At 32.4% G+C, this 72089-nt stretch overlaps 4 protein-coding genes across 6 annotated transcripts; 2 read left to right on the forward strand and 2 right to left on the reverse strand.

Moving 5' to 3' along the window:
* Positions 1–13752: 13752 nt before the first annotated feature.
* LOC130808216 (eukaryotic translation initiation factor 3 subunit E-like) lies at positions 13753–21292 on the forward strand. Of its 3 annotated transcripts, none has more exons than XM_057673688.1 (8): positions 13753–14112; positions 14197–14351; positions 17666–17893; positions 18005–18126; positions 18413–18632; positions 19332–19474; positions 20473–20610; positions 20712–21292. In XM_057673688.1, exons 1-8 carry the CDS (start codon positions 13905–13907, stop codon positions 20809–20811), a joined length of 1314 nt encoding a protein of 437 aa, XP_057529671.1. In that variant the 5' UTR covers positions 13753–13904; the 3' UTR covers positions 20812–21292. The 3 variants fall into 3 exon arrangements, with proteins under 3 accessions (XP_057529671.1, XP_057529672.1, XP_057529673.1); XM_057673689.1 differs by having other exon boundaries at positions 13788–14112; positions 18029–18126; XM_057673690.1 differs by having other exon boundaries at positions 13806–13958.
* Positions 20951–24739, reverse strand: LOC130808349 (uncharacterized). Its single transcript, XM_057673826.1, has 4 exons — positions 24488–24739; positions 22777–24262; positions 22416–22595; positions 20951–21021 (listed from the first exon to the last, which is right to left on the reverse strand). Exons 1-4 carry the CDS (start codon positions 24737–24739, stop codon positions 20951–20953), a joined length of 1989 nt encoding a protein of 662 aa, XP_057529809.1.
* Positions 24740–35799: 11060 nt separating this feature from the next.
* On the reverse strand, positions 35800–45616 carry LOC130808350 (organic cation/carnitine transporter 7-like). The gene is made up of 5 exons (XM_057673828.1): positions 45348–45616; positions 43156–43393; positions 41804–42293; positions 40931–41136; positions 35800–36072 (listed from the first exon to the last, which is right to left on the reverse strand). The coding sequence occupies exons 1-5, from the start codon at positions 45614–45616 to the stop codon at positions 35800–35802; spliced, it is 1476 nt and encodes a 491-aa protein (XP_057529811.1).
* A 14453-nt stretch (positions 45617–60069) lies between these two features.
* Positions 60070–67864, forward strand: LOC130808138 (uncharacterized). Its single transcript, XM_057673597.1, has 3 exons — positions 60070–60474; positions 60828–61178; positions 66523–67864. Exons 1-3 carry the CDS (start codon positions 60277–60279, stop codon positions 67054–67056), a joined length of 1083 nt encoding a protein of 360 aa, XP_057529580.1. The 5' UTR covers positions 60070–60276; the 3' UTR covers positions 67057–67864.
* Positions 67865–72089: the final 4225 nt, after the last annotated feature.

The following is a 72089-nucleotide window of genomic DNA, read 5'->3' on the forward strand; positions in this document are numbered from 1 at the left end:
TCTTCGGTGTCATAAGTATGATGCTCATTATCCGAGGTCTCAATCTCAGGGACAATTTCGTCTCTGAAAAGATGCATTATATATCAGTACCTGAAAGAGTATGAATACAAATATATTAGAACATAGGAACGTAAATTCAATTCTAACAAAATAGTGTTGTGAGTTAAAGTGCCAAAAAAGTTTTAAAAACATTAAATCGTAACTTACCAAGTAATATTAAGTATATGACTATGATTTACAATTCTAATACATTCAACACAAATAATATATACCAAATAGTGTTGTGTGCAACGTTTCATGCAAAACAAATGTAACCTACAATGTAAAACAAAATCAAAATTAGTATAAAAAAAGACTAAATGTTTATTAAAACACAATGAAGCTATTCTTGAAGAACTTAAACAGAACTTAAAAAAGATGGAGAAGAAAATTCGTGCAATGGGTGGTTATACAAATTTACTTATGCATAACACAGTAAATTAGCATGAACGAAATTGAAGAACACAGTAGAGATTTTTGAAGAGAAGAACACGGTAGCTGCAGTCGTGGGTTGTTTTGAAGAACTTGAAGAGATTTTTGTGAACGTGAAGAAATGGAGGAAGTTGAAGAAGAAGACAGTAGGTAGTCGTGGGTTTTAGGAATACAATAGTTTATATGAGGGTTTAACCAAATGAACGTTAAAACGCGGGTTTTTAATTTTTTGGGAAGGATTATATGCTACAGGCAGGACAAAATATAATGTGAAAATAGCTTATATGTTGCGGGCAAGCGTAAAACCGCAGCATTTGAGTGTTTATTTTTTTTCCTAATTATTTTTCCTATTTATTGCTATGTATGTAAAAAACCGCAGCAAATAATTAGCAACAGATACCTTTTTTTCCACTAGTGTTATAATGTATTTTTTTTATAGTATTGTGTTTGCAAAAGTAAGTGATTTGTAATATACATGTAATGTATCCTATCTGCATATATGTTTGGAATTCACATTATGGAAGCTAGCTCAGCCTGTTTGGCTGATATTACATGTCATTATATGCAGGTACCTGAAGGTTAGAGTCGGGGTATGGACAGAGAGCTACATTCCTTTTGTGTATAAAGTTATAATATTTCTTTCCGCCTTAGTTGTATGTATAATTAGTATTTTAAAACTTAAAGGTGTAAATATTAATCTGCGGTAAATCTTTTCGGTTAGGTTGTAATAATTTAACTTAAATTATGATTTAGACGCTGGATGGATAGTTTCCTTAGCGATTATTCTTAAAATAATCGTGGAATAACACGCTTGAAATTTCGAGTTAGGAGATGCGTTAGCAATTGAGCTATGTGGAGTTGAAAACTTGGAATATGGAATGAATATTTTGTTGAAACAGGTTTATATTTTTTACGTGTGTCCTAAATAAATATTTTAGACAGTCCATATTTCAAACGGAACTCTGCATAAATTTTGGTAGAATTATTATATAATATAATATAGTTTAGTTACCCGAAATTTAGGGGTGTTATATTATTAAGGAATAAGGATATGGAAGTATGAAAGAGTTTTCAATATAGAATAGAAGCCTGATTACAAGAAAAGAGGATTACAAACTTCTCCAACAAGCAAGAATGTTGGTCCCGAATTCGGTTCCAAATCGGGAAAACCACTGACTTTACTACTTCAACTGGGTAGTCAATCAAAGCAATTGGTGAAACTGTTGTGGGATTTTCTGCACTGAAACCTAAAGCTACTTTGATTCTTTGTTTCAACCGTATATATGAACAATTAATCTATTCATTCATACCTGGCTAAAACACTTTCCATTTTCCATATCCCACTGCTCATGAGTGAAAGTTCGCACTCCATAGCCCTGAATAGAAGTCAAAGCTTCTCAGCGGGCACACACATGTGTCGGCATATTGATGTTTTTCACCTTCGACGTTAACCTTACCAGGGCAGTTCCTCGATCCAACTAAATGAGTAATGAAGGTATTCCCATGGCACCAATTTAGGATAGTGAAACTCATTTCCCTATTCCCTACCCTTCCGAATGACCTAGAATATAGTCTAGTATACTATATTCGCCCGTGTAGAAAGCTGTGAAGCTTCTAACTCTAATTACCAACTCGGGACTATATTAGTAAAAATTGGCATTATCCCTTTACTAAATTCCCCCTCGCTTACCACCATGAATAAGGTTTTTTTTATTATTGAATAAGAAAGATGGCAAATCCTACCATTGCATTTCCTATAAACTTGGAGAGTGTTTAGACTTCTCGTACAAGATCAACTAAATGAGAGTGTGGCTGACATGGTAAAAGAACAAACCACACTTTTCAAGACCCCTTTTTGGGGGGAAAGGGGTAGTGGGTAAGCCTTATCTTTTCCCCAGACTACTTGGCTCACTGGAAATCATTTCACGTACAGGAACTAGGAAAAAAAGGGGGACTCAATAGGGATCTGATTCATGGCTTTCTTGGTATGAGAAGTTGGTTATGTACGCTACCAACCTTTCCTAGGTTGTTTCGATCAAGCAAATAATCGAAAAGAAAAGAGTGGAAGCGGGCTAGTCCTCGAAAATGCTCGGTACTTTCGCATTGGGGACAAGTAAGATTCTTTTCATGTTAATCCGCCATCGTTATAAAAAATTTAATATACTGGTAATGTGCCAGCCCTGCTCTTTTGATTCCATTTCGAGAGTTTATAATTATATTTCAATTTCATGGTATGACATTGTTTGTACGCAAGATTGAAAATCTAATTAGAAAATAGATGAAATGATCAAATCATAGAAAATTTAACACGTATTAGAGGCATCTCATAATTGGATTTGGCAATGAACTAGGAACAAAATATCTTATGATTGTGTCTGAAATATAACTATCACTCTGAAGTTTAGTTCGTAAAACCCAAAAACTATTTACTTCAACTTTGGAGAACTTACAGTAGGAGACGACTATAAACTACTCTTGTGCTTCCATTTTTGGTCATTTATGTATTGCATATGACAATTTTTTGTTGCTTAATAGTTTTGCTAAAATAAAATAGTAAATTGTCACCTATTTTCTCTCCTCAATATCACTTCAAATTGTCACCTATATGATTCACTTGTAATAAGGATTCAAGGAAAATACTAATCTTCCACATTCACACAATTTCTATTACACTTTTTGTTGCATATTTAGTTTGCACCAGTCCACCAAATAAAACTCAGTCACACACAACCACACCTAATTATAGCACCACATTCATATTTGGGTAGACTTTTAAGAGCTTAAATTTCATCAAGAGTTCATCTTGCAATTGTATTCTAGCACTGGCAATATAGGATTCATCAATAATTTGATAAGATAATAAGGAAATCTAATACCATTAACTTTTCAATTACGTACATTTATAATAATCATCAAACAAGTATATTGAAAAGATGTGAAGGATGCAAGAGCTTAAGGATGCACCCCTAAAAAATACTCAAAATACTCTAATCTGAACCCTTATTGGACTTGGGGTCTAGGTTCCTAAAATCCATAAAAAAAAAATATTACTTTTAAACCTTTTAAATCAATAATAATTTCAAAAAACAAAGTAAAAAATAAATTTGAATGAAATAGTTTTCCTTCATGGCACAAATGACTCCAAATTTAAGAAAGATGAATCAATATTACTCTTCAAATTTAAGAAAGTTGAACTAAACCTTTTAAACCTTCTAAATCAATAATAATTTCGAAAACCAAAGTTAAAAATAAATTTAAATGACCTAGTTTTCCTTCATTGCACAAATTACTCAAAATTAGAGATGAACGAATATTGCTCTTCAAATTTAAGAAAGATGAACAACCATACAAATTTATGTAATTCGAAGAGTAATTACATTACTCGTGGATTAGCCGACAATGAAGATCGAGATTGAAAACACATAGATGTATAATAAGTCTATAGCTAGCATCAAAGCCATTAGAAGGATAATTACGACATAAATTTACCATAAATTTCTGTAAAATAAAAACAAATGAACGCAGAACAATACCAAAATCAAACAGAAACTACCACAAAACTAAAACAAATAAATCTGAAAACCCAACATGAAATTGCAACAAAATTCAACAAAAATAGACCCTGAACCACAAATTTATAAAGGAAAACCTGTAAAAATGAACCAAAAATTCTACCCAAACTTTCCATTCCCAAAAAATTACTAACTTCAAAAGTTTGAAAGATCAAAACTTTGAATGATTAATAAACTAATCAACCAACCGAACCTGAAATAGCAAGGAAATCCAATGCTTATCTCCATCTTCAGCCGCCTGTAATTTTTAAAGTTGAAATGAAAGGAATCAGAAACTCTGGATTCAGAGACATAAATAAATAACCAAAGTACAAAATTCTAAAGTGAATTTGATATGTAAATTATACTTAACATTCAAAAATTTGTATACGGGAATAAGATCAAACGCAATGGAGAAGATGAAGCTTGCTGAACTATGTTCTGAAGGAGCAGGTAAAAGATGGGAAATAGGGAAAGAGAGAAACAGGAAAGAGGGATAGTGATGGGAGGGAATGAGAGAAAGTGAGGACGCCATTTGAACAAAGCGTACAAAAGAAGAAAAAATTAGGACAATACTAGCCGTTGCAAGGGGAACAAAGCAACGGATCAGATCGCATCGAAAACACGAAATAGACAACCACTATCTCACACCAAAGACACTTGTCAGCATACTGTTTATTAGATCATATGATAAATAGTAAACAAAAATGCTCTCTTTTTATATTTAATAGATAATATGTAACCGCCTTGAATTATGAAGGCAAACACTAACTGGAATTTAGTATTAATCAAGCGGAAGCTTACTTTTGCCAACACAATTAAGGGGTTACTTAAAGGTCAAACCAATATCCAAGCAATATAACGGAAGTCTTAACTGTCCAAAATATAGGAAAATTACAACCAAATCGAAATAAGTCCAAAGTTCAAATTACATCCTTAAATTAGTCTAAATCTAAACTAATAGTCTCTCAAATAAAATAACGAGATCTAAACAAAAGGGGAGTCATACTCCAACTCAGGTTCATCTTCCGCTCGCATATCCATTCTCCGTCGAGGTGCCATAGGGTTATACTCTAAAAACAAAATCATTGGAAAAACATACAAAGCATAGTATCAGCAAAAAGGCTGAGTATAAACACACTGGTGTCCGTCAAAAAAGTTATTGAAACCCTTTTTTTTGAGTAATTTCATTTTGAAATATGTTTTTTCATTTGATAAATCATATTATGATTCAAATCCAGTTCAATGGCTCTATATGCATTTCAAATTCTCATTTTTCATCATAAATCATAAGATCTCAATGGATCCAAATCAATTTCAAACTCATATCATAAGTTTACATGGGTACTCTGTGAGTCATCATGTGACTCGTTTGGTAGTCGGTCTACCGTCCGCGACATGTCCGGCAAGTGTAACACAATGGTATTGTGAACAATACGCGCTCAGCATTGGTGAGCCGTTTCATCATGCACACAACATTTGCTGTGGCATATGTACCCGCCATTTAGGCTAAAACATTTTTTTGTACATAATATATATCTTGTAATTTTAATAGCATTTGAAAGTCAAAAGTATCAACTTTTTCAATATGATAAACATCTTTTATTTGCACATAGCAAAACATACTTTATTTGCGACTTAGCAAAATCAATTCATAATATTTCCCACATGGGTAAAACATGCTTAGCATAATCATATCATTTAACATAACCTTTGTATTATATTGGGGCATCACTAGCATGTATGTAAATGCATCGTAACAAAAAGTAATCAAAGTTCAATACAATGTTTTTTTAAGGAAACCACTAAAATGTTTCGTTTCAATCCTTCTTAAAGTAAATATAACTTTAAAGGGTTTTGAAATTCATTCAAAACAACTAGGATATGATTCATAAGTCTATAAAATCATTATGACAGAAGATTTCATAAAACACTATTTTCTTAAATACGAGATAGTTTTGCCGGTAATAAAATCGATAATTGATTTACAAAGTAAACATTAATTCTCCAACAAGGCCCAAATTAATCAAGTCATTATAGTACCTTATTTAAAATGAATTTAAGGTTGTCCCATCAGATTATAATTGGTTATGCGAATTTAAACGATCTTACAATTACTTTCGACAATTTGGGTATTTACCGTTATTTAAATGGTGTCTTAAATCCATAAAATTTATAAACCATCTAATTTAAAATTAATTTATACTATGAGGCAGTAGGTTATTAATATAATTATAAATTTTTTTATATATGTCTATTTTTACCCAAATTTAATTAACAATATTACACTTTTTAATAAATAAACATTGTCTATTAATTTGATAAATTAGTAAATAATTAATAATTTATTATATAAAATTATACCAAAGTTCCAGAAGTCATATAATATGTTTATTAGGCTATTTGAACTTATAAAACTCATGTATGATGTTTTATTATTTTGTATAGACATTTTATCGAGTAAATAGGATAAAATATGTTTAAAATTATTTGAGTCCAAATAAAATATTATAAAAAATTATATGATATTCCAGAAGCTATTTTAAGGGGTATAAAATTTTAAATAACCATTAAAAATCATGTGGGGTATTTTTAATAATTAATATCGTTATTTTACCGATAAACCGAATAAAATTTATTAAAGTCCATATATGGTCACTAAAATCCATATAAATTTTTGACCATGTATCTACTGTTTATATAAGTGTCTCATAAAATTTTCATGTCCAAAAGACGTCATTTAGTATTTATTTTATATTTTACCGTTTTCAAACTTACCGATTATTAATAACCGAGTAAAACTTATTAAGGTCCTTAAATGTCAACGAAACCTTCCCAGACTTTTACCAATTTTACCTACTGTCCATATGAGTATGTGATAAAAATTTCAAGTCCATATGTCTTTTTTTGGTAATTATTTTATATTTTACCATTTTACAATTTACCGTTAAACAATTTAACGCTTATTCAAAAATAATAAAAAAAAATTCCAAACTAAATATATTCTGGCCAAATCTTGTTGGAGACATTATAATATGTTTTTATTAATTATTTTTGATGATGAAGAGTTCATCTAATACCATGTTTTATAATAAGAGTATTTAACACTTTAAAATTCATTAAAATATCAATTTAACGAATAATCTCAACAAAAAGTATCCAAGAAATTTTCTTAACATATAGCTACTGAAAATTTCTTTTAAAATGAATTTCAAATATTTTCAAATTCATATAATCATTTCCATCACAATAACTTTCACAAAGTAGTGTTAAACATGCCTTTAAACATACAATAATTTATAAAATCAATATGCATGATGCCCACAATAATAATACATGTAATAAATTATTCCATACTCAAATTTATCATTTTGACATCATTTTTCAAATTTTAAGAACTTCTCTTTGGGAATTTTATTTTTTTATTTTTTTAAAAAAGTTTATACACAAACATTCCCAACTTGTTCTTAAATCCTTTAAAAATCACCCCATGTGACATACCTCGATTCCAAGCCTATATAATTATTCCGTAAGCTCCCACGTAAGCTCCTACGTGTTCTTAGATGTGGTTTTAACTTCGGGTCCTTGCCCTTCAAGTCTCAACTCCAACTCTTCAACTAAACCTATTGCATTCATCCAAAAATCAATAATAATTTTGGGTTTCTAACATGCACTTAACTTCCCTAGTTAGAGTTTTCAAACTAATACTTGTGATGATTTTAACATATTTGGAGTATACTTATTATGTTGAGCAACATACTTAATTAAGTCCCATAATTTTACTTGAATCCTTTAAGTAACAAAATTTATATGTTTGTGGAAAAACATCTTCTTACTTTCTATTGTGGCCGATTTTTATAGATTTATAAGTGATGATTTTCTTAGTTTAGAGATAAAATACTCATTTTATAATGATCTTAGTTTATAGAAAGATTCATGTAAAAAAAAATGTTTTACATGAACAAGTTTTAATAAAACTAGTGGAATAAAGAAATGAACATAACTTACTCTATACTTGGTGGATTTCTTCAAGTTTGGTGTCTATGGAAAGCTCTTAAGATGAAGATTATTTTTATGGGAGATTTGAGTTTATAAACATAAATTTTTAGAAGTTTTAGATGGGTTTTTGAAGAAGATTTGATGAGAAAATAAGGTGTTTTTGCTAGGAATTGTAAGATTGAACTTCAACTTTGCTTATGAATGAAATAAGGAGTAAAATGAAGAGTGAAAGAAGGTTGATGGAGCTGAAAATATGGACAGCAAATATGTATTGATTTATTATGTTTGCATGCTTGTTATGATGGTGTTTTTGGGTAAGAACAATAGGGGCTTTGGGTAGAGAGTTTGGTGGAGTGTGCAAGTGAGTTTTGGGGCTAAAAGAGGGCTAGTATGACAGCTAGGGGCTGCTGTTTTGGGGCTAGTTTGAGGTGATTTATGTCCCCAATTTGGTCTAATATGGTGTAAGAAAGGTTTATCTAAGATAGTTTAAGGTTTGGGTAAAAATTGTTGTACATGTAACAAGTTATGTAACTTGTACTTCATGTTTAAAAATCACTTGTATATGCGTGAAATATTTAATTTACTCCCATCATGGTTACATAATATGCCTGGGTAATAAATTAAAATTTTTTTTTTTCGAACTGTTATGGGTAGTTGCTCAACTTTAAGTTTCACCTCCAAAGTTCACGTTACTTGTCACGATTCATAATCATGTTACGAATTAACAAGTTTCTAATCATCGTAGAGATTTTTCAAATTACTACCATCACTAATTAAATTATAATTAGTAACGAACAAATATATAAGAAAAATTAGGCGCTAAAAACGACTAATGAAATCTCCTAATAATACGCCTGTTTCATAATAGATTAATCTTGGATTATAAGTATTACTTCTTAACTTTCTTTTAAGATTAGTTATTGTATTGTTTGCTTATTGAATCTAATATTGTTTATGATTGTTATATTTATGTTGTAATCATATTGCTTTCCTTATTACTATTGCTTTATTTAATTTAATCATGAGTGAGTAGAAGTTTTAGTAGTTTTATTAGCGAAACCCTAGGAAAGAAATTGTTCTTCATTGTTTAGAGTTAAGGAAATGATAAAAATCATCCAGGCGCTCCTAGTGAGACATAGAGAAATTATAGGTCATACGTGTGGCGTGTGGGATAAAAAAGTTCCTTTTTTATCTTGAGTATCGATGCTAATTATTATTTAATTTTCTTTAATCTAGTTTATCTTTTATCGAAATCACTTTCCTAGGGTGGCTCTAATCTATCCCCGTATTCCCCTTTTGACTTATATAACTTCAATCGTTTTATCATTCTTGCTTGTAGTTATAGACTTTTCACACAAGCCATATAGCCTTGGTATATTAAGAAAATTGGATTTAACATGCACTTGTCCTCATGGTTCAACCCCTTATGTTTTGCTATACTTATGTTGTGCATAAGGGTGAATAGATATTGTTTGAAGGTGTTACGACTAAAGCCTTATCTGCGTGGTCATGAGTGACCATAGCAAAGCATAAGGGTTAAAATATTTGTGTTTACTAAGAAGTGTGGATGGTCATGGGTTGGCCCTGCGTCGATTCTGGATCGAATTCAAACCCAAATCCATTATTTTTGGTCGATTCTACGTGGTCATGAGTGACCATAGCCCTAATTTTCGTATGTATTGAACTTGCAAAAACTTAAAGGTTTGAGAAATTAAAAAGAGAAATAATACCTTAATACGTGAGTTTTGAAGATGAACAAGACCAAATGCTTTTGGTTTCAAAGGGTTTTGAAGAATGATGAACAGTAGAAGTCGTGGGAGAAGAAGAATAGTCGAGCAGATGATGAACTAGTAGGGTTTATGAAAATTCGAAGTTTGAAGTTCAGAAGAACAATCGTTTTAAGTTTGAGAAATTTCGAAGGAAGAAGAGGAAATGTTGTGCGTGTGTTTGTGGTTTATGAAACAGTAGGGTTTATGAAAATAGACGTTAAAAGGTACCTTTTTAAATTGGTCAATTGCTGCGGTCAAAGAAAAAACCGCAGTCCGCAGCATATTATCATTTTGCTGATTTTTCAATGTATTATTTGCTGCGATCATACAAAGAATGCCTTATTTGCTGCGGTCATACTAAAAAACCGCAGCATTTGTTGAATTTTTTTTTTGCTCAATTTGATTTTCTATTAAATTGTTGTGTATAAATAAAACCGCAGCACATGTATAGCAACAAATACGTTTTTTTTCCACTAGTGTAAGAAGTAAAAATGGTTATGAGAATGAAAGGCAGATTGAAGATGATGCTGAGACATGAGAGACACATATACTGAGAAATAGGCGGTGATGGAGATGTCATATAACCGTGTTTCAGTAGCTTTTGTTTCGTATTAATATTTTTTTTTTAAATATAAACTACCTATTTACTCTTTACCATTATTTATATAATATATTTCATTATAGTTATCTATATTACTTAAATTATTATTATTACTATCATTATTTTGATTATTAATATTTTTATAATATCCAATATAATTGAAATTCAATAATATAACAATATTTATATCTTCTTTTTCTTTCTCATCATTCCAAAAGAAAGCATCTTTTCCCACTTACCGGCCTCGTTCGTAGAACCCATTAGGAACTAGTAACAGCTGCCAAAAAATTGGAATTTCATTTGTTATTTTCCAGCATTTTTATTTGTATATTCCAATTTTAAAAAATTAGATTCTAAATTAGGTAAATATAATCAATTAACTATCATCTACTAAAATAATTTCATTTGTCAAGACTCCCTAAGAATGAAATTTTTCATTTTTCAGCATTTTTATTAGTATACTAGTATAGAAACTCGTGCAAGGCATGAAGTTGTTTGTAGAAAAATATGGTATATAAATATAAATTTTAGAATTTATAGTGTTTTTAATGAAAAAATTCTAGCTGTGAATATAAGTATAAATTAAAGTTCTCATATTTTTTAAGACAAATTTGAGTAATCATCCAATAATGTTATCATAATGATTCTTTATCATTCTCAAAATATTTTTTGATTATCATATATCATTTGTTTCTTGATGTATTTTAGAAATTAAAATTTTAATGAATAATCTTTATTAATTAGCAAATACTTCAACATAAAAATGAAAACATACATTCCTAGAAAATTTAAAATAATACATCTAATTGTGATATACTATTCATATATTAAGGAATAAATTGATGTTTATTTTGATAAGAATTATTTTTGTGGCAAATCTCAATTGAGAATGACATGTGAAATTTTACTATCTTTTTATTGGATTGTATGATATGATTGTAATATATACTACTCATATATTTGGGAATAAATTGATGTTAACTTTGATAAAAATTATTTCATATGGCAAATCTCTATGAGAATGCCATGTGGAATTTACAATCTTTTTAGTGAATTGTATGATATAATAATTTACTAAATACATCACTTATTTATTCAATTAAATATATCAAATTATTCTAGGTTAAATATATAAAATTGTTGTAATAAATTATATAAACACTTTACCTAATTTAGTTCCAATTAAAAAATCAGATTCTAAATTAAGAAAATATTATTATATAATCAATCAACTATCGAGAACTGAGCTGCTTTTTGTATCTTTATTGATGACTTGATGATTATATATTTTTTTCATTTTTAGCAAAAAATATTTCTTATCAGACGTAATATTTACTTTTGTTTCAAACAATTTCAGTTTTTAAGACTTAAAGTTTTTAACAGTTCGGTATTTTGAGACTTCTGCAGTATTCTTGTATTAAACATTATTATTAAATGTTAATTATGTTTTGAGATTGTCGCTCCTGTTACAAAGGTTAGGTAACCATACTTACTAACTTTACCTTAGAGAAGGTCCCCCTGGAGAACCCTTCTTCGGCCCTCGTTTGCTCACTTGTGCAGGATAAAACTCTTCCCCATCAATTCATACTAATCGTGGACTTTAAAAAACACTCTCCTTTAACTCTATAGAGTGTGTCGATTGTTCAATTTCCAACTGATATACAAATATATATTATCGTAATTAAATTTATGAATACGTGAATTTTTAAATGCAAAAATCAAATATTGATTTTCTAAAATAAATTATTTACCAAATACATCACTTATGCATCAATTAAGGAAAAAGTATCAAAAAGTACATAATAAAAAATAAATTTTCCAAAAAGTACCTAATAAAAAAAGTTTTGTCAAAAAATACCTAACAAAATTTTTTCTTTTCCAAAGAATACCAATTAACGTTTTCCTTCAATTGACCGTCAAATATAATGGTTGACTAGCGAAAATAAAAAATTCTTCTTCCTCATCTTCAATTTCTTTTCCAATTCAACTTTCTCACTCTTCTTCCTCTACTTTTCACTCAAAATCGAAGTTAAGTTGGAAAAGAAATTAAAGATGAGGAAGAAGAATTTTCGATTTTGACTAGTTAACCGTTATATTTAACGGTCAACCGAAGGAATTTACTTGGTACTCTTTGGAAAAGAAGAAAATTTTGTTACGTATTTTTTGATAAAAGTTTATTTATAAGGTACTTTTTGGAAAAAAATTTATTAGGTACTTTTTGACACTTTTCCCTTCAATCAAATATATCAAATAATTCTAGGTTATATAAAATTGCTATAATAAATTATATAAACACTTTACCTAATTTAATTCCAATTTAAAAAAATCAGATTCTAAATTAGGTAAATATTAGGCTCCCCTAAGAATGACATTTGTTATTTTCCAGCATTTTTATTTGTATATTCCATTTAAAAAAAATTAGATTCTAAATTAGGTAAATATAATCAATCAACTATCATCCACTAAAATAATTTCATTTGTCAAGGCTCCCTAAGAATGAAATTTTTTATTTTTCAGCATTTTTATTAGTATACTAGTATAAAAACTCGTGCAAAGCATGAAGTTGTTAGTAGAAAAATATAGTATATAAATATAAATTTTAGAATTTATAGTGTTTTTAATGAAAAAATTCTAGCTGTGAATATAAGTATAAATTAAAGTTCTCATATTTTTTAAGACAAATCTGAGTAATCATCCAACAATGTTATCATAATGATTCTTTATCATTCTCAAAATATTTTTTGATTATCATGTATCATTTGTTTCTTGATGTATTTTAGAAATTAAAATTTAAATGAATAATCTTTATTAATTAGCAAATACTTCAACATAAAAATGAAAACATACATTCCAAGAAAATTTAAAATAATATATCTAATTGTGATATAATATTCATATATTAAGGAATAAGTTAATGTTCATTTTGATAAGAATTATTTCATGTGGCAAATCTCTATTGAGAATGACATGTGAAATTTTACAATCTTTTTATTGGATTGTATGATATGATTGTAATATATACTACTCATATATTTGGGAATAAATTGATGTTTACTTTGATAACAATTATTTCATACGGCAAATCTTTATGAGAATGCCATGTGGATCAGATTTTAAATTAAGAAAATATTATTATATGATCAATCAACTATCAATTTATCATCTACTAAAATAATTTTATTTTTCAAGGCTCTTTAAAAATCACATTTTCAATTTTCCAAGCATTTTTATTAATATATGGAGTATAATATAATATCAAAATTTTCCAAGCATTTTTATTAATATATGGAGTATAATATAATATCAAACCTGTTTTTAACCAATTAGTTATCCAACTAAGTTTAAAAAAACCAAAAGTTTCGACTCGTCAAAGAATAAAACATCCAATAAGCAACATTTTTGTTTCTTAAATCAACGTTTTGCGACCGGGGAGACTTATCATCGAGTGCGAGTAAGGAGTAAGGTAGAAAAAACCCTAGACATCAACAACAGCAGCATCCGCAAGCAGCAACAATGGCGAACTACGATTTAACGCCGAGAATATCGCCGCATCTCGATCGCCATCTCGTATTTCCTTTACTTGAATTTCTTCAAGAACGTCAATTTTACCCTGAGGAACAACTTCTCAAGGCTAAGATCGAGCTTCTTAACAATACTAATATGGTCGATTATGCCATGGACATCCACAAGAGCCTTTACCGCCTTGATGATGTTCCTCAAGGTTTTCTTTTGAATTTTTTTTATTTTAGAGTCTTTTTTAAATTATGTTTATTTTTGATTTAATCGGAAATGTTTTGGAGTGTAGATATGGTGGATAGGAGAGTTGAAATAGTTGCGAGGTTGAAGGCATTGGAAGAAGGTGCTGCTCCTTTGGTTGCTTTTCTTCAGAGTGAGGATAAAGTTCAGGAATTACGTGCTGATAAACAGTATAATCTTCAAATGCTTAATGAACGTTATCAGGTTTTCTTCCTTTTTCTCTTGTCATCGTAAAACATTTTTTGAGAATTAATATTGATTTTATCTTTGAACGTATAATTAATACTTCCTCTGAAACCTTTTAGCTGCAAGTCACCGTGGCACAAAATTGAATTAAAGAATAGAAAAAGAAGAAATAGTTTCAAAAACTTAATCAACAATCAGAGAAAAGCGCTAGGTTATCATGGTTTGATTCATTTCAAAAAATTATTTTCTTCCTAAAAAGTGACAGAACGAAGTATGTTTTAACTAACTTAGATGATATTTGTCGTTATTGTTTCATTCTTATTTGTTTTATTGTCAAATGAGACATTGTTTCTGTGAAGAGGATATTTAAAATTTTCCCTGGAGACTTGGGTTTTGGAAAACACTATGAACAACAGCATTTTACTGGGAAGTATCCTCTTTGTATATTGTTTTCTGTTGGTCACTAGATTGTAATTTTGATGGGTTTAGATGGGGTGTAGCTCTAAGTAATGTGGCAGTGTGGACCTTCTATGGTCTTATTTGTATAACATGTTGCATTCTTTTGGCTTCTGTAATAATTAGTTTATAATCCTGTTTAATTATGTACATATGTGTTCCATTTATGTTGACGATTACTTTTTAAGATGAAGTGCAAGAAAATATTGTTTTTGCTTCATATACCCTTCTATGTATCATACACCAATGGACGACTCTATTTCCGTTTAGAGAGCTAGATGAGCATTAGTTCATGTCACTTGGGTTCCATTGCACCAAAGAACAAAATTAGAAGTACCTTTTTTTCGCTACTGCAATGAAACAAAGAAATGTAGAGCGAAAAGGTCTATAGACATTGTACCTCTTCTCCAAATGATATCTATTTATTCAACTTTATGAAATGTCTTCAATACTCTTGATTGTAAAAGCCGACCTTATGCTGTCCGATAGCCTTTCAATGGGAACTCAGCACCAAAGAACAAAATCTGAAGTATCTTTTCTTTCTCTTCCAAGCATCATGCAATTAAATAATGAAATGTAGAGACAAAAGGTCTTTAGACATTGTACCTCTTCCCAAATGATATCTTTATTTAATTTTATGAAATGTCTTCAATATCCTTGATTGTAAAAGCCAACCTTATGCTCTCCGATGGCTTTTCAATGGGAACTTGGCCCAAAGTTTTTCTTTTCAATGAGGACTAAATTGTACTTGGTTTACAAGTGAATTATTTGTTGGGATACTCTCGAGAATCGTCATGCTCTTAATCATGGGATAATTTAATCCTAAATTATTCCAAAATTGTCATTTAGTTCTATAAAAGTGAGTTACAATATATAGTGTACGAGCTTTTTTCCCAAGGATCTTTTTTACAAGGCAACAACATTTGAGAGAACTATGAAGTTGAAAATTACATCTAGTTTTATTAATCTAGATGGAAGTTGCAAATTACATCTAGTTTTATAAACACTTGATCTCATTTCATGTATTCTTTTGTTTATATGCCCTTGTTCTCTTGAGCCGTATCCCAACGAACAAAATTTATTGCCCTGAGAGAACTAAGTAGGAACTTTATGGCAGTTGAGCTTAGTTGGAAGGAAAGGAAAAAAAAATTGAAGGATCTTTTCTTCAAATTAGCAAATTTGTGTGGTTTTAGAGATCAAAACCTTTAGACATCCATTGTAGCTCTTCCCTAAATCATATCTATTACTATGATACTATGAAGTATCTCAATGCCCTTGGTTTTGAGGACTGTGGTCTCCAAAGGCGGATATGGGTTATCTGCCTTTAGTTTGCTTTTAAGTGATAACTCAATCTCACTCAACCTACAAGTGAGATCTTAGTTGGGGAACCTTTTAAGCTGTATTATTCTTAATCTAGCTTAAATTTAGGGACATTTAACTATATTCTTCTTTACTGGCATCAATAATTCATTATTTTTCTACTGATAATAGGTTGCAATGGTTGACCGTGAAAAACTTCCTCTTTAACTTTATTCTTTTTATTGAAGTTGCAAACTACTTGCAACACTTCCATATCTAGCTTTCACTTAATTCTTTCTCTTCCTAATGTGGAATTTATATGCCCTTGAATATCTTAATTGCCGTGAGAGTGCTAAGTGTGCCATTATTTATGACAATATGTCATTTGACTTGTCTAGTTTTAATAGGAGGCAAGGAACCTTAAAGCGCTAGGAGTCCCAAAAAATCTAGGCTCTAGGTGCCAGACAAAAGCCCTAGCCTTTGAGTATGAGGCAACCTTAATCTTAGAAAAATAAATTAAAAACACCCCAAAAAATTACAACAAAAAGTATAAAAAGGGAAATAAAGAAAAAGGAAGAAAAAAGAAATAAATCAGAAAAAGAATTGAACGTAAATAAAGAATAAGAAAAAGAAGAATAGAAAAAACATACACGGGCTTTGAAGATGAAGATCAAATTATTGCATCGTTTATCCAATCAAGGCGTCCAACCCATCCCCTGCCAAGGTGCTAGTCTAAGGTGCTCCTAGGCGAGTTTTCTCAAACTTAGGAACTTGTGTGAAAGACCTACTTCCTATCTTTGTTTTTGTCTTTTCTCCCACATTAGGAAGGATTGATTCCAGTGGTTGAAGCCCAAAATAAATTTTGAGCTTTTTTTATTTGTGTCTTATTGTGGCTAAGCAACTATATAGCATCTTTAGTGTGTAAAATATGGAAATCATTGTCGATCTAAGAAAAAGGAAGAAAAGAGAATTACAGAAGAAAAAGAAGTGAACGTAAATAAGGAAAAAGAAAAAGAAGAATAGAGAAAATATACATGGGCTTTCAAGATGAAGATCAAAATATTATCCTTAGGAAATTGCTTCGTTTATCCAATCAAGGCCTCTAACCCATCCCCTGCCAAGGTGCTAGTATAAGGTGCTCCTAAGCGAGTTTTCTCTAACTTAGGAACTTGTGTGAAAGACCTACTTCCTATCTTGGTTTTTGTCTTTTCTCCCACATTAGAAGGATTGATTCCGGTGGTTGAAGCCCAAAATAAAATTTTGAACTTTTTTTAGTTGTGTCTTATTGTGGCTAAGCAACTATATAGCATCTTTATTGTGTAAAATATGTTAATCATAGTGGATCTAAAGTGAAAATTGAAACAAAGTTCTTTGGTTGAGCCGTGAATTTTTGGTCTGTCATCTCATGGCCTTTACTTGTGACAAAGGGATAAGGGATTGTCAAATTTGGTGTTTGTTTATACAGTAATTTTAGTTTATTTATTTTTGGTTTGTTAAACCAATTGATTCTTATTTACCTTTGGTCCTTATGTAGGTCACTGGGAATATTCTTAGATTTCATTTTCGTTTGTATTCAGATAGGTCCAGAGCAGATTGAGGCATTGTATCAATATGCGAAATTCCAATTTGAATGTGGGAACTATTCTGGTGCAGCAGATTTTCTCTATCAGTACCGAGCTCTTTGCACAAACAGTGAACGACGCCTCAGTGCCTTGTGGGGAAAACTTGCAGCTGAAATTTTAATGCAAAACTGGGACATTGCTCTTGAGGAACTCAACCGTTTGAAAGAGATAATCGATTCTAAGGCATGCTCCAATGCTCTTATAAGTTTTTCTTTTTTCTTTTTTATGTGGGGGGGGTGAAAATAATTGGTTTTTTTTTTTTTTGTGTACATTTATGATATTTATTTGTTGCAGGCTTTCACATCACCTTTGAATCAGGTGCAAAGTAGAATATGGCTGATGCATTGGAGCTTATTCATCTTCTTTAACCATGATAATGGCAGGACACAAATAATTGACCTTTTTAATCAGGATAAGTAAGTCTCTCATTTGTACTTATTTTATATCTATTGTATTTCTGTTTCTTCCTTGGTATTCTGTGGCCTATTCTAGGTGGAATATTTTTCTTAAACATTCTTCTAAAACAGTGCACTCTTAGAGCGAGAAGTGGTTTTTTGCTCATTTTTTCCTTTCAAATGCAAGTCAATATAGTTATTTGTTGCTGTACACTGTAGTACTTGAAGTTTCTCTGCCTTCTGCATTTGTGGATTCCCTTTTTCCTTATATTACATTCATCAAATTTAAATTAAACATTTTTGGCAGATATCTCAATGCTATACAAACGAATGCTCCTCATCTTTTGCGTTATCTTGCAACTGCATTCATTGTCAACAAGAGAAGACAACCTCAATTCAAAGATTTCCTTAAGGTCATCCAGCTGGAGCAAAACTCATACAAAGATCCTATCACTGAATTTTTGGCTTGTGTTTCTGGCAACTATGACTTTGATGAGGCGCAAAAGAAGTTGAGGGAATGTGAAGACGTAAGAGTCTTTATGCTGTTCGACTATGCTTTTTTTATCGGGCTGTTTAGTCTTTCTTTTGCTATCTTTTTAGTGCTTCATGTGTTGGGATGATTTCCAGATGGAACATATGGATTCAACAATGCATAAGCTTATCAATTCTTTTGTCCTTGGTCAAAGTTTTGCTATGATCTTAGATTTCCTTTCATATAATAATAATAATTAGTGTTTATATTAACCCCACTGTCTACTAATTAGATGCAACTTCAATTTAACAAAATGCTTATTAGATGTCAAGAAGGAAAGCAAAATGTTTGTGCGTACTGTATACTGTGTACTCCTACTCTGCTATATTCATCGATTTTATCATTCATAAATGGTAAAGAGTGATTAATGACTGCAATTGTTGTCTACAGTAGGTTGTTTTATAGTAACAAGTAGGAGAGAATAGTGAATGCTAACTTGTTGGAAGTATGAGTAATTCCACTGGTTTGTTATTATTGCAGGGTCTTGATTAAACCAGACATACTTATCAGGAGTTATTTTTAGAATGTAAAATCTGGGATTTTTTTCTTAATTGTTTATCATTTTCTTGTTGAATCATAGACCTCAGGCAGATTAATTGTCTGAATACAATTTTTTGTCTTTTTCAATGGCTTGTATATTTTTGAAGTTTATATATATTACTATTTCACTCTTTGCACTTGATGTTTTCTCCAGGTCATATTAAATGATCCATTCCTTGGAAAACGAGTTGAGGAAGGCAATTATACAACTGTTCCGTTAAGGGATGAGTTCCTTGAAAATGCTCGCCTTTTCATTTGTGAAACGTATTGCAAGATACATCAGCGTATTGACATGGGGTATGTTTCTACTTTATGACCATCGTCTACATTTCAGGCGATAGTTACATCATGTTGCTCGAATTAATCCTCACAACGACCACATTTAGATCCATATTTCTTGTCTTTCCTCTCTAAAAAAAGGGCTATTCTTTTAGTTTCTGCCTACCTTGTTTTATCAGTAAGTTACTTCCAGGCTAGAATCATAAATATGCTGGTTGCAGCAACTAAAGCTACTGCTGGAAAGCCTTCTTTTCTGTAGTGAATTTGCTTGTGCAAGCATTTTAAGCATGATAAGCAGTTCTTATCAGTAATGTGGGTTCTTATTTTACTTGATTGGGGGTGGAATATAGGAACTATGGTTTCCTTAAGCTATATGTTATTTGCTTTTTAATTGAACTCAACGGAGAACAGCTTTTCCAACTTGGTTGCCTCCCTTGTAATTTTTCTTTACAATTGGTGTCCAGATTTTTTAAGATTGTTGCAACATTTGGTGAAACTTTATGTTGTGCCAAATATACTAATACCTTCCAAAACACGCAAATTTGTATGATGTTGTACTAATTTTTGAGCTCTTGAACAAGTTGAGTTCATGCCCTCATTTTGTGTGTTGGCAGTGTGCTTAGGGTTAGGTAATACAATTTGAATGCTTATTTATTTTATTCAACTATGAAATGAATGTCCAAAGCTCTTGTTGCAAAAATGTGTACTTTTATCCCTTTGTTTTTTTATGAAATATGTGGAGTACGATGAAGCCAAAAATATAAAGTAATAGTTTAGTTTTGAATTGTGATGGACCATAATAAAATGACTCATTAAATCAAGTGTTTCTTATTGTGTGAAGTTTCATATGATATGATGCTTTCTATAAAAGGTCAATTAGAAGCAACCTCTTTGATTACAAGGGCAAGTTTCGATACACCCAACCCCCGTACCCCACCTATGTGGAAGCATGGTAGAATTTTTTTTTTATATTATTGACAAGTTAGTAATTTTTTTGAAATTTTGTCATTTGTAAGAGCTCTTGTGGGAAAATTGAATTTAAGTTATGAAGAAGCTGAGAGGTGGATTTTGATGCTGATACGCACTTCTAAGCTTGATGCCAAGATTGATTCTAAGTCAGGAACCATAGTGATGGAGCCAAATTGCCCAAATGTGTATGAATATTTCCTCGACTATTTTGAGCTATCCTTCTATTTCTGCTGTAAGTAAATTAAGGGTGTAGTTTGTAATTTATGCTTTTTTATTGTTCTTCCAGGTATGAGCAGCTCATAGATCACACTAAAGCATTGTCAATGCGCACATACAAATTAGCCGGCCAACTTCTCGAACAAGGACACCCACAGGCAGCGCGATAGTTTTTCAACGTGGGAGTGCAGTGGTTGTTTGTACTGTTAGTTTCTGTGATAGTCGATTGTTGTAGGTGTAAGAGTTTGTAGGTCATAATTTCATTACGTTAATTTCCTATCTAAACAATTACGTGCTTGATTTTAGAGATTAGAAATTCGACAGGATGTACGGAGCGTTTTTGTTAACTTGATTTGGTTCAGTTTTGATATCTTCAAAATCTGCTATACGTTGCAGGTTTCAAATAGTATATTTGTATTCGAAATTCTGATGGTACCAGATTATTTGATAGAGGAAAGCTAGTTTGGTCACGTGCAATGCATGTGAGTCTTCAAAATTGAGTTAGTTTGAGTTAGTTAAATGTTGTTAGTTGTAGTTTTGGCGGGAAGAATAATAATTTTGTTATTTTGTTTTACTCATTGCTTATACTTGATATGTAAGATACAATTTTGTAATATGAGGATATCAATAATACAGTAGTCATTCTTCCTATCTTTCCCTCTTTCTGCTCTAACTTTCTACCTCTCCATTTCTCTATTTCTTTTCTATTTTTTGTTCTCTAATTTGATTAGTAATTAGAATTTAGTTGATGATCTTTGCATGATTACCTTTGAACTGCATTATTGGTATCAGAGCCAATTTGTTTCTCTCACTCTCTATTCTTGCATAACATTTACATACTACCTGTCTACACAAAGTTCTAAAAGGGAAGTATAGACTGATGTGGAAGTGTAATGGGACCGTTTTAGAATGTATGAGTTAGCTTAAGAACAAGCTCAACAAGGAACGAAACAAGAGAACATCCACGCAGCTTAGAAACTTATTCTAGATTGGATGGTTTCTTTGAGCAGCAAAAATTCACTAAGTATTTTAAACTCTCAAAGCTTTTACTCTCAAACACTAAGTAATAAGAATAAAAGGGGCGTGCAACACAAAGTAAGCACAAAGAAATTCACAAAGAAAATCAGAATTTTGTTTTCAATCTCACTTGCCTAAAATGCATGGCAATGAGTTCCTTTTATACTAAAAATAATGCAAGTGTTACAAGTCTTCAAGGAGCCTTTCAACTTCCCTCAAGGAACCTTTTAACTTTCCCTTCAAGGAACCTTTTAACTTTCCCTCTTACAAAAATCAGAAAACAAAGCATTAAACAAAAACTAGAATTAAGCCTTTTTAATGTTAAGCATTTAAGGCTAATAATGACCGTTTATTAATATCTATTTAAACAGCAAATTAAGGCTAATTAAGCTACTTTGAACCGTCCATATTCTTCTAAAAAATACTCTTGCATTTCTCCTAAAAAAAACTCCCATTTAAGCATTAAAGCTAGAATTCAAGTTGCTGCTTGTATACAACTTCCCATTTAAGGCAATTGTGCCTTATTCAACTTCCCCTTTAAGGCAAGTAATAAAGGATTGCCTTGAAGAGAATCCCACGAAATTAGCAGCCATTTTCTTGACATTTGAGTGGCTAAGTAAAGCATGGACCGTAGCTTGTGTTGTAGGAACCGTAACTTGATGATCTTGGACTTTGTGGACTGAATTTTCATCATTCTCCCCCTCTTCAAAGAAGTTTGCCCTCAAACTCTCATCTTCAAGGTATGGAGACAAATCACCCACATTGAAAGTTGCACCTTTCTTCAAGAGCTCCGTTAAAGGCGCCATAAGAGTGGAAAAGTTCTTGATGAAGACTCGATAAAATGAAGCTAGTCCATGAAAAGTTCTAACCTCATGAACATCTTTGGGTACATTCCATGTTGAGATAGCTTTCACTTTCTCCGGATCAACCTGTACTCCTTCACTCATTCATGAGTCTCACGAACAAACTAGGAGCATTGCAAAGTCCAAATGGCATGACAAGCCATTCATATAGACCTTGCTTTGTCTTGAAAGCAGTCTTCTATTCATCTCCTTCACGAATTCTCATTTGATGATAACCACTTCGCAAGTCAATTTTGCTAAAAACTGTGGCTCCACTTAATTCATCAAGCATGTCTTGTAGCCTTGGCATGGGAAATCTGTATTTAATAGTTATGTTGTTGATGGCACGACTATCAATACACATCCTCCAAGTTCCTTCTTTCTTTGGCACCAAAAGGGCAGGCACCGCAAATGGACTAAGGCTTTCACGCACATAGCCCTTTTCCATGAGTTCTTCAACTTGTCTTTGCAACTCCTTAGCTTGCTCGGGATTGCATCTATAGGCGGCCTTGTTTGGTAATGAGGCTCCCGGTACCAAATCAATTGCATGTTCAATACCACGAAATGGAGGCAACCCTTTAGGCAAATCATCGGGAAACACATCTACAAATTCTTTAAGCAAGTTTCTCAACGGAATAGAGTTAGTCACATGATAAACATCATCAACAATGGGCTTTACAATAAGCGGAAACCCTCCTCCCTCTATCACGCATTCTTCCTCAAACTCCTTCCTAGACATAAGGAAGTTTGGTTTCTTTTCCACCATAGGTTCAACCTTAGGGGGCAAAGGTAACAACCTAATCTTCTTTCCTAATTTGGTAGTGACCGTATAGACATTAGAAACACCATCATGAATAGCTTTTCTATCAAATTGCCATGGTCTACCAAGCAAAATATGACACGCACTCATAGGTAAAACATCACACCAACGTTCATCATAAAAATTTCCTATAGTGAATGAAACTAGTGCTTGTTTCTTAACCTTTAAACCGGTGTCATTATCCAGCCAATTTAACTTGTAAGGTTTAGCATGATTTCGTGTAGGTAATTTAAGCTTACTTACAAGTTCAGTTGAGGCCACATCCGTGCATGATCCTCCATCAACAATCACATCAAAAACCTTGTCTTGAACCTTGAATCTAGTATGAAAAAGGTTCTCTCGTTGTTGCATATCTTTGAGAGGTTCGGAATGTAGAAGTCTTCTCACAACACCACATAATGGAGCGTCATTTTCTTCAGCACCATATTCCTCATATTCCTCCTCCTCTTCCTCTTCTTCGGAACCCCACTCTCCTTCTTGAATAGTAAGTGTATTCCGTTTTGGACATTTACTAGCAATATGTCCTCTTTCATGACACTTGTAACAAGTTCTTTTGGATGCATCTTGCTTGAAATCTGGTTTTCCTCCATAAGTTTTCGAAGGGTTAGTAGGAACAGTTGATTTAGAAGGGCTAGGAAAAGAATCAACTTTTCCCGCGGAAGAGAACGCTCTAAAAGGGGGTCTTAGACCATTCTTTGGTTTCTCCTCTTTGTTTTGTGCTTCAAACTTCCTAGCAGCCTTCACAACCTCATCATAAGCGGAATAAGGTAGAAGATCCACCTTATTAGAGATTGGTTTAGAAAGCCCCTTTGTGAAACGCGCAATTTTGAGTGGTTCCTTCTCTTGTATGTCACACACCAAGCTAAGCTTCTCAAACTCACGTACATATTCATCAATATTACGCTCACCTTGATTTAGGCGAGTTAATTTGACATATTGATCCTGCACATATTCACGTGGGACCCAACGTTGCTCCATTTTCTTCTTGAGTTTTTCCCAAGATGCAATCTTTTTTTTCCCTTCTCTCCTTCTCTTGGCTTTGAGGTTATCATACCAAAGCCCAGCAAGTTTTGTCAATTTAAGAGTCGCCATTTTACAACTCTTATCATCATCATACTTTTTATACTCAAAAATATTCTCTAATCTTTGTACCCAATCATAAAAAACCTCCGGATCACTAGAACCATCAAATTCAGGAAGGTCTAGTTTGAAACTTCTATCTTCTTGATTGTTACGAAAATGGGACTCGCCATGGGTGGGAGTGGAATTCTCTAATTCCTCTACCCTTCTACCCACTCTAAGCAACGTCTCTCCAATGGCATCCATCCTTGTTTCATGCCTCTTCATTCCATCGTGCATTACATGAAGTTGATCCACGATTACTTTTAACATTTCGACATTAGACTGATTATAACCCATGCTGCGTATTAACGAGTGTAATCTCGTTCAACACGATTTGGCTCTGATACCAACTGATGTGGAAGTGTAATAGGACCGTTTTAGAATGTATGAGTTAGCTTAAGAACAAGCTCAACAAGGAACGAAACAAGAGAACACCCACGCAACTTAGAAACTTATTCTAGATTGGATGGTTTCTTTGAGCAGCAAAAATTCACTAAGTATTTTAAACTCTCAAAGCTTTTACTCTCAAACACTAAGTAATAAGAATAAAAGGGGCGTGCAACACAAAGTAAGCACAAAGAAATTCACAAAGAAAATCAGAATTTTGTTTTCAATCTCACTTGCCTAAAATGCATGGCAATGAGTTCCTTTTATACTAAAAATAATGCAAGTGTTACAAGTCTTCAAGGAGCCTTTCAACTTCCCTCAAGGAACCTTTTAACTTTCCCTTCAAGGAACCTTTTAACTTTCCCTCTTACAAAAATCAGAAAACAAAGCATTAAACAAAAACTAGAATTAAGCCTTTTTAATGTTAAGCATTTAAGGCTAATAATGACCGTTTATTAATATCTATTTAAACAGCAAATTAAGGCTAATTAAGCTACTTTGAACCGTCCATATTCTTCTAAAAAATACTCTTGCATTTCTCCTAAAAAAAACTCCCATTTAAGCATTAAAGCTAGAATTCAAGTTGCTGCTTGTATACAACTTCCCATTTAAGGCAATTGTGCCTTATTCAACTTCCCATTTAAGGCAAGTAATAAAGGATTGCCTTGAAGAGAATCCCACGAAATTAGCAGCCATTTTCTTGACATTTGAGTGGCTAAGTAAAGCATGGACCGTAGCTTGTGTTGTAGGAACCGTAACTTGATGATCTTGGACTTTGTGGACTGAATTTTCATCAGAAGTATAGATTCTGAAATTTCAAGATTTCACTGCTTTTTGATTTTTTTTTCCTTCAAGAACAGGCTGGATTAAGAGTCTCTTGTCATTAAGGCTTGCGACAATTACTCGCAAATCATCAGCCATGGAGGAACATGTAAAGAACCTTGAGAAGAAGCTAGAAGATGAAGCAAAGCAAATACAAGTGTTGATGCAAATGATCACTGAGTTAAAAGAAAGCAATCAGAATTCTAATCAGACTTCTTCTGGACGTTTCAATAATGAAGCCAACTCTATAAGGCCTTAGGGTATGATTCTCAAACTCACTTTTCCTGGCTTTGATGGTACTAATCCTAGGATGTGGATAAAGAAATGTAATAGATATTTTAATCTATGCAAAATTGCTGATGAGGCAAAAGTGGAACTTACTTCTTTGTACATGGTTGATAAGGCTAAGATATGTGTGTCTAATTACCTGTCAACTTCTTTGTACATGGTTGATAAGGCTAAGATATGTGTGTCTAATTACCTGTCTAATAGAAAACATGTGGATTGGGAAGATTTTAAGTTTGATTTGGTTGCTAGATTTAAAGACACCACTAGTGCCAATGTTGTTGAAAAATTTAACAAGTAGTATAATAATGCATCATTGGAAGAATATGTTGATTCCTTTGAACAATGCAAGTTTGATTTGTTCCAAAATGGGCATGGGTTGTTTGAAGAATATTTGTTAGAAAGCTTTATTGGTGGATTAAAAGAAGAGGTGAAACCCTTTTTCAAAGCCTTTAACCCCACAACAAAAGATGCCATTAATTATGCTAGGTTACAAGTGGAACAATTAGCATATACATAAAAAATGATGGCTAAGACTTTCCAAAATAAGCCTTCCTTTACCTCTAAACCAGTATCCTCTTATCAAAACAGGAACTTTTTTCACCCAAATGCAAATAAACCACCCTTTCTTCGCACTCCATCTAATCAATCTCAAACCAAATACCCACAAAAACCTTACCCTCATGTTCCTGCAGATGTGAAAGCAGAAAAGATTGCAAAAGGGTTGTGTTATTTATGTGATCAGAAATATGATAAGAATCATAAGTGTAACTTTAGGGGATCTCAAATTTTTATTGTTGAAATTGAGGGGTATGATGAAGATGAATCAGAAAATGATGTGCCAGAGTTGGAAGAGGGAGCAGATATAGCCTTAATATCAATAGAACCTTGCATATCAATCAATGCACTAACAGGTAAACAAACTTTTCAGACTATAAGGGTCATTGGCATGGTGGGAAATACAAAAATTCATATCCTTATTGATTTAGGAAGTACCCATAACTTCTTGGAGATGGTAACCACATTGCATGCCAACACAAGTGCACCCAATTTCATTGGAGTATGAATAAGCAAGATTTTAAAGGTGAAGTGTTACTAATTCTTTTAGGGGGATGTGATATGGTGTTAGGAATACAGTGGTTGAGGACCTTGGGAGAGATTTAGTAGGATTTTGACAAACTTCTTATGCAGTTTTATGTGAATGGAACTGTGTTTACATTGAAAGGTACTCCCTCTAAGAAAGTACAAGTGTTAGAACTTCAACCTAGTAGAAAGATAATGGAAAATGCAGCTCAGTTATGTTACTTGCAAGTCAGGGAAATTTCAAATGAGCAGCTAGTACCTCATCAGTTTAATGCATTTGAAGAATGTGATGAATTACAAAAACTCAAGGCAGAATTCAAGGATATATTTGATGATCTAGTAGACATGCCACCATCCAGGGGGGTCTTTGATCACAGAATTCCCTTATTACCTAATGCAACTCCAGTCAACATTAGACCCTACAGGGCTAAAGGTACCCTCTTAAGTAAAAGGATATAATTGAGCAACTTATTCAAGAAATGTTGGATAGGGGAGTTATACAAGGTAGCTGCAGTCCTTTTGGTTCCCCTGTTGTGTTGGTTGGCAAAAAAGATGGTACTTGGAGATTATGCATTGACTACAGGGATTTGAATAAGAAAACAGTCAAAGACAAATATCCTATTCCAGTAGTTGAAGAGTTGATTGATGAATTAGCTGGAGCAAAAGTTTTTACCAAGCTAGACTTGAAGTCTGGATATTATCAACTCAGATAGCACCCAGATGATATTTTTAAACTACATTCAAGACACACTTAGGGCATTATGAATTTTTGGTTATGCCATTTGGCCTGACCAATGCACCTACTTTATTTCAGAATTGGATGAATGGGGTCTTCAAGCCTTTCTTGAGAAAGTTTGTTCTAGTATTTTTTGATGATGTGCTTATCTATAGTGATTCTTTACAGAATCATTGGCAGCACTTAGAAGCTGTCTTTACCACTATGAGGCAACACCAAATGTATCTTAAAGAGAGCAAGTGTTCTTTTGCTCAGCCCAAGGTTGAGTACCTTAGTCAATTCATTTCTGCAGAGGGAGTAGAGACAGATCCTAGAAAGATAGAAGTAATTTCCAAGTGGTCTGTCCCAAAGACTATTAAGGAGTTAAGAAGTTTTCTTGGGCTCACTAGATACTACAGAAAATTCATTCCAAGATATGCCACTATTAGCAAGCCTGTCACTGATCTCTTAAAGAAAGGTGCTTTTTCTTGGAATGAACAGGCTAAAAATGCCTTCCATCAATTAAAAGAAGCACTTGTACAAACTTCTATGTTAGCTTTTCCTAATTTCTCAAAACAATTCATAGTGGAAACTGATGCCTGAAATTATGGTATAGGACCTGTGCTTATGCAAGAGGGAAGACCCTTGGCTTATATAAGCAGATCATTGGGTCCAAAGTGGCAACGACTATCTGTTTATGAAAAAGAGTTCTTGGCTATTGTACATGCAGTAAGAAAATGGGAGCAATACTTGATTGGTGGTCAACTTCCTCATCAAAACTAATCAGAAAAGCCTCAAGTGGTTACTGCAGCAGAAGATATCTACTCCTTTCCAACAATTTTTGTTATCAAAGCTCATGGGGTTTAACTATGATATACACTATAGGAAGGGCAAGGAGAATGTAGCTGCTGATGCATTATCTAGGGTACCAGGTTCCGAACTTCTTTATATGGCTATATCTGTGATTGACACAAACTTGGTATCAATGATTAAGAACAATTATGCTCTTGATAATAGCTTGATTGCAATTGTTGAAGAATTGCAAGATGTGCTTCAGTTTGCTGGTTATGAGCTCAGAGGAGGATTACTAAGGAAAAAGAACAAATTGTCATTGGTCTAGATGAACAACTCAGGGCAAAAGTAATCTCTTGGCAACATGCATCTTCTAAAGGGGGTCATTCTGGTAGGGACATAACAACAAGAAGATTGAAGGGCCTTTTCAATTGGAAAGGTTTGCCTAAGCATGTTAGGCAGTTTATCAAGAAATGTACTGTTTGTCAATCTTATAAGCCTGATAATGTAGCATATCCAGGGTTGCTGCAACCTTTGCCAATACCAGATCAAGTATGGTTTGACATTTCTATGGACTTCATTACAGGGCTTCCAAAGTCTATGGGGAAATATGTAATTTTTGTAGTAGTGGATAGGCTGAGCAAATATGCTCACTTCATGGCATTGTCACATCCTTTGACTGTAGTTGAGGTAGCACAAACATACTTAGACAATGTGTTTAAGCTTCATGGGTGGCCAAAGAGTATAGTTAGTGACAGAGATTCTGTTTTTCTCAATTTATTTGGTGAAACTTATTCTCTCTTCATGGTACTGAATTCTTGATGTCTTTTGCCTATCACCCTCAAACAGATGGGCAATCAGAGGTAGTTAATAGGTGCTTGGAAACATATCTTGGATGCATGTGTAGAGATCATCCAAAAGAGTAGAGCCTTTGGTTACCATTAGCTGAGTGGTGGTACAACACTCATTGCCACAATGCCATACAGTTGACACCTTATGAGGTGGTTTATAACCAACCTCCCCCTTTTCATCTACCTTACTTGCCTGGGGACTCAACTAATGCATCAATAGATAGAAGCTTACAAAGGAGGAAGGTATGATAAGAGACTTAAAGTTTCATTTGACTAGAGCTCAGACTTGAATGAAACACAAGCTAATTTACATAGGTCAGAGAGACATTTCCTTGTTGGAGATTGGGTACGGATCAAGCTTCAACCTTACAGGCAGTCTTCAGCTCGTTCTAAGAGGAGTCAGAAACTCTCCCCTAAGTATTTTGGTCCTTTCAAAGTCGTTGACAAGATTGGTCAGGTGGCTTATAAATTGTCTTTGCCCCCTGAATCTAAGATACATAATGTTGTCCATGTATCTCAACTGAAGAAATTTTCTAGCACATTACCTATAGCTGCTCATATTCCATCTTGGCTACAAGGTTCTACTAATGTTGAGACTATGCAACCTAGAGTTATAGCAAATAGGAGAATCAACAAAAGGAAAAATGCAGCTGTGGTGTAGTACTTGCTTCAATGGGAAGGATTTGCTGATCATGAATCATCTTGGGAGGATGCAGTGACTTTTGAGGCCAAAATTTCTGATTTTAAGCGTACTCAGACTTGAGGACAAGTCTGTTTAAGGGGGAGGGTACGGGGGTGTTGGATTTTGAGCTACGGGGGTAATGGGCTCGAGTGTTGGCTCAGGTGTTACCTCAACAATCGTTTTTGCCAAGTCTACAGTGGGTGCTCCCATCTTCTGCAAAATGAATGCAACTTTATCGAGAACGTCCTTTGTAATTTCCCTTCTAAGGGTCGCTACTTCTTTAGGTGGCATCGTTCTTGATTGAGTAGCGACACACTCTTTGCCGAAGGCCTTCTTTAACCCCACGCGGACCCCTTCTTTTCCGACTACCTGCCCTTTATGGTCTTTCATTAAGACCATATGCAATGCATCAACATTGACTCTAGGGGTGAACTCCCCCGTTGCTTCTTTTTCCTTCCCGCCCATCTGTTCAAATAAAAAGTGACATATATAAAACAAATCAAGCATATAATTAATAATTTCAAAACTCACTACAGCATCAACAACCTTCTTCATTCCCAGATCAGTAATGGTAAATTTACCACTTGAATCTCGGGAATGAAGTTTGCAGTACAAATCTCATACTCGATCTACAACAAGAGTATTCACAGATGCAGAGGTAGTCATAAATGAGGTCGTGAGACTCTGATTGGGTTAATCAATAGAAATCAAATGTCATATATTAGTTTGATGATTGAATCAAAAGAAGTAAAATTAAATGAAAAGCTATAACATAATGGAATACTTACAACTTTTATGGGAGTTATTTTTTTGGCAACAAACGCTTCCCATTCATTCTTCGATATATGACCCCATATTGCATAGGGCATCTTTGCAGGTGCTTGGTCTCTACCTTCGTTTCCCGTTTTGACCTTCTTGGTCTTACAGGCACGTTTTTTGGTGGTCCAGCCAGTTACAAGCTTGGATTTGAAGTCTCTGAATGTTTCAGCAACAGCTGAAAGAAAAACATTCTTCTTCTCTTCATCATTCTCAATGTGAAAAAGATTCTACAAAAAAGAAAAATTATATATTTATTAGTGTCAATTAAATTAATTTTAAAATTAAACTTAATGAATAAAAATAGTAAAGTTTTTTACCACAATATCATCCCATAGAGAGTTCTTCAAACCCTCTACACCTCATTCCATACGTACAATATGAAAATCTTACGGATACATATGTCGATTTGTTTTCTATATTGCCTATGCCATTTGCCACATAGTTGACCTAATGCATTGTATTCCAAGTGCATGGGTTCTGTGACTTTGAGGCTTTTCGTAGGACCTCGTCCTTTTCTCTTTTTAGAACCAACGCTAGTAGTGGTAGTGGGAACATCCGTTGATACTATTTCTATCTTTGAGGGATATAGTGGGGCGTTTTTAGCCATATTCTCGTGTCTAACGTATGGGTCGTTTTCCTAACTCATCTCCACTCCCTCCATCGTCTCATCAACACGATCTACATCCTCATCGATATTCTCTTCATCTGTCTCATATCCATCAACACGATCTACTACATCCTCATTGACATCCACATTATTGACATCCTCAACAACACTTTTTTCTTTGTAAACTCCCTCCTCACCATGCCAAACCCAAACATGATTTTAAGGCCTAAATCCACGTCGAAGTATGTGCTCCCTAATGATATCAACACTATCTACCTTTGATACATTGTCACACTTGACACATGGGCAATAAAAACCAACTCCGATCCCCCGTCTTAACTTGATGTTAAACGACAATACTACAAAATTCTAATATGCCATCAATAATTTCTAACGATTCAATGCTTCCATACATCCAAGCACGATCTTTTGTCATCTTAAGTATGATTAATTAATTCAAAACAAAATTAATAATCATTTTTAACATATATACTTAAACCTAATTAACCATAAAACTAAGTAAAAATCATTCATTTAACCCTAATTTACAATAATTAACCTTCATAATCTATAAATTGTTCATAAAATATGTATATTATATTCTGATAACAATATTGATTCAACCCTAATTAACCCTAATAGTAATACAACACTCATTGAACCTTAATTAACCTTCATATTCTTTAAATTTTTCAAATTATTTTTATTCTAATAACCAAAAATACGTATAAATCAAAATAATTAACAACCAAATAATATAAACTTGGACAAATGTAATACTAACAACTACATCCATAAATAAAATCACATTTAAAATCACATTCATAAATAAAATTACATTCATAAATAAAACAACATCATTTAACCCTAAAAATTTGAAAAGCAATAAAAATTGGTATCTAAAGAATTACCTTGTGTATCTACATGAAGAATAGTTACAATGTGACCTACAATGACATAACAAAAACAAAATTAGTAAGTACAACCATTTTTTCAAAAAAAAGTAAAAAAAAAAATCAAAAACACCAAAACCACCATGAAATGGACGTTACCTTAATAGTTTCGTGGGTTGAAAGCAAATTTCGATGAAGGACAGTAGAAAGAAGCAAATTTCAAACAATTTCGTGGGTGAGTTTTTAAGAAATTTTGTGGGTTTGAAATAGTAGCACGAAGAAAAAGAAGAAGAAGAGCAAGACATACGTGGGTTTCGTGGGTTTTTAAAGGAAGCAACAGTCGTATGGGAACGAAACAGTAGCAAATTCGTGGTTTCAAATGGCAAATGGCAAGAAGAAAAAGAACAAGACAGTCGTATGTTGAAGACGAAGATACAGTCGCGAATGAAACAGTGGGAATGAAAATACTCATGAAATTGTGTACATGAGGGGCGCGTTGACCGCAGCATATGTCACGCAGCAAATAAGATTTTTTCCACTAGTAATTATACTCATTTTACTTATAAACATTATGGAACTGAACCTCCATAAAAAATTTAAATAAATAAAATTGTGAGTTTAAAATAATGTTGATAATTTTCAATCTTTATTTAATAACATTATTAGATTTTCAAATTCTTGTTTAACATCACCTTTAGATTAAAATTTACTTTTAATGAATCCTTGATGATAAACCTTTAAATTTATTCATGTTGTGAACTTTGTACCATTTCATATATAAACACATTTATATAAACTTGGGTAAAATAAACATATGACAAAATAATATTACCCATATAAAAATTTATATGTTCAAATATAAAAAACATTGGTAATAAACCAACAATGAATAAATAATAAAAAAACTAACTTGAATGCACAATTTCATAGAAATAATTCAACACATGAAACAAAATAATGCAACATAAACTTTTGTTAAGAACAACATAGCAAAAATATACTTTATACTTCAATCAACTTTATTGTTAACTAATTATGAATCATGCAACCTTTTAAATCCATTTACTCAAAAGGTGAAACACACATCAACAAGAAATCATTATTGAAATTGGTCAAAAGATAACCAATCAAAACCAACACATAATGCTTAACTTGCATAATAAAATTTATCTTGTCATACCAAACATGCAAAAACCCAAATATTTAACATATTACCATTAATGAACTATTAATGCACTTATTAAAATAATTAATCTTGATAATAACACTTATAATCTTTCTATAAAATAAAACATGACACAAAATAATACTACAAGATAATTAAATATGTTAAAAATAACAATGAACTTTTATCATCGTATAATGCATCAAAGAATATTTGTCAAAACAAAATAAAGCATAATCTATCCATATTTGATGATAATATTAATTATCATAAAATAATTGTAAGTTACTTATACTTCCAACCATCAAATTTCTTTGATAAATAAAATGGAGTATCATCATTTACATCAAATGATAAACATGACCAAATAACCATGATCACTTACTTTATCAATTTCCATGGATATGAAACTTACTTAAACATGTAACATATTATACTTCTCTATCATCATAAAATTAATAAACATATAAATTAACATAGAGAACTTAATAAATTTTACTTAATGTAAATAGTAGTAAAGATCTTACTTGACTTGTAGATTTTATCAACACTTACATACTTGAGAAATATCATTTCTACCATGTAACTTTGTCCATCTTTCTTACATAACTTGATCAAAACAAGAAACAATGCATCCTTTCATGAACCAACGTGTCTCTTTATCGAACCAATGCACCCTTTAAATAATCTCTACGATTATCTCATCACCAGATCATGGTGTCATTTTCATATAAGCAAACTTTAAAACTTTCCCAACAAATTTGTCAAATTTTGACAAAGTTTGTGGTTAAAACTTTAAAACTTGTCATACTTACTTTAGAAAGATGATGTTTTAGATTGTTGTAATTTGTGACTTTCAATTAATAACTAAACTTATAGCTTAGTAGGTTACCAAAACATATGACAAGTTCAAACTTTTACTTAACATACACCAAATGTGAACTTCATCATCGGGAATCACCATATATCGAACATAGTAACAAGAAGATTTTTTATGCGACTTGATATAAATTCTAGGCGAGACTCTCATCCTAAAACATCATTTTCTCCCTAGTACGGTGCTTGGAATGTATACCGCAAATATGTTTTGAGATACAAAGAATTTTACTAAATTCCAAGCACAAGAAAATTAGAACGACATGAGAAAACTTAAATGGAAGAAGAAACAAAAATTTACAATCGAGGATTGCAAGTTCTATATGTAAAGTGCTATAGAGGAGAAGAATTCAGAAAATGCATGTATATTCTCAAGTGTATTTCATGTATTAAATAACTTACACATGCCTTCTATATTTATAGAAGAGCATACAACCATTCATGAAGTAAAATGTCACTTCAAGAACCGCAACATCGATTCACGAATCAATGTCGATCATAAATCAATCCGTCCCAATATATTCAGTTAATATAATCATATTAACCGTAGGTAGTTATAGCATAACTAACAAAATCGAATAAAACGAACATTGCAAAAACCAGCGCGAAAGTCACGACCAATGAAAAACTTCGCGACAGGTGAAGAAAATTGCGACCTGCGAATTGTGTTTTATCCAAAACAGAATTGCTTTGAAAACTCGTGACCCGCGAGCCTTTTTACGATCCGTGAAAAACACTTTCCACAAAATTAGCAACTTTGCAATTTTGGAATATTTCCAATTAATTATTTATTTAATTAATTTATTTGATTTAATTAATTTATTATTTTTGATAACCATTATACTCTCTAAATGACACCAAAGCAAGCGAAACCTAACATGTGACGTTAAAGTTAAATGTTGAAGATCGCACAACCCTAGGATCATGCATATTGGAAAATAAAATACAATAGAAACAAAATTATTAAATTAGTTGTTTCAAATTTTGTATAATATCTTTTAGTTAGTTAAGGAAATATATTTCCTATTTAATTAAGACTCTATCACATATCATAAATGTTAGTCATTAAGTATGTTCAAAATTCACAAAAACACAAGTAATGAAAGAAAAAATATATTTCTCTATTTAGCATTGTCAAATGATAGGTGTTTGTGATAAATTCAGTAAATGAAATCGACAATTTTACTTTTTTGGGCGTCCGGAACTGGAGGTGGGTGAAAATTGATCGTCGTCTCCCTTCAAAATACGTAAAAATTAAATATCCTTGTTGATCACACTATCAACGTAACAGAGTTCCCAAAAACCTTAAACTTCTAATAATTTTTAACGTCCTGGCCTAATATTCTTCTCACGTAAAGTTCTAACTTTGCCTCTAACCGTTTAAACTTCTTGTTCTGAGTCAGATTTTGTGTTTGATTTCATCATAACACTACTACCAACACTATCAGCAAGCTCTCTACCCTTTGTTTCATAAGGAATTAATAACACTGCAATAGCTGAAGCAAATGAAATGCCTGCAAAGAGTAAAATTGCTGCCATTTGATGACATCCTTGTACCAAGGCAACTGCCACAATAGGACTCACCATTCCTCCTATTCTACCTATTGAACTTGCTGTTCCAAACCCTGTATTTCTGACTGATGTTGGATATATCTACATTATGAAAAATACATTTTAAATAAAAGTTAAGTGAACTTATAATAAAAAATAAATTAACATATAGATTAAATTCACACAAAAGCTATAACCCCAATTAAAAACAACTTGCTCAAAGCTAACCCAATGAAACAAATTCATGTTTATAAGAACTTAATAGGAATGTCACAAAAAAGACAAAAGCTCTACACAACTGGACATTATTAAATTTGAGCTTAAGGTTAACTTGATTATATGACCAAACCTAAATTAAAATCGAATTCAAATTTCTTTTTGCTTAAAAACATCTCACTCCCAAGATTGTATAGTGGCTCAAATGAGCCACAGAATAACAACCGTACGACAATACAACGTAACACTATACTGTTGTTATTTTGGATAATGATATATCATTATATTCACACTATTTATTAATTTTATATTAGAAAAAATTGTCCTAAATAATCTCACATGTTTCTCATTTGGTGTGAATTTTCATAAACAGTCCTTACTATTGATTTTTTCTAAATAACTTGTCAACTCGTAACGTAGTTATGAAGTGTAACAAGTAAAGTAAACTTTGGAGGTAAAACTTAAAGTTGAGCAACTACCCATAACGTTTCGGGATAATTATAATACTTATCGAAAACTTTATTTACCCATGTTGAGAATAAATTAAATATTTCATAAACATATACAAGTGATTTTTAAACATGAAGTACATGTTACATAACTTGTTACATTTACAATAATTTTTACCCAAACCTTAAACTATCTTAGATAAATCTTTCCTACACTATAATAGATCAATTTGGGGACAAAGATCACCTCCCAACAACTAAAACTAACCAGCTATAGCTACCCCATTCTCCTCCATTGCATGCTTTTTATTCACTTACACACATAAGCTAAATGTTCTACCCAAGACTCCCTCTTGTCCTGGTCAATGTTGAGCATCATTACATGCATGCAAAGACCAAATACAAGGGCTAAAGAATATGGTTTTTTCTGTAGAAAATCAGCCCCTCCATCATCTTCATTTCACTTATAAATTATCACTTAATACACTCCCAAACTTATTCAAACAACTTCCCTCAAATACCTCTAGAAGTCCTACATGTTTTCTACGACAAAATCTCACTAAAACCACTTGAAAAACACCTATTTTAGAGCATAATAGCTGCTGTCCAGATTAATAAAATCATCATATACTCCTCAAGGTATTCATATAAACACATACAAGGCTATCTCTAATTACCTCCAACAAAAATACTTTCATTTCCTTACAAAAACACTTACAAAAAGACTAATTATATGAAGTTTATGAACATAAAAAATTCATAAAAATATTATTCATTTTATTATACTTTATTTATATCACTTTGGAGCATTCTTACAAGATATTATAAATTCAAGTTTACAAACTTTGTTTTTACAACTTATACTAGAACAAGTACATATAAAAATGATTTTTGTATGAAATTTTTTTCATAAATCAAGTATGTTATAAAGATATATTTTATGACTAAAAAGAGGAAAAATCATCACTTGTATAAATGTATAAAATTTGGAAACTAACAAAATGTATTTCCGCAAACTTATAAATTTTCTTGCTTTAAGGATTTAAGTAAAATTATGGGACTTAATTAAGCATATTGCTCAACATAATAAGTATACTCCAAATATGTCAAAATCATCACAAGTATTAGTCTAACAACTCCAACTAAAGAAAGTTAAGTGCATGTTAGAAATCCAAAATTATTATTGATTTTTGGATGAATGCAATATGTTTAGTTGAAGAGTTGGAGTTCAGATTTGAAGGGTAAGGATCCGAAGTTGGAACCACTTCTAAGAATGCATAGGAGCTTAAATAGGAGCTTGCGGAATATTTATATAGGCTTGGGGTCGAAGTATGTTTCATGGGGTGACTTTTAAAGGATTTAAGAACAAGTTGGGAAATTTTGTGTATAAACTTGTTTTTAAAAATTAAAATTCCCAAAGAGAAGTTCTTAAATCTTGAAAAATGATGTCAAAATGATAATTTTGAGTATGAAATAATTTATTACATGTATATTGTGGGCATCATGCATGTTGATTTTATAAATTGTTGTATGTTTAAAGGCATGTTTAACACTACTTAAGTTATTGTGGTGGAAATGATTATATGAACTTTGAAAATATTTGAAATTCATTCTAAAAGAAATTTTCAGTAGCTATATGTTAAGAAAATCTCTTGGATACTATTTATTGAGATTATTCGTTAAATTGATATTTTAATGGATTTTAAGGTGTTAAAATACTCTTATTATAAAACATGGTATTAGATGAACTCTTCACCATCAAAAATAATTAATAAAAATATATTATAATGTCTCCAACAAGATTTGGCCAGAATATATTTAGTTTGGAATTTTTTCATGAGTTTTGAGTAATCGTTAAATTGTTTAATGGTAAATTGTAAAATGGTAAAATATAAAATAATTACCAAACAAAGACATATGGAATTGAAATTTTTATCACATACTCATATGGACAATAAGTAAAATTGGTAAACGTTTGGGAAGGTTTCGTTGACATTTAAGAACCTTAATAATTTTTACTCAATTATTAATAATCAGTAAGTTAGAAAACGGTAAAATATAAAATAAATACTAAAAGATGTCTTTTGGACATGAAAATTTTATGAGAAATTTATACAAATAGTAGATACATATTCAAAATTTTATATGGATTTTCATGACCATGTATGGACTTGAATAAATTTTATTTGGTTTATCGATAAAACAACGATATTAATTATTAAAAATACCCGAAAATTATATACACCTTAAAACAACTTCTGAAACATCATAGAATTTTTATAATATTTTATTCGGACTCAAATAATTTTAAACCTATTTTATTCTATTTATCGATAAAATGTCTATACAAAATAATAAAATATCATACATAGCTTTTATAAGACCAAATGACCTAATGAACATGTTATATGACTTCTGGAACTTTGGTAAAATTTTATAAAATAAATTATTAATTATTTACTAATTTATCAAATTAATAGAAAATATTTATTTATTAAAAGGTGTAATACTATTAATTAAATTTGGGTAAAAATAGACCTATATCAAAAATTTATAATTATATTAATAACCTACTGCCTCATAGTATGAGATAAGTTTAACTTAGATGGTTTATAAATTTTACGGATTTAAGACACCATTGAAATAAATATCTAAATGTCGAAAATAATCTTAAGATCGTTGTAAATGTGCATAACCAATTATAATCTGATAGGACAACCTTAAATTCATTTTAAATAAGGTATTATAATGACTTGATTAATTTGGGCCTTGTTGGAGAACTAATATGTATTTTGTAAATCAATTATCGATTTTGTTACCGGCAAAACTATCTCGTATTTAAGAAAATAGTGTTTTATGAAATCTTCTGTCATAATGATTTTATAGACTTATGAATCATATCCTAGTTGTTTTGAATGAATTTCAAAACCCTTTTAAGTTATTTTTACTTTAAGAAGGATTGAAACAAAACATTTTAGTGGTTTCCTTGAAAAATCATATTAAACTTTAATCACTTTTTGAACTTTAATTACTTTTTGTTACGATGCATTTCATACATGCTAGTGATGCCCCAATATAATACAAAGGTTATGTTTGATGATATGGTTATGCTAATCATGTTTTACCCATGTGGAAAATATTATGATTTGATTTTGCTAAGTCGCAAATAAAGTATGTTTTGCTATGTTGCAAATAAAAGATGTTTATCATATAGAAAAATTTAATATTTTTGACTTTCAAATGCTATTGAAATTACAAGATACATATTATATACAAAAATGTTTTAGCCTAAATGGCGGGTACATATGCCCAGCAAATGTTGTGTGCATGATTAAACGGCTCACCGATGTTGAGCGTGTATTGTTCACAATACCATTGTGTTACACTTGCCGGACATGTCGCGGACGGTAGACTGACTACCAAACGAGTCACAAGATGACTCACAGAGTACCCATATAAACTTATGATATGAGTTTGAAATTGATTTGGATCCATTAAGATCTAATGATTTATAATGAAAAATGAGTATTTGAAATGACTATAGAGCCATTGAACTGGGCTTGAATGATAATTTGATTTATCAAATGAAAAAACGTATTTCAAAATGTATTTACTCAAATAACTTGTTTATACTCATAACTTGTTTGATGGACACTAGTATGTTTATACTCAGCCTTTTTGCTGATACTATGCTTTGTATGTTTTTCCAATGGTTTTGTTTTTAGTGTAAACCCCTATGGCACCTCGACGGAGAATGGATATGCGAGCGGAAGATGAACCCGAGTTGAAGTATGTCTCCCCTTTTGTTTAGATCTCTTTATTGTATTTGAGAGACTATTAGTTTAGTTGTTTAGATTTAGACTATTTTAAAGATGTAATTTAAACTTTGGACTTATTTCGATTTGGTTGTAATTTTTTTATATTTTGGACGGTTTAGACTTCCATTATATTGCTTTGGTTTGGTTCAAGTATCTTACTTGGATATTGATTTGACCTTTAAGTAACTCCTTAATTATGTAGGCAAAAGTAAGTTTCCGCTTGATTAATACTAAATTCCAGTTAGTGTTTGTCTTTATAATTCGAGGCGTTTACAAACACCCTCATCATTTTTTCTCATTATACTATATACAAATATTTAGTTTACCTAGTTAAGGAATATTATTGTTAAACAATTTTCTTATTTTCAAAGATAGATTTTGTACATATATATCTACATATTCTCTATTCAATTACTAAAATGATAGAAAATAATTTAATAGTATAGCTAGAGAATGCAAAAAGTGAAAAGTTGTTACCTCTGGAGCGAATATAAAAGCAGTAGTAAAGGCTCCCATAATACATGCTCGAGAACCAAACAAAAAAACAGTCGTCCAAGTTTCTGATTGACGATGGATCACCAAAGGAAGCAGAAATAGGGCACAAACAACCAACATGTTTGCCATTGTTAGTTTACGCCCAAGTCGATCAATGAGGACACCAACCAGGATAAGGCCAGGAAGTTCTTCAACCATTTAAAATACGTCCAAGCACAAAAAATAAACACTAATCTCATCAGAAATCGTCAAAAAAATCAAGATTTATTAAATAATTTTATACAAATATATAAAGGGTGTTTAGTTAAATACTTTATTGAACAATTGATCTAGCTTATTTTGGTTAAAATAGATGATTCGATAGTCAAATCATTAAATACTAGCTTTTAGTAATTTAATTTGTTGAAACAATTTATTTCTATGTATAAGCTAGTTTTGAGAACTTATTCCTAACAGTGTTTTCAAAACCAGCTAGTCAAACACGTTGGTAAATTCAAATAGTCAAATCGGTGACTTCAACTAGGTAGAGGATTTCATGCATTATTTGTTTGTCAAACAACCTTATAAATGGTAACGAAAAAAAAGAAGCAAGAATTAGTTTTTTGGGGGGGGGGGGGGAATTTGCAAGCATTAGAACCAATTATTCCTTAGTTTTCTAGCTATTATATGGACTAAAGACTTGATAAATAAACAAATAATAGCTGATTGAAGTGGTTAATTGGACCAACTGATTTTATTAACTGATTTGACTGAATTTCGAACATGTTAGTGGGACTAGTTTGTAAATTAATTGATTCATAACAATAAGCTATTTGACCACCTAACTATGTCTAATATTAATGATAGACGACATACCAGCAACACTAGTGATGAAGACATCTCTATAATTAATATCAGAAGTAGAATTATGAGTTTGATGAGCTCCTGAATGATTGCAGACACTGTTATTTTGGTTGAGTTGAGTAGTGAGCAAAATGAGTCCATAATATGCAAATGCATTTCCAAAGAACACCAACCAAAGTAATAAAGTTATGGGGAGTAATTTAGGTGAAAGCAACACCAGTAATGATGCTATTAAGCCTGATTTAGAGTCCTTTGGATCCTGAATGAGTGTACCACTTGCAGTTTGGTCCATTTCCAATTCAGAAACAAGAGTACCATCAGGCAATTCTTTTCCATTTAATTTGGCTATTAGCTTTAATACTTGATGGGCTTCTTCTTTTTTTCCTTTTAAACAAAGATATCTTGGCGATTCTGGTGTAATAATGTAAAATATTAACAACATTACTGATGGTAGAACTGATACACCTAGTAGCCACCTCCATCCCATTCGGGGCATTACAACCTACATGGCAAATACTCTTCTAAGTTAATTAGGGAACTACTTATAACTTTTACGGTCCGTTTGATAGGTGGTATTATACGGTGATAATGAAAATGAAAATTAGTGCAATTTTAGTTGAAAATCACTTACTACCTGATGATCATGCTTGTCCAACTTCAACCATCTTTTTTTTTTCGTAAATTTCATTCCAATGTATTTCTATTGGAAAATGTGGTATTAGGTGGTAATGAAAATTTGTAAACAAAAAAACTTTTTTGTGATAAAGGTTTCATTACCATGGGAATGATATTAAACTTTTGATTAAATTTTACACTATAAATCATTGGAAAAATTACTTAAAAGTAATCCAATCTATTTATAATATTCCTATTATAATCCCACCTATTGGTTAACCATGAATAATCTCAACTTTAAGGAGTATTTTCTTAGAGAAAACCCAGTAACCGGATAACTTGCTATAGTAAGTTTTAATTTTTTTTAGAAAAAAGATAAATTACAAATAAGATGTCGAAAAAAATGTTATAAAGATGTTGAAAAAAATTTATGATTTTGTTTATTATTTAAAATTTTTTATGTAAATTTTATTAATTTTTCTATAATTTTAAATTATTTTTTAGTTTACTTTTTTGTTGAATTATCTACTATAGTCGGATTACCTAAGTTTACTTTAGAAAAATACCCTTAAAGTTGGGATTATTTATGGTTAATCAATAGGTGGGATTATTGTGGAAAAATCATGAAAATGTTGGATTATTTTAGGTAATTTTTCCTAAATCATTATCATTACCATCATTTAGTACCAGTAACCACAGGGATCGTAAGAAATAAAGGGATAGTAGTTTAAATAGGAAAAAATACATACCCAAGCCAAGGCAGCCTCAGCAATGGAACCAACAGTCCAAAAAGTTTGAAAAAGAACCAACCAAGTACCCCTTTTGGGAGCAGGTACAAATTCTAAAAACCAAGTGACGAGAACAGGACCAGCTCCAAGGCCAAGGCCTACAATACAACGTGACATGAGCAAGACTTTGTAATTTGGAGCAATCGCGCTCATAATCCCAGCTGCTGTTGTAACTACTGCTGACAACAAAAACCCTTTCCTGATTCAAAATGTAATACACTTCTATTAGTATTTGTTTAGCGTCATTCCTTTAATTATAAATCTTTTGTATAAGTCGTTTCATTTTGAGGGCCAGAGCGAAAGATAAAAAAGATTCTAAAAACTTAAGGCGTAATAACTTATAATATTTATAAATAAAAAAAACCTTAATAACTAGTACTATATAGCAAAAAATATAAATCATATCTAAATTTAATTCAAATTAATATCAACCTAATATATGAAAAAATTATCTTTAAGGCTTAAAAATTTAGAACTCTAAAAATAGCTCGCTTTACCCTTGCTAATCTACCACCTTTTAACTTTGCCTACTATATATTTTCAATTTTCAAGTTGGATAAATGACATCATGTATAAGATAGAATAAAATTCTTATTGCAATTTACTACTAATATCTTTTGTTAATATTAGAATCTAAGTTGTTCAAGTTCATGTCATCATGTATTTATTTGATATTATTAATGAAAAAGCACAAAAAATGTTCCCAACGAAGTATCAAATAAGTCATTATGACTAGAGGTGTACAAAACATGATGCAAAATCGCCGGGCAATAACTATCGCGATTGTAGATCTTAGCAGTGGAAAATATTCTGTTAATTGCAGAACGTATTGCGATTTGTTAATGACGAGTAGAAAAACTATTTTTAAAAAATGCAATTATTTACAACAAAATAATGAAAATAGAAATTTAAAGGATATTCTATATAGTAACATGGTGTTTTTAAAAAATATCAATAGTAGATTTCATAAAAAAGTTCCACAGCATAACATTGTATTGTTATACTTAAAGTAACAATAACATTATTAATTAAAATCATACGTTTTTCTATTAATATGAAATTAATTATGTGTACTTGTCTTTTTTTTCTTTAAATTAATGTAACATTTACCATTTTTATTCCCATTTCTCCTTTATCTATCATCTTAATTCTCATTCATTTCCTTCGACCATGTCCCAAATTCATGTACATATCCAAGTAGCTTTTCATACTCATTTACATATTATATTATTATTGATTTGTCTGATTAATGTAGACAAATTCAATATGTTGGATTTAAATTAGCTAGCTAAATTCCTTTACGACCCGTTTGATTAGTGGTATTAGTGTAAAATTTCATCAAAAGTTTCATATCATTCCCGTAGTAATAAAACTTTGATTAAAAAAAATTTTTTGTTAATAAATTTTCATTACCACCTAATACCATCCTCACAATAGTAATGCATTGGAATGAATTTTATGAAGAAAATGAGATGATTGAAGTTAAACAAGCATAGCCATAAGGTAATTTAGAGATTTTTCAACCAAAATTACCCTAGTTTTTCATTTCCATTATCCCCCATTTATTACCATATACCAAACGGACTATTAATGTAATATATTAATTATAATTAGCAACATAAAATGGGTTTCTCTTACTACCCACCAAAAGTTCCCCAACTAATCTTCTTCCTTCAAATGATCATACTTCTGAACATTGCTATAGCAGATTCCCGACCCAATTATAAAGGGAGGGAGGGAGTAGTTGTATGCATTGACTATTCGTAGCAAAAAAAATATATAAATGTGGATCATCCCAAATGTTCTCACTTAAAAGTATTATTATGTGTATTATGCAAATGTGATTTTGAATCTAAGTTATTAAATAAATTTTATAGTTACTAAGTGTTGGTGACTGTAACAAAGATATTTATTTACATTTATGTGATAAATGTGAAAAATTATTGTTGAAAGTATTCGAGAACTGAAAATAAGAAACGAGAATCGAGAAACTAAAAAACGAGTTTTAAAATGTAATTTTGCATATTTTATGAATATATTATAATTGTCATAGTATTATATTATTGAGGAGTTTGTAGACATGGCTAAATAAAACAATGCACAAAAACAAAATCCCATCCCAAATGTAGTAAAAATAGTGAAAGAAGGCATACCTTCTTCCATAAGTATCTGAAACAACACCCCAAGAATATGCTCCTACAAGCATACCTACGAACACTATAGTAGACAATAGACTCTCCTGTGCTATACTAAGTTTCCATGCACTTTTTAAAGCTGGCCCCACAAATGATAATATCATCATCTCCATTGCTTCTGAAATCCAAGCCATTCCAGCATAGGCTAAAACTAAATATTGTAACTTTCCAAACCCTGTTGCTATTAATGCATCATCCACACTATATGTTTCACCTGAATCTGTCATTTTTACTATTAAATGAATTATGAAAATACTGATCTAGGAATTATAAATGAATTCAGTTCCTGATCATAATATTTATTAAATGAGAATTATAAAAGTAGATTTCAAGAAATTAGATGAAAATATTGTGGTAAAGCTAACCGAGTTAAGTTGTAAATAATGTTTTATAAAGTGTAAAGGTAGTATGTGATCCGAATCCCAAGTTATGTAATAAAAAGTTGAGGTGTATTTAGTTACTTGTTTTAAGGTTATTACTATTTTTCTATTTTTTGGATTTTTTTACTTTGTAAAATATTTCTATTTTTAGGAGTTGTGACGAGATTCATATTTTATTACTCGTTTGCCTTAGTTCCAAAGTGAGTAGAGTTTCCATAGATGTTTTAATTTTTTTATTTTTTATTCAAAATTTTTTTATTTGTAAGAAAATATTATTTTGACGTAGGTGCTATTTCATCGTGTTTGAATAGTTTGTTCCTATATTGATGTGTTAAAGATAATATGTACACTTTATAACTCGTTTGAGTCTCCACTCCTATTATGACATTACCATGTGATTTTAGGATGATATCTCCTTCACTTATGAAGTGTGTGCACCTTGTGCTTTCTCGATTGTATTTTTTCATTAACATTAAGTCTCGTCCAATTTTTTACATATTGTAAATAGTAATTTCACATGTTTGTTTCATTTAGTATCCTTCTTTTATTTCGTGGGATTGTTTAACTAATTTTACCCCAATTATTTATATAACTAATATAGAAATTCGTGTAACACACAAAGTTCTTAATATAGACTTATTCCTCTCTTATAGTATCCTCTTACAAATAAGTTCATATATGTCACATGCAAACTTGAATAATAAAAGTTCGGTTATCAGGCCTGGCCTCATAACCAGAGCACTTTTAATTTTCCATGACCCCCAAACTCGGATCTCCACACACGCCTTTCAATTTTTTCTCAAATTCTTGCTTGCATTGTTTTATACTGTTAGTTGCATTGGTAGTGATGAAGTGTATTATGTACTAATATACATCACAGAGTACTTGAATATGAGAAATAAGTGAGAATGAAGAGGATGGATGAATGAAAAATGAAAATGAAAATGATGAGTGTTACAGTGATTTAAAGAAAAGAGACAACGGTACATACGTAATTTCACACATTAACGAAAAAACGTATTATTGTGAGTAATAATGTTACTGTAGCTTTAAGTACAGTAGTATAATGTTACAATATGAAATTGTTTTAAAGATTTGCTACCACTGGCGTTTCTGATTCCATGGGTGCAACTAGGCATGGCCACGGTCCGGGTTGGTCCGGTTCCGTTCCGGTTCCGGTTCCACCCGGTTCCGGTTCCATTTGGAACCTGTCGCGACCGGTTCCGGTTCCGGGCGGTTCCAAACGGTTCCTTGGCGGTTCATGAGGCGGTTCCAACTCACGGGACGGGCGGGTCGGACCATCGGTTCCATTTTTATTTTTTCTTTAAATATTTATATAATAAAAAAATATTATAATATTGCGGACGTACCTTTGATGATTACTTGATTATTAGCGAAATTCATTGCTTGTCAAGTTGTCATCGTTATTAAAATATATACTAAAAAGAATGAAAAAAATAAATTAATAAAAAATGAATCAATGATAATGTCGATAAAGATGATTAATAAAAAAAGAGGGAGAAAATGGACTTGAACCTAGTACCCAAAGGAATACTAAGCTGCCTACGTATCCCGAAGGAATCAAAGCCCACGTAGTTCTTTTTCATACCTTTTATTTATAGTTGTTGAATGTTGATTTATCGTTGTTCGATTGATCCTATTCGTCTTCGACATCATCATCTGGTTGGTTAGATGCTTCCGCGGACTCTCCTCCTGACGATGATGCAGATGTATCCATCATCATCCATGGATCATCATTGTCGTCTTGATCATCATCATTCCTTAGTCCTTGTGTTCGAATCTCCGCTTGATCCCAATCTTTCTTGCAAACACATATTTGAATACTATGTGGAGCAAGACGAGATCTCTTTTCGTCCAAAACTCTTCTACCTGCACTAAAAGCAGACTCCGACGCAATGGTTGACGCGGGAATTGCAAGGATATCCTTTGCAATTCTCGATAAAATGGGAAATTTTACAGATTTTTCTTTCCACCACTCTAAAATGTTATAGCTACCTTGGTCTATTTCAAAGTGGTGTTTAAGATAACTATCTAATTCTAAATATGAGGTGGAGGAAGAAGAAGATGATCCTACAAAACTATCATCTTGACTCATTATATTAGCTATTACCGAATTATAATAAGAGGGACGTGCCGAAACGCTAGCACGCCTAGACGTATCGCGTTTTGAGTTATATACACTAGCGTAATAATCATAGAGTTCTGCTAAATATTTTTTACATGTTCCTACATAATTATGTACATCAGTAGGGGGGCGATCTAACGATTGGTAGTAAAATCCTATTACTTTAGTAAGGACCTCAGTTTTAAAACATGGGTCTAAAATGGTTGCAATTCCATAAATATAAGGAAAATCGGTAAAATATGCCTTCCATTTTTCCATCATATCTGCAAGAATCGGTTTCAAATATGGGTTAGTATCATTATGCGTATGTTTAAGGAGATGATAAAAAATAGTAATACACTCACTTATTACTAAGTGAACGTTCGGTTCATAAACATATGAAAAAATCTTAGTTGCGTGGTCATACGCTTCTAATATATTATGTACACCTATAGCTAATTCCCAAGTGTCATCAGCTATATAGCTATCTGTACACTCACTATATAGTTGTGTTATAACTGGACGATAAGCAATCGCCTTTCTTAATAAATCGTTGGTTGACCCCCAACGTGTAGGAGTATCTAATGACCAATACACTTTTTTAAGTTGATATTGGTCACATAATTGTTTATATCGTCTCTTTATCTTTCCAATCCTAAGCCACTTCACTATATCTCTAATTGGTTCTAATAAATCGCTTAATTCTTTTATACCTGCTTGGCAAGATAAGTTAACTATATGCGCACAACAACGCATGTGTAATAAGCTACCCCCAAGGATAAAACTAAATGCAGGTTCGTTATACATCAGTTCTATACATTTAATGTTAGCGGTTGCATTATCAGTTGAACAACAAAATATCTTATCTAATAAGTTCCATTCTCTACATATCTCTACTAATCTATATTTTATGTTTTCACCGGTATGTCTTTCTGGCATTGTCTCAAAAGCAATTATTCTTTTTTGAATAATCCAATTTTGATCTATCCAATGTGCTGTTACACACATATAAGATTCTAAATGTGGGGGAGCAGACCAAATGTCAGTTGTTATGCTAACCCTACCATTAAAAGATTTAAACATTTCAACTAATTCACAGCGCATTGATTCATATAATTTAATTGTGCGTCTTTTAAGAGTGCTCCTAGGGATTGCTCTATATTGTGGTTGTAAAGTTTTTCTAGCGTAACGCTCGTATGCCCTACTTTCACCATGGTTAAATGAAAATTCATCACAAATTACATACTTAGAAAACTCATCAATCATATCATTACGATTATATCTAAAAGGCATACCTGTGCTGGGAATTTCCCACTGTGTCTGTCGGCTTCCACTTGTGGTCCCGCTGCCGCTTGCTGCATGAGTTTCTTTTGTGATTCCATGCTTCTTTGCCAAATGTTTGTTAAAAGATCCCGTACCACCACCTAACACGTATTCACAAAACACAATAAATAAATTTTTATAAAATATGAATATATAATGTATGTATAAAAAAACTTAAAAAGTATTTACCTATGGCGAAACTGTATGAAACTAAGGGCTTTACTCCTTGACTTTCACAAATTTGACAAGTGCATAAGAAAATATCTGGATTCTCGGTTGGTTCTTTTGTGAAATACGACCACACATGTGAAACAGCTCTACCACTAGGAGGTGGCATTGCCGGAAAAGGTTGTCTTACTGGTTCATCTTCATCTAAATAAATAATTTAAAATTATAAAACTATAATTAAATAAATAAATAATTTAAAATTTAATTAATTTGAAGAATAAAATTATAAAACTAACCGATAGTTTGGAAATTGACTCGTTTACCACGAGCTTGTCTTTGTTGTTGTTGTTCTCCTTGTTCTTCATGTGATCTTGTTGATGACTGTCGAGATATATGTATCCCAATAGGGGTCGTTGGTTCCTCTTCTTTTTCTTCTTCTTGTATTTCTCTTTCCACTTCTTCTGCATAATTTTGTAATTCTGGGTCGTACCCTTCTGGATAATTTGGTTCATAATTATAATTACTAATGGAAGGTGTTGTTGATACCGACGGAGTAGAAGTGGCCTTTCTTTTGGAGGAGCTGGAACCTCCCAATGATTTTGCCACTTTAGTAACTTTTTTTGAGGCTTTTTTAAAAAATGAAGACATGATTGATAATATTAAAATAATAATAGAATTAAGAAATAAATAAATAATTAATAGACTAATTATGTAATTAACTAAATTAAGAAATAATTAAAACACTAATTATGTAATTAAGAGAATGATTGCGTAATTAAAGAATTAAGTAGAGAGAGTAAGTAGAGAGAGTAGGAGAAGAGATGAGTTGTGAATGAAAATGATTGAAAGTGCTGGGTATTTATAGAAAAATTGTTTGCGGTCCTTTTTTCTAATTTTTCAACACATTTATACTAAATTTAAGACTTAAAATGTCAAATTTTTGTTATAAACAATAAGTCTTGTATGAGACTGTCTCATCGTGAGACGGGCCCATACAAGCAGCCCGATTAATGCTTTTTTTTAAAACAAACTGATTAACACTACAAAAAAATATCATATACCAACAAACATATTCCTACACTAGTGGGAAAAAACGTATCTACTGCTAATCATTTGCTGCGATTTTTAGTATACGCAGGAATAAATAGGAAAAAGAATTAGAAAAAAAAATAGTCAACAAATGTTACGGTTTTCTAGTTGCCCGCAGCATATAACCTTGTGGATCATCAAATGCTGTGGTTTTCTAGTTGCCCGCAACATATAACCTTGAATTAATTGATTATACTAATTAGGATGACAAAAGATCGTTCTTGGATGTATGAAAGCATTGAATCGTCAGAATTTATTGATGGCGTATTAGAATTTTGTAGTATTGCGGTTGAACATCAAGTTAGGACGGGGGGAGTTGGTTTTTATTGCCCATGTGTCACTTGTGGCAATGTATCAAAGGTAGATAGTGTTCATATCCTTAGGGAGCACATACTTCGACGTGGGTTTAGGCCTCAATATCATGTTTGGGTTTGGCATGGTGAGGAGGGAGTTTACAAAGAGAAAAGTGTTGTTGGGGACGTCAATAATGTGGCTGATGTCAATGAGGACGTAGTAGATCATGTTGATGGGTATGAGACAAATGAAGAGAATGTCGATGAGGATGTGGATCGTGTTGATGAGAAGATGAAGGGAGTCGAGTATGAGTTAGGAAAACATCCTCGTGTTTTTGACTTGTTGACAGAGGCTTCTCAAAAGGTTTTGTACCCTGAATGTACAAAGTTCACCAAACTAACAGCAGTGTTGGCAATTTTCAACATTAAGTCAAAGTTCAATTGGAGTGACGCTAGTTTCACAATGTTATTAGAAGCGTTAGGTGAGATGTTTCTTGAGGGAAATGAACTTCCAAAGTCGACATATTATGACAAAAAGCTCATGTGTCCTTTCGGCTTAGAGTACCAGAAGATTAATGTGTGTCCGAATGATTGTGTATTGTATCGGAATGAAAACGAGAACTTAGAAGGGTGTCCTAGGTGTGGGTTATTGCGCTACAAGCGTAAAGGGGCTCGGGATGCTAAAGATGCCCCCGGCTAAGGTATTGTGGTATCTTCCAATAATACGTAGATTAAAGCGCTTGTTTTCTATAAAGAAAGATGCGTTAAGTTTGAGGTGACATGCAGATAGGGTGAAGATAGGTCACTTGCTCACACATCCATCTGATTCTCCGGAGTGAAAGAGTATTGATAGGTTGCAGAAGACCTTTGGTGATGAGGTTCGTAATTTAAGGTTTGAACTGTGTACAGATGGAATGAACCCATTCGGTAATCTTAGTTCTCAGCATGGTATTTGGCCGGTACTGTTAGTGATCTATAATTTGCCACCTTTGTTGTGTATGAAGCGTAAGTACATTATGCTTTCACTTCTTATATCGAGTTCTAAACAACCTGGCAATGACATAGATGTATATCTTGCACCTCTCATTGAGAATTTGAGAAAGATGTGGGATGAAGGCGTTTTCATGCACCATCGAAAGTTCCTCCCACGAGATCACCAATATCGTAAGAAGAAGAAGATGTTCAACGGGGAGGTTGAGGACCGTGTAGCTCGTCGACCGTTGACCGGTTATAAGGTTTATGAACAGGTTAAGGGAGTTGAGACTGTATTTGGTAAAACAGGGCAAGTGAAAGGGGGTAATAAATTTTTAATGGGTTAATGGTTGGTTTTGAGATTTTATATATTTTTTATCTCATGCAGCTTGTGGTGAAATTGTTGGAAATTGGTTTTTCTTTTGCTATCATTTCTATTTTTCAGCTTGGGGTTATATTATAATCACCTAATTCCCTAATCGAAATGTGATATTTTTAGCTAATTTTGGAACATTTTTGTACTTTATTTTGAATTCATACTACAAATTAGGTAATACTAGCTTTTGATGGTGGCTTAGACTTTTTGTGAGATTCCAATACTTTGATTAGCATTATTAGCTTTAATATGGATCTATTATGGCTACAAGAATTTATGTTTGTAAGGTTATTTAATGCAATGATTGGAAAATTGTATAACTACTAAGCACTTGGCTTGTAGTATTGTTGCAGAGTTTTTTCTTCGGCTATCATTAGGTATGGTTGCTTCTATGTGACCTTGGTTTTGAGTAACAATAGGTGTACTGTGATGAAATGTTACATTTGTTAAGACATGGCTTTTGAGGACTTAGTAGTTTCCTTAAAACTAGTGGAAGTTTATTTGAAAATTTTGATTGTTAAGATAAAGAATGTGGAAGTGAGGATTGGATTTTAGGTGTGTGAAATGAGATTCTTGAGCTTATAGAGATTTTGAAGATCTATATAACTTTTTGGTGTTACCTATAGAACAACCTCATATTTAAGGAGAATTTATCGGCGTTATTTAGAGCTATTGAGAAAGTACATATTATTAGGGGATCTTGACGTGTTGCTCTTACACAACAATATTTTAGTTATGGAGCTATATATTTGGGTATGGATATAATATTATTGGTTTTAAATGGTTTAGATACTCATATTTTTTTTATTTGTCAAAAGTACTTATATTTATCTTGATTATTGTTCTTTGATGATCTTATTTGAAGCATTTATGATCAATCCAAGTATATAATGGAACATATATGTACTTTTGTTTTGCTCACTAGTATATGCCTTAGCTCACTAGTATATGGCTTGTGTACTTGCTTGCTTTTGTATTGTGGATTGGAGGTGGACTTGATACTATAAATTGTTTTAGCAATCTGGTGGTCAGCATACCCTTTTGGTTTGAAAACTTGGTAACATATCTTAATCCAATGTTGTGTTTCTAATGACATGTCCTATGGTTGTTTTGATAGAAAATAATAACGTGAAATTGGGTTATTTGGCCAGTGAGTACTAATTTTGTATTAATTAATCAAAGCAACAATAGCTCCTATTTATACAAGAATAAGAGAACTATTCAAGGAATTAAAATAAATATAGAATAATTAAAGAATAATATTATTTCCTAAATATATACTTTCCTACACTCCCCCTCAAGTTAGGTCTTCGGATCACCAATACCTAAGTTCAAAGGCTTCTAAAGTAACTACCTTCATAAGAATATTTGTCAACTGATCTTTTGATCTTACAAAGGGAATTCTAATGATCTTCTTCTCAAGTTTTTCTTTTATAAAATGTCTATTGATCTTAACTTGCTTGGTGAGGTCATGTTGAACTGGGTTTCCAGAGATATTGATTGCTGCTTTATTATCGTTAATGAATTTGCAAGCCTTCTTTTGTAGGAAGTGTAGTTCAAGTAAGAGATTCTGTATCCATATGATCTCAGTTCTTCCTTTGGCTATACCATTAAACTCTGCTTTTGCACTTGATAGAGTAACCACTTTTTGCTTTTCCATGTAACCAGATTTCCTATTATCTCGATCTCCTGCCCAGTCTGAATTTGTGTAAGCCACAAAGTCTAAGTGATCATTTTTCTTAAATCCTTCAAGCAACTCAAAATCCTCGTAACTACTATCACATGGTATATATGGGGTTTATGCATAAACCTGCTTCATACTCCAACTGCATATGCAATGTTTCGACGAGTGTGTGAGAGATAGAAAAAGTCTTCAAAGAATTCACAGTTTATTGTGATGTACATCCTATTATGAACTGGGTCAAAACACCAATATCCTTTCTGAGTAACCTCATATCCTACAAAGAAACATTTAACAGCTCGAGGTTCAAGTTTGTCGGGAAAATGAACATAAACAACACATCCAAAAACTTGGGGAGGTAAAGAGTGGAAGAAATAAGGTGTGAGTTTAGAGAGTATGTAGAGGAGTTTGGAAGTTCAGAGTTTTTGTGGGAAGACGGTTGGTCAAGTAAGTGGCAGTAACAATGGAACTGGCAAAAAATAAGAGGGAACATGTGATTTAAACAAAAAACCTCGTCTAATTTCGAGAAGGATCTGATTTTTGTGTCCACCAACCCCATTTGTTGAGGGGTATCAGATCAAGTGGTTTGGTGAATTAAGCTATTGTAGGAAATAAATTTTTTTATGTTCAGGTTAACATATTCACCCCTATTGTCGGACTAGAGTATTTGTGGTTGAGTTAGAAATTGAAGAAGAATCATGTGATAAAATTTGACAAGCACATCAAGGACTTCAGACTTGTGTTTCAAAAAATAGACACAACTCATCCAAGTATAATCATCCACAAGCAAGACACGAAAAACCATGTGTATCACATTCGAGAGCAGAACTCCAAACATTTGAATGTTAAAACAAAGGGTTTAATACTATGAGTCAAATTAGGGGGCATATGTGTGTTTATGGCTTTTAGCTAAGACATAAGATTCAAAGTTCAAGGATTCATTGCAATTAGAAAGAGAAGGAAAAAGACGTTTTACGTATTCTAAGGATGACCTAGACACCAGTGCCACATCCATAATTGATGATTAGGAGACCCATGAGCAAGTGAAGTGTGACCTTTTTGAACCGCTTTGTCCACATAGTATAAGCCCCTTTTCTTAGTACCATGTCCAATTATTGTCCCGATCTGAGCATCTTGCATAACACAATCAGTAGAAAACAGTAGAATACATAAGAACTGTGCAATTAAGTTCTTTAGTCAACTGACTAACAGATAAAAGTTTATTATATAAGCTAGAGATGAGGGGACAAATTTTTAGTGAATCGATGGGGAAATATTAATACTTCTCGTCTTAGTTACACTAATACACTTCCCATTAACAGTTTGAATGTGGGTGTGAGTGGTAGGAACATCGGAAATAAGATAAAAAGAGACAAACGTCATTTTGTTTGTGACCCCGCATTCAATGATTGAAGAGTGTTGGTCTGGTTTGCAAATAAGGCCCAATCCTTCTACATTGAGGTTTTTTGTTTGGGTTGTTTGGATTTATAGGGTTACTGTTTTGATTTGTGTTTTGGCTTTCATGTACAGAAAAACGGCTACAACCCTTCCTTCCCTTTCCCTTATTTTCAGTGGATCTTCCCTTATCCACACAGCTGGTACACTTTCTTCCTTTTCCCTTACTGTACTACTTACAGCTTTCATTTTCCCACTCCTTTAAAATCGGGTTTCGAGCCTTACAACCCTGAAGTCCTGTATTTTTCACTGGCGGACAATGTCATTAAAAAAAAAAGCCTTGTTGCCAGTCTGAATTTTCAGATTCTTGGAGGCGGTTCTCAAGTGATGAGTGTCACGGTAGGAATGACTGGAGAGAGAAGAAAAAAGGTTGGAGTAAGAGAGGAGAGGGACACGACAAGTATTATGCGTGTTTCTTCGATGGTCTGAATTGGGTTTTAAGGGTTCTGGGTTTGGCTTTGATTATCAATACATGAAATCTAATGATGGAGACTCATCTGTTGGCGTTTAACCATTTTCGTTGCGACAAAGGAGTCGGTGGCATCTGATAAATTTCGATTTACATTGCATGTAAGAGGTGTTTAAGGGAGATGATGAACACTGATATGGTAGACCGATTATAGATCGCCAGAAAACACCTTCATAACATGATGGAAAATAAATGCGAAAGTTGGGTTATTTGGCCAGTTTTTGTATTTATTAATCAAAGAAACAATAGTTCCTATATATACAAGAATTTGAGAATTAATCTAGGAAATAAAATAAATCATACAATTTATTAATTTTGCTGTAAAATGACAAACGACAGTCTCATAGCCATTTGTTAATGAATCAAAATTATTAGATGTTTAATTGTGATGTGGATTCTTACTTTAAATTACATCTAAAAATAATAGTTTATTTTAAAAATTTATTACGGAATGTCTTTTATGAGATTCAATTTTATTTATGTAATAAATATCAAAACTTAATATTTGACCTGATTCATGATTAAAAGAATTTTTAAATTAAATAAATTTAATTAGAATGATGCTATTACTACTATTCTGTGAATTTATTTCAAAACGTTTTGCAAATAATATGCCTAATTAATAGTATCTTTAGTTGTAAAAGAATTTTTCTAAATTATATAGGCAATGTTTTTTGCAAATTGTGTTTGTTGCAGTAAATAAAAATCTTAACATCGCATTTTAAAATCTGTTTATCATGTTTGTAAACTTTGAAGATATATCAATAGAAATCATAAAAATTGCATTAATCAATACATATCTTTATACTAATAACTCCGTGCATTGCACAGGTTTTATACTAGTATAGAATAATTACAGATTAATATTATTTCCTGAATATATTCTTTCCTACATGTTTCTTGTCAAGAAAGGAAAATTTTATGTGTATTTGTTTATTGCATGTCACAATTTACGATTTTATTTACAGGAAACCAGTAGCAAGGGTCTCAACGTGTGACATTTTATTGACATGCCTTTGATTTGATTAATATAATAAACTTGAGAAGTATCCTACGTCTCTTGGAATGCACACCATAGGTTAATTTTTTTTAAAAAAAATACTTGCGTGAAAAGAGAGAATGTAATGTAGTTAATGCTAACAAGGACACGAGTGTTCTTGTTAACTATCGAGTAAGCATAATTGGAGTAAAGTTGGAAGTATATGCATGACACTGAAAATTAAGTAAAGTTGCAAGAATTTGATGAGCATATTTGAATAAATGTGAAAATTACGAGATATAATAGGGTTTTTGGTTTTTTATTTGTGGATTGGTATGTGTCTACTCTATTTTTTTTATTTCTATTTGGTTAATTTAAAAATTTAAAATTCGATAGTAGTAAAGATAGTGTTATTCGCCCTTTGAGATAGTGGATCCTAGAAGCGGTTATGCTTGTGCAGGTGCATGGGCTAGTGGAAATTGTTGGCTGATAGCAAATGGTTAGAACAACTTCACCATTCCATATTTTCTTCCCTTTTCTTCCTTTCCTTCTCCTATTATTGGATGTAAATACCTCAATTGTTAAATGTTATATGCTTCCTTTCACAAGTTTCTTGGAGGAACATGAACTGCTTATTGGTATGGTGTACTTGGATTGTTGAGGAAACAAGGACTTTTGCTATAGATCTAGTCCTTTAGTGATATTAAGTCGCATTGTGCCTTCTGTTTTCATATCAATGGATATTGGTCATTATTTTGAATGTTTCATGAGTCCATGAGTGTGTAGTGTGTAGTGTGTAGTGGGATGATTGGCATCGACTAAAACCATGCATGTATCTTTGGTACTCAATCTCTAGAAGATTGCTTTAGTTTCCATTTTGGGCTATCTGTTAGAAAGCTTTATTGTATTTTATAAGAGATTTTAAAATTTTGCATACCTTACGCCTCATTGTGTCTTGTGTACCACGAGATTAGGCTCATATGAAGACACCTTGGCTAGGTGAGGTAAAGTTCGGGTTAAGTCGGTTTTAGTCGGATCGAATTCGGTTTTGAGCATGATTCTGTTCGGATAAGACTCGGGTCGGTCACTGTTAGGTTTCGGTAATCTCGGTTAACGGTTATATTTCGGTTATAAAAATCGATCGCGATTCGGGTTCAGTTTTCCTATTTTCGGTTGTCAAATGGTTCGGGTGCAACTTCGATTCGGATAATGTCGTTTCGATAAATCTAAAAAAGGAAGATAATTTCGGGTCGATTAACTTTTGATTTCAGTTTGGTTTTTCGGATCAAGTCACATTTGAACAGCTCTAGTAATCTTACTATATACTAAAAGTCCTAGAAAATTCCAAGTGGCAATCTCACATTAAATGATGATTTGACAAAAACCTATTGATTACTTATTGTTGAGGTGTTTTAATGAGTGCCAACTAATGTATGACTATATAATAAGTTTTTTCTCTAAAAAACTTATCTTGCAAGTTTAATTTGAAACTTTCTTCGAAATAAGAGAATATTTTATGATCGAATATATTTCTCGTTATTATAAATTTATAATATACTAATTTTTTTTTTATTTGCTAAGCTTTTTTAAAGATTTTCTCTTCATTAAAATTTTTTTTAATTTAGAATTAGATTTATAATTAATTCATGTACCTTATTTTTTAATTAATTTTTTCATGTGTTGTAGTTGTATGATATCTCAACTACAAAAATGTAACAACTAAAGTAAATCTTAGGAGTATTAATTTTTTTGATTATTCATTTATGTGTCTAAATTATCAATGAAAATAAAACTTTTCTTACAAGCTTAATTTAAAATTAATTTTAGGAGTATCTTTTATAAAGTAAATCTTACTAAAAATAATTTATTTTTCATATAAATCGATTTTATTTACTTTTTCTTTTTTCTTTTTCTCTTTTCTAAAATGGTGACTCTTTTTTAATTTTGCTTTAGAATTTATCACGATAACATGTTGTTGATAATAGTTATTTCTATTATGTATTTTATCCAAACTAGATAATTTTATAATGATAATATATTTTTGCATTACTTAGAAATTATATTTATATCTAGTGAGAATTAGAAAAAAATAAGATTATTTAACAACTTAATTCCAAAAATAAGCTCCGTAAAAACTTATTTCCCAAAATAAGCGTCCGTACATCCAAGCCTAGGTTCGGCAAGAGTCGCTGTTAGTAACAGCGAAAGAGAAAAAAAAAATTAAAAGCCCAAAGTCGCTGTTACTAATAGCGACTTAAAAAAAAATTTTTTTTTAGGTCGCTGTTAGTAACAGCGACTTAATGCGTTTTAAGTTTTCAGTTCACCTCAAAGTCGCTGTTACTGGGTGGTTAAGATTTTTTATTAAATGTTTAGTGTTCTAGTACACTAATAAACCATGCATTTCTTTGTTGTATTTTAATTTATTGCTTATATGTATCGGCATTTCTAAAATTGTTCATTTTATCTTTCAGGTTATCTGATATATGAAATCTTTGCTGGTATGAAGCTTAACAAGACAGAAGAATTCCGAAATACTTCTTCAATTCCAAAGGTATCACATATTTTCTATGTATGATGTCGTTTTATGTTATAGTCAAATTCTTTAAAATAGCTACAGAATTTAATTGTTAGTAAGCACGATTTTCTTACATATGCAAAATTATGATGAATTGGCTACTTGGTCCTCAAGATGACAACAATTCTTTTTGTATGTCTTTTTATTATTGTACTTTCAGTCGTTGCTTCTAGATTATCAGAGATTATTGAGTTCTATGCCGTCCAAGAGATTAAATACTTCCAAGCTTATTGAAAATAGTGGTAAGTTTTGAAAAGTTTATAGTACCAAGGTTATGATTTCTCTGATCCTTTTACTTTATTCAAGGAGGGATTACACATCTCATTCTCTCCATATGCAATCCTGGAACTCTATCTATTGGACAAGTTCATTCATGCCGATACAAGCATGTACAAATGGCCCCATCTTAGTATTTCCCTTTGTATTGTCTAAAATGTAGGTTACGCTGCTGCACAAACTTGGTCATATCAAATGGGACATGTTGCTGTTACTAACAGCGACTTAAAATAAAAAATAATTTGTTTTTTAAGTCGCTGTTAGTAACAGCGACTTTGGGCTTTTATTTATTTTTTTTTCCTCTTTCGCTGTTACTAACAGCGACTCTTGCCGAACCTAGGCTTGGATGTACGGACGCTTATTTTGAAAAATAAATTTTCACGAAGCTTATTTTTGAAATTAAGTTGTTAAATAATCTTATTTTTTTCAAATTTTCTATATCTAATTTATAATAAATGTCTTAACAAAAAGTTTTTAATAAAGCTAAATATAAAAAGCCCACGCGTGGGAAGACAGTGTGTGTGACTGTGTGTGTGTGTGTGAGAGAGAGAGAGAGAGAGAGGAATTTATGCTTCATATAAGTCTCCTTTTATGCATTATATTTTGGTATTGATCTTCCCTTAAAAACTTAGAAGTTAAAACAGAGACTGACTTGAGGTTGAGCACACAACATAAACAATTCACAGCAAGGCAGAAGGTACAACATCAGGCAGTTGCAAATTGCAAATGAGTCGTCTTGCCCCATTATCAGAAGAACCTTTCAACGAAGAAGAAACCAGGAAATTGTCTAAAAAAACCCATGCATGGAAGAATTGGGTTAAAAATCTCTTTTTTCATAAAAAGTCTGATCTTAAAATCCTTTTAAGTGTTCTTGCTTGCCCTCTTTTTCCTGTCTCTCTTCAACCTAACCAATCTATTCTTCAGGTATTTTCTTTTTCTATCATATGTTTTCCCATTTTACTCTATTTCTAATTTTTGAACAATTTTCACAAGTTATTATTAACTTTTTGAATGTTTGACTTGCTAGTAAAATTCGCAATATTTTATTATGTGATTTTGTCATTTCTGGTTCCTTCTTTGTAAGATCCTTGAAATGGGTATTTTGTCATTTTCAATAAATTAATTCAAGATTCCATCTTTTATTTTCCAAAATTCATAATTACCGGAGAAAATAGTGATCATAAATCACCAAATTATCAATTAAATAGCAAAAGTATACATATGAAAGAATCAGAATCTTTTAAAGGTGGGTTATTGGATAAATGTTGAATGGGCAGGTATCATCGTCATCCCAGTACATAATAGAACACTTCAGAGCAGCAACAGGGTGCAAAAAGCTAGAAAAAATGGCAGTTAAAAACATATTTGTAACAGGGAAAGTAACCATGACAATGCTTGAAGAGCCGAGCATAAGTGGCTCTTCAGCCGTATTAGTAGCCGCCGGAGAGACACACAAAGGGTGTTTTGTGATGTGGGAAATGCTTCCTAACAAATGGTCAATTGAGCTTGTGGTTGGTGGTCATAAAGTGCTGGCTGGTAGTGATGGTAATGTGGCTTGGCGCTACACTCCTTGGCTCGGCTCCCACCCGGCTAAAGGCGGTGTACGACCGCTTCGTCGTGCTCTTCAGGTTTGCACCATTACTATACTTAATACTCCTTCTGTGCCTTTGAATTTGCTATAATAAGTACATAAATCTCGAGCTATAGTTGATTCAAAGAGACAAAAGGATTACTTATTAATTATTATGAATTATTTTTAATGTAGTACTAGTATAGTGAAATCAATTGTTAGATTGATAGAACAAAGTTTGCCATAATGGTCACAAATATTATGTATGAAAATGAGAATATATGGTGTGGCGTGTTACTCCCTCAATCCTTAATTAATGACACTTCAACAGTTTTGGTATTAGACTGTATGTGTGAATGGAAGACTGGAAAAAAAAAGTTGGCTTATTTGGATAGAAAAAATTTGGTTGAATCAACTATTCCTCATTTTAAAAGATTTGTCAAATAAATTAATAAACAATTGTTATGAGTAAATAATTTTCCGAGCAATCATATTAAATGACTTCTATTTAGGTAGGATTTGGGAAATTGAGAGTTCGGATGTGCTTTTAGATGAATACATATCGTTATCATCATACCCATCATACCCAGTGTATCCCGCCCACAAAAAACTATGATCAGGGTCCGGCGAGCGAAGGAATGCGGCAACCCATACCTTTAAAGGAGGACGTGACCAAAGAGTCTCCGACTGTAGATTGTTTTTCAAATGAATACATAATTTTTAATGATTTTTGGAAGTTATCAAAGGAGAAGAGTATCTCTTGTGTACTTGTGGTATACCTATCTTCACTCAACTAACTCTCAATTAAATATAGTGATGATAGATGATATTTAGTAAGGAACAAACAAGTTATGTTTTTAATGACAATATAATCACAACCTTCAAGATAGTTATTAGTTTCCTTTTCTAAGAGTCAATATCAAATAATCACCATATTTGTGGGCAGCATTAGTTTTCTAATGTAGTCATATTTTGTTGGGAGTACTAAGTAATCACAAGAGGTTACAATCAAAGTTTGGTTACAATATATGAAGAGTGAAGTATAATCAGGACATCCAAAATGAGGTGTGATAGCACAATCAACTCCAATGTGAACATCAATTAGGGGATAAGAAAAGTCTTGTTGATTCTTTATGAGTTGTAAACTAGTAATGTAATGTTTGATGCCATGGATTGTCAAGCTCATTACACCCAATAGATTTTTGTCCATATGATTGCAATATGCTTCTATGAGGGAATGTGCTTTTTATCATGGGTTTACACTTGCTTCATATCAACTTGCCATTCCTATATGGTGGCATGTGCTTAGCACTTTGGGATTTTAGCTTTTGCAAATTGCTTTTTTTTTGAATATATTTTTTTTTGGTGAGGTGAGAGAAGAAGCTAAAGAAAGAAAGGTTACCATACCCAACATTCCCATTGCTTGTACTCCAAAAAGGGTCCCACAATTTTCATGTGCCAAATGATGGTATTTTTCCTTATTTTCAGAAATTCTAGGAATTTGTTGCTAGATCAACCAAAAATAGCCAAGCTTATCGAATGTAACCTTAACTTGTGGTTTTTGTTTGTCTTGGCCACAAATAAGGTTTGAGAAGGAGCTTTAGTTGAGTTTTACATAGGACATTGTATTGTCTTTCATTTTCTCTTTTAATAAGGTAATGCAAGGATCAAGACTATAACCCTCCTTCCAAAAATAATAGTCAAACATGTACTTTTTTATAATGTGTTGGAAAAAGTTGTCACATTTCTTATGAACAACTAATACTCTGTGATTCATGTGGATTATACCTTTGTTGTGATAAATTAATGAGGTAAGCATGAATCCAAACAATGTATAGTTTAGTTGGATTGGTGTTCATCTTCTAGAAACACTTTGTGGCCCAACGTATTTAAAATGAGTCAATCCCATTAGTTTTCTAAAAGGGTCAGGCTTTTAACGGGTCACCTTAATATGACATTCAAAGTTCAATGTTTTCAATGGGATTTTTACGGTTAACTCTAACCAAGTTTGGGGCGGGTTTTTAGAAATTTGACCTCAACTCTAATCCCACTACGCATAGTAATTTCCACTTTTGTGGTAAGTGCATTCTGTGTTTCATTGACTTATAAATTTATGTCATTGGTTTATGGTATAAAATAAGACAAAAAGCTGATTGCGCTATAAAATATATAGATGAAATGAACAAAAAAATGCATTTATTAATGAGATTAGGAGGAGAATGTGAGACTAGTTTTTATTTTATTTATAGGCAGCTAATTTATCTTTCCCGTGTAGCTACGCCTCCTTATCTTCCTCGAGCCAAAGGACTCCTTTGGCCGCCCTCTCTTTTATGGGTGTGAGTTGCCGCCGTTCTTTCCTCCCCAAACCTTGTCCATAGTTTTTTTATGAGCGGGATACATTGGGTAGGATGATGATGATCATGAGGAGAATGTGAGACATCTACCAAAAGAAATGTTGCAAAATTAGAGGAACGTGTAAGAAAATGAAAGGATACACTATATGGAGGTAGCTTTCTTATCTAGCTAAGTTGTAAATTTGCTAAAAAGGATTTTGTTTTATCTCAAAAAAAGGGGATCTTTTTATGCTGTAACTAGCTAGCTAGCTAGAAAGGCTATTACAATAGATTTAGGTCTTATGATAAGGTCTTCTTTATGATTCTGATCCACACTCTTTGAGTTGGGACCCTAGTAAGCAATTGCACTGATTTTCAATAAATTACTTTGATTGATGAAATTACATCTTGACAAGCCACTCAAAGGAAAAGTCAATGAAGGTTGTTCAATCTTTTTATTTGCTGTTAATACTGTCTATTTCAACCCCTTCCAAATGTTAGGTACCTAAACTTGAAACTACAAACTTGTCTTGAAGGCCTTTTCTTACCATCTAACTTCTTTCACACAATAAGTTGCCCACTTGCCTCTAACTAAACAAAGAAAAGGGGAAGGTTCTCCCTTTACCATTGCTAAATATCTTTATAGAAGTTTTTTTTATATTGAAATATTCTTCCATTTTCTTATTTTTGTTATTATAATCCATTATTGACTTTTCTATTTTGTATGACTTGATACAATTCTCATTTTTCAAGAAATTTATCCACAAATATTTTTAAAAATAGCTTGGATTTCTTCATTTCCATCAAAATAATCTTTCTGCCCCAATATTTCTATTTTGGTACATTCTTTTACTTCGCAATATTTTTATTTTGGGTAATGTATTCACTACTTTCTTTAAATTTATTTACAAATCTCATCTCAATTTCTTTAAATTTATTTACAAATCTCATCTCAATTTCGCTTACGTTAAATCATATCCACACTTTTTATTTTGCCAAATATTTTCTTAGTACTTGTACAATTGTGGTTGTTGTATTATCGAGGAGAAAAAGGAAGTATGTAGATATTAATGGTCAAAATCAACATAGAAGTATTTACTACCTACAGTTTTTGCTATTGGATATGAATTCAAGCAAGTTAGGTGTTTTAACTTTAGTTCATTTTACAATCAGATATAAATTAAATTTGCCTTGATATCTTCAAATTTAGGGAATTCAGATAAAGAGTAACCAATCAAAAATTAAAAGTTTCCCATAACTGGTTTTTGTCCTTTTCTTTTCATTTAGCTCTCTTAGTGAACAAGTACTTATTGTGCACTTCCTTTTGATGCATGATGCACATTTCTTGGGTCTTTATGGGTTTGAATTATTAATGACATTGAAGTATTATAATGAATTATATTGCTTTCTGGTATAATCTTACACTAACATTATTCTAATAACATTATCCCTAAGCTTGGTTGATTTCCAATGGCGGTTAGGCTTATTTAAGGTGACCAGACCGTCCAGAGCCCCAGAAACAAGGCCATCATATATTAACAAACTTCTTATATTTTATCATTTAAGCGGCTTAGTTGGTAATGTGCCTTCTCGCAATTGTTAAGTAGGGTTTTGAAACCTATCAACTTAAAATTTTGATTCCTATTTTACGATTGATGAGAAGAAAGTACTCTAACAGTCACAACTTTAATTTTATCTCTTTTCCGTATATTGATCTTAAGCATTTTTTATCTTCAATCCTCTCACTAATGGTATTTTCTTCTAACAAATTAAATTTATTTTTACCATTCTCTTCAAGCTACTCGTAGCACCTTTAACACAAAATCACAAAGGTACTACGAGTAGCTTGTTTATTGACTTTTAGCTTTTTAACCTATTTTTTTCCCTTCTGTAACTAACTTATCCCCAACATCTTTTAAATCAAAAAGGATTGGACGAGGAAAAGGCACTATATTCTAGTGGGTTCCATCAAGTACTGCAAGGACAGACAGCCATAAAACAGAAATGGGCATCATGATGAAATGACCTCAGTCCTTAGCCTTAGTAAGAGAAAAGATGATTTCTTTCTTTTAACAAAGGTATCTTTTGAGGACCCTTTAATTGATTAAATGGGTCTTATTACTAAGAATCATGCACAACATATACATCAGCTTTATTAGTGAATCGAATCTAAAGACTACCACACTACCACTCCTAATTTTTTCCAAGATCTTAGCTGTTTCTCATCATCCCTACAACATCCATTCTAGGGATGCTGTCAAAAATCAAGTTGTAACATGGATTTAAGTGGAACACTAATATTTTTTTCTTAATCTATCATCATGAATCATTGCACTAACTAACCTATACTTTGTTTTTAAATATTAGATACTAAATGATCCTTAAAAATTGACTATTGCTTGTTGCCAAACGGCCATTAGTTTGTGCTTGACCGATTTAGTTAGCTTGTTTGACCAGCCGGCAGAACTGGTTTTTTCGTAGCTACTATGTAAGTGATATAAGCTTAGCTATTATAGAGATATTTGGCAAAATTTAATTGTTAGTTGTTGATTGTTTATTATAGAAAATGTGGTCTGAAAAGCTAAAAGCTAATAAAAGGTACTCATGGCAATTTTTTGTTTTGGTTTTTATATTGGCTCAAAAATCAATTTTTCAATCGGCATAAAGCTATTACCTAATACATTTTTGACTATTTAAATAACAAAGAAGCCTAAAGACAAAAGCTAACAAATAAACTAACAAAAAATAAGTTAGCAAATGGACCCAATTTTTGAGCCCTTGATGGTAAAATCAAGGACTATAGTCTTAGCTTCCAGGAAACCCCTTGAAGGAGGGGCAATTGACAATGGTCCCTTACAATAAATACTTAATATATGCATATTTAATGCTACTACTTGATGTAGCTATCCTTGGACTTTTCTTATCAAAATTGGATCTTGTCTCGGAAGCTTTCTAGTTGGACACTTATTTAAAATGTTTTTTATGTTTGTTTTTCTTATTTTGAAGTAATTCACATGTCGAATATGATTAATTTTGATTAAAGTTTTTAACCCATATATTTTATAATAGGGGCTCGATCCTATGGCAATATCGGAAGCATTCTCTGTAGCTCAATACATGGGCGAGAAGGAGGTCATGGGAACGGATTGTTTTGTTCTAAAATTGTCTGCTGAACAGATTGATCTCGCTGATCGGAGTGATAACACAGCCGAAACAATCAAGCATGTAACTTTTGGCTACTTCAGCCAAAAGAGTGGATTGCTTGTTTACTTAGAAGACTCTTACTTGACTAGAATACAATCTCCTGGTGGATCCCCTCGTTATTGGGAAACCACGATGGGTTCGAAAATTGAAGACTACCGAACAGTAGAGGGTGTGATGATTGCACATTCTGGTCAAACCCATGCCATCATCACTCGATTTGGTGATAATCTTAAATCAGGTCCGACTATCCTTCGGATGGAGGAGGCATGGATGATCGATGACTTTGCGTTCAATGTGCAAGGGCTTTCTTTGGATTGTTTTATTCCTCCACAAGAAGTGAAGAACAACGTGCTCGAGGAAAAACTAAAACAACGTCCAATTTTCCCTCTTGATATCTGATTGCAGATTTCATCGGTTCAACAAGACTAACAAGCTTCAAAATTGAAGGTTTACTTATTAACAATGGTTGGAATTAGATTTTTTACATAATTTTTTATAAAAAAGAAGAAAACATTGATTTTGCATAATAAACCTTTTTTACCTATATTTTTGAGGGGGATTTTGTATATAAGAAGTAATTTGCTACATAATGAAGCAATAGTAAGTAAATAAAGTGTCCCTTGAAAGTTGGTATGGGTATTGGTGACCCATATTTAGGGCACGGGAAGCTTAAAATGTTTATGTTTTTATTATTACAAAGGACTTATTTGACACATGATTCATAGTTAGAGTTTGTTGGGTTATTTATGGGCTAATATGGGCTTTAATATTATTTATGGGCTAATATGATAATTGATAAAAAAAAAAAAGAGAAAATGGGAAACAAAAATAGAAGGAGAAAGGTAGCAGCTTTGCTACATGAGAAACACACGCACAGAACAGAAAATTAAGAAAGAAGAGGCGGCTATGAAGAAAAAGGTACAATGTGATATTTCATCGATCCGATCGAAGGTCATTTGTACTTCGTTTTGCGTCAAATTTTGACACGGTGTTCCTGCCTTCCCAACCTACATATCCGATGGTAATTTGTATTTTTCCTTAATTTACCCTAATTGTTTACCACTTTTGAGTGATGATTTAGGGTTGTTTGGTATTCATGTTGTCTCTAGTATTGTCTAGAGAGGATTTTAGTTGTACCCATTGTTTTTATTGGTGATTAATGAAAGAGTTTGGTACCACTTACGGTCCCGTGGTTAAAATTTCCTCATTGGGTTTCCACGTAAAAAATATCGTGCTGCAATTTTACTTTATTATTGTTTGCATGATTGGATTGATTTATTTTTGCTCATCTAACAACACAAAGGGAGAAAGTGTGTGTTTTATTGCCATTTTTCTCAACATAGTGGTATCAAGAGCTTGATTTATATTTTCTTGGGTGACATTCTTGTGTTGTGTTTATGATGGATGATAAAATTAGTATGCATGGTATGATCTATTTGGACTCAACTAATTATGATGTGTGGAAAACTAAGATGGAGAATATTCTTTATGTGAAATATTTGTATGAACCAATCCTAAATAAGTCTATGTCCACTGGCCAAAATGAAAGTAAATGGAAAATTTTGAATCAAAAAGTGGTAGGAACCATTAGACAATTTGTTGATGTTAGCGTGATCAAACATATTGCCAATGACACGAATGCTTATGAGTTGCGGATGAAACTTGAGGCTATGTATGAGAGAAAGAATGTCTTACGTAAAGCGTCATTGATGAGAATGTTGGTAAATTTATAATTACATGATGGTAATAGCATGGTAGTACATTTGAATGAATTTCAAGGCTTAATTAATCAGTTTTCTGTAGTGAAAATGTCTTTAGATGATGAGTTGTAGGCATTAAATCTACTTTGCTCATTGCCAGAGAGTTGGGACACACTATTTGTATCACTTAGCAATTTTGCTCCTGATGGTAAGTTGACAATGGATAGTGTCATAGCTAGTGTATTGAATGAAGAGACTAGAAGAAAAAAGATGGGTTCCTCCAATCGTTCTGAAGCTCATTATGTTGCACAAGAGTCCAATAGAGGGAGAGAATTCGAGCTTCTCGAGGTAGGGACGATTCCTAAGACATGTTTAAATCCAAAAATAGACTTATTTGTCATTACTGCGAAGACGAATCATATTAAAAGGTTCTGCAGAAAGATGAAAAGAGACAAATCAAAAGAAAGAAAGGGCAATTCCTCTAAGTCCAAGTCCGAAGAGAAAAACACTACAGTTCTAGAAATTAGAGATGATCATTTGCTCTTCATTGGTGATAAGGATGCTTGAATGTAGCTTGTGATGACTGCTATTGGATGATTAATTCGGGTGCTTTGTATCATCTTACTCTACATCAAGGCTACTTCTCTTCCTACACTAGTGGTGATTTTGGTAGTATTAGAATGGGGAATGATGGGTCATCCAAGGTTGTTGGAGAGTTCCCCCGATTACAAGCTGATTTTGAGAAATGTCTGACATGTTACTAGTATCAGATTGAATCTCATTTCTATAGGTAGGCTTGATGAAGAGGGTTACTTCAGCCACTTCAATGATGGTAACTGGAAGCTCTACAAGGAAAATCTTATAGCGGCCCGAGGTAAGAAGCAAGTTTCTCCTTATATGATGCAAGCTAACGTTTGCGTTGGTGAGGTAAATGTTGTAGATTATCGTTCTAGTGAGTTATGGCATAATAGACTTGGTCATTTGATTGAGAAAGGTATGCAGATGCTCTCTAAAAAGCAATACCTCCCTAATGTCTCAGGCATGTCTCTTAAATCCAATCTTGTGTTGATTGTTTAGCTGGTAAACAACATATATAGGGTTGCATTCTTGCCCCACATCTTGGAGAAAATATCATCTTGACCTTGTCCATAATGATGTATGTCCTATAGATGTTAGATTTCATAGTGGTGCTCTTTACTTTGTTTCTTTTATTGATAGTTATTCTACGAAAATGTGGGTTACTGTTTTGAAACCAAGGATTATGTACGTTCTGCTTTCAAGGAATTTCAGGATAGAGTTGAGCGAGAAACAGGTAAAAAGCTCAAGGTTGTGAGAGTTGATAATGGTGGTGAGTACAGAGGCCCATTTGAAAGCTATTGCAAGAGTCAAGGCATCAAGCTTGAGAAAATTGTTCCAACGACACCTCAATTGAAAGGAGTTGCAGAGAGGATGAACAGAACAATTGAAGAAAGAATTCGATGTATGCTCTCTCATGAGAAGTTGTCTGAGTCTTTCTGGGTAGAGGCATTGGTTATAATTGTGTACTTGATTAACCTTTCACCTTCAAATCCTCTTGATGGTGATGTTCCTCAGAAATTTTGGACCGGTAAAGAGTTTACTACAAGTACTTGAGGGTATTTGGATGTCGTGCTTTTGTTCATATTCTCAGAGATGAGAGTTTCACGTAAGATAAGAAGACAAAGCATTGCATATTCTTAGGGTACTTTGAAGATGATCTTGGGTACAAGTTATGGGATCCAATAAACAGAAGAGTTCTCAGAAGCATAGATGTTGTGTTCTAATTTGAAGATCAGACTATTGAAGATATTGAAAAGCCAAAGCAACAAACATCCTCTTATACTCCAGTTACTTTTGATCTAGTTGAAGGAGGAGATATTCAGCATGATGAAGATAATGTTGGTGATGATGGTTATAGTAATCAACCCAAGATTGAGCCACCAATTGTTGAATCGCAAGCACAACCTGATAATGTGAGAAGATCTAGTAGAGAACGACATCCTTCTATGAGGTATTCTACTACAGATTTTTTGTTACTAACTGATGGGAGAGTGTTAGAAGATTTTTAGGAGGCTATGTCACATGAGAAAAGTAAGGAGTGGTGCAATGCCATACAAGATGAGATGAGTTCCTTACATGAGAATCACACTTATGATCTGGTAAAGTTGCCTAACGAAAAACATACACTTAGGAATAAGTGTTTAAGTTGAAGCCCGGAGAAGATGGTCAGCCACCTAAGTAGAAGGCTAGGATTGTTGTGCGAGGCTATGAGTAGAAGAAGCGGTTTGATTTTGATGAGATTTTCTCTCTCGTGGTGAAGATGTCTTCAACAAATTAATACTTGGTTTGGTTGCTAGCTTGAATTTGGATATTGAGCAACTTGATGTGAAGACTGCTTTCCTCCATAATGACCTAGAAGTGCAAATTTACATGGAGCAACTTAAAGGTTTCGAGGTCAAGGGGGGTGTGTCGCTTAAAGAAGAGTTTGTATGTCTTAAGCAGGGGCCTCGGCAATGGTATAAGAAATTCGAGTCATTCAAGGTTGATAATGACTTCCACAAGACACATGTTGATCATTGCGTGTTTGTGAAGAATTTCGCTGAAGGTGATTTCCTCATTCTCTTGTCATATGTTGATGATATGTTGATTGTTGGTCGTGATTCCAACAAGATTTCCAAATTTGAAGGCTAGTTTGAGCAAGTCCTTTGCTATGAAGGACCTTGGTTGCAAAGCAAATTTTAGGTATGTATATTTCTTGTGATAAGAAAAATAAGAAATTGTGGATATCACAAGAGAAGTACATTCAGAAGGTGCTGCAAAAGTTTGATATGAACTATGGCTAAGCTTATGAGTTCTCCGCTGCCGGTACATATGCAATTGAATTCCGAACAATGTCCTATAACAGATGAAGATAAGAAGACGATGAAAATTGTGCATTATTCATCCGCCGTAGGTAGTTTGATATATACCATGGTATATACTAAGCCGGATATAGCTCATGTTATTGGTGTAGTTAGAAAGTTCATGTCTAATCCTAGACAGGAGTGTTGGGCATCAGTTAAAAGGATTCTAAAGTATCTCAGAGGAACTTCTAGAATTAGTTTATGTTTTGGTCATGGTGAACCTGCGTCAGATGGTTCAGATGATATTGATTCTAGTAAGTCTAGTTCTGGTTACATGATGACGTTTGCAGGGGGGTGTTATTTCTTGGCAATCAAAATTGCAAAAATGTGTTGCTCTATCGACTACTGAGTCAAAGTATGTGGTAGTTGTTGAGGCTGGTAAAGAGTTAGTGTGGATGAGGGACTTCCTTGAAGAGTTGGACTTGGAGCAAGACAATTTTTTGTTACATTGTGATTGTCAGATGCCATTCACCTAGCTAAGAATGCTACCTATGATGGTTGAACCAAACATATACGTAAGAGGTATTATTGGATTCGAGATCAAATACAAGAAAAATCCTTTGAACTTGTGAAGATCAGTATTCATGAAAATGGATCGGATATGCTAATTAAGATCCTATCAAGAGATAAGTTAGTTGTGTGTCATTTGAAAGCGGGGCTTGTCATACCTCCTAAATTGGAGTTAGGGGGAGATTTGTTGGGTTATTCCCTCCTACTTGGAGGAAGAGTCCACTTACTAATATAATATGGGCGTTATATTACATATTTGATAGATTGTCGTGCCAAGCACGATTTATAAATTATTTAAAAA

This window comes from Amaranthus tricolor, chromosome 3, assembly GCF_026212465.1.
Source record: "Amaranthus tricolor cultivar Red isolate AtriRed21 chromosome 3, ASM2621246v1, whole genome shotgun sequence".
Lineage (NCBI taxonomy): Eukaryota > Viridiplantae > Streptophyta > Magnoliopsida > Caryophyllales > Amaranthaceae > Amaranthus > Amaranthus tricolor.

Coding starts and splice junctions, on each gene's coding strand:
- LOC130808216 (XM_057673688.1), top strand. CDS start 13,905: ATGGCGAACTACGATTTAACGCCGAGAATATCGCCGCATCTCGATCGC. Junction 17,894..18,004: donor AAGAGATAATCGATTCTAAG/GCATGCTCCAAT, acceptor TATTTGTTGCAG/GCTTTCACATCACCTTTGAA. Junction 18,127..18,412: donor GACCTTTTTAATCAGGATAA/GTAAGTCTCTCA, acceptor CATTTTTGGCAG/ATATCTCAATGCTATACAAA.
- LOC130808349 (XM_057673826.1), bottom strand. CDS start 24,739: ATGGGTTATAATCAGTCTAATGTCGAAATGTTAAAAGTAATCGTGGAT. Junction 24,263..24,487: donor ATGGTTCTAGTGATCCGGAG/GTTTTTTATGAT, acceptor GAATATGTGCAG/GATCAATATGTCAAATTAAC. Junction 21,022..22,415: donor AGGTGCAACTTTCAATGTGG/GTGATTTGTCTC, acceptor AACGTATAGCAG/ATTTTGAAGATATCAAAACT.
- LOC130808350 (XM_057673828.1), bottom strand. CDS start 45,616: ATGACAGATTCAGGTGAAACATATAGTGTGGATGATGCATTAATAGCA. Junction 43,394..45,347: donor TCAGATACTTATGGAAGAAG/GTATGCCTTCTT, acceptor ATTTTGAATCAG/GAAAGGGTTTTTGTTGTCAG. Junction 42,294..43,155: donor CTGAGGCTGCCTTGGCTTGG/GTATGTATTTTT, acceptor TTTGCCATGTAG/GTTGTAATGCCCCGAATGGG.
- LOC130808138 (XM_057673597.1), top strand. CDS start 60,277: ATGAGTCGTCTTGCCCCATTATCAGAAGAACCTTTCAACGAAGAAGAA. Junction 60,475..60,827: donor CTAACCAATCTATTCTTCAG/GTATTTTCTTTT, acceptor TTGAATGGGCAG/GTATCATCGTCATCCCAGTA. Junction 61,179..66,522: donor CGCTTCGTCGTGCTCTTCAG/GTTTGCACCATT, acceptor ATTTTATAATAG/GGGCTCGATCCTATGGCAAT.